Raw genomic sequence first — 72,089 nt, 5'->3', positions numbered from 1 at the left:
AGTGTCAATAGATGTGGACGAATGGCGGATAGCAGCAATGGACAGAATACAGTGGAGGAGGAAACTTGTAGATGCGTGCGGTCCACTGGGCTTGAACACGTAGTAGTAGTAGTAGTAGTAGTAAAACTAAAGAAAAAGTTCATATAAACATAGGCCCGCAAATGTTTGGTTACGGAGTTACGGCTAATAAAAGATATTGCCTGAAGTTTAGCATGAAGCCATGGCAAAACTGTACGAGGTTAAAGTAAAGCACGATTTTCATTTATTTTGTTGTTATTGGTCTGGTGAATCTAATAAAGACCCAGACATGTATCGGCAGTAGTTTTCCAGAACATCCAGAGATGCAGAGATAGTCAACACACAATTTTATTTCGTGCTACAAAACTTTATTTATGGTACCACTTTTTTCGGAGATGGTATTGAGATATCGAACTGTAGCTACGCAATCGATAAGAGAAAGAAAAAAAACATAAAGAAAAAAAACATAAAGCGCGAGCCGTACAGTAAGGTGTAACATGATACCTCTTCTTATTCAGGGGGTGGTGGTTGTTTTTTATTTTATTTTCTGTCCCAGAGCATCGTGTTCGGACAGCCCCTGCTGTCCCTGTGGCTGTGCCATGGAGGACACGCGTCCGTCCCGTTTTACGCGGCCTGTCGCCGTGAGAGAGCACAGGCGTGCGACCAGACGGGGGAGAAGGGAAGGGAAGAGAAGAGTTTTCCGGAATTAGGCCGTGATGCAGGGCCGCACTTAGGGGCGCGTTCCAGGGCCAGCGATCGCCCGTCGGCTCCAGCCAGCCTCCAGCGCCCATTACCCCCGATTGGCTCTGGCCGGAGCGCAGCCACGTCCTCGCTTGTCTCTCCAGAGCTCCGACGGGGATTACTGGAACCTGAGCCTGCTGTTCTTCCGACAGCCGATCCGAATACACCAGGCGTCCCATTTTTACTGCCCAGAATACGTTTCCGGTACAACTGCGTCTCTTATATTCATTGAAGACCTTCCGTACATGCATCCTACACACAGGGCACCGCGTTTAACTTTTTCCCCTCGTACCAAGTCGGCCAGCGAGAAACGACGTTACTACACGCAACTGCGTATGGTATGTGAGTGTTATGATTGCTCTTTGCTGGGGTGGAAGCACTTGGTGCCGTTTTCCTATATTTGCGAATTAAATTTCGGTTTCTAAAATTTCCGTCTTCTGCAGATCAAGACACTTATCTTTCTTGTTCTTTACTCAAAGATTGTTACGACAAATGTGTGTTATCTTCAGTGGGCAACGATATACAAAATGTTTGGTTGGTTTTCTGATTTAGGCTTAATAATTATTTCTGTTTTATTGTTTTTGCTTTTGAACCCGTATTAATTTTAAAGACGGAACTGTCCAGATTATTACACACACACACACTATATATATATATATATATATATATATATATATATATAATTATATATATATATATATAGGGTGATTGGCGTAAAGCGTAACACGCCCTTCATTCCGGGGGCGACTGCACGTATCGGCATGCGGTTTTCGGCGAATCATAGCCGACTATGGGGCACATACGTTGGTACATGTACAATAATCACAACGTTTGACCGCGTAAGTGCACTTGCCCGTGAAAGGCATAAGTCCCGAGTTCGAGTCTCGTTCCGGCACACAGTTTTAATCTGCCAGGAAGTTTCATTTCCAGGTGTTTAAATGGTTCAAATGGCTCTGAGCACTATGGGACTTAACATCTGAGGTCATCAGCCCCCTAGAACTTAGAACTACTTGAACCTAACCAACCTAAGGACATCACACACATCCATGCCCGAGGCAGGATTCGAACCTGCGACCGTAGCGGTCGCGTGGTTCCAGACTGTAGCGCCTAGAACCACACGGCCACACCGGCCGGCCTTCATGGTGTTGGAATGTTATTTACCTTCACCGCCGTTGCTGTTCTCGAGTTCAAAAAAAAAAGTTCAAATATGTGTGAAATCTTATGGGACTTAACTGCTAAGGTCATCAGTCCCTAAGCTTACACACTACTTAACCTAAATTATCCTAAGGACAAACACACAGACCCATGCCAGAGGGAGGACTCGAACCTCCACCGGGACCAGCCGTACAGTCCATCACTGCAGCGCCCTAGATCGCTCGGTTAATCCCGCGCGGCTCTCGAGTTTTTTACTGAATCGATATCAGTCACTTGCTGTAACGGAAGGGGTGCGGTACGGTACAGCACCACTGTCGCCCTCCCCACCCCCCCCCCCCCCTTCCCCAATGTCCCGTCCCGAAAAAGCCCCGTTAACCACTCCTCTCCCCTCCCAACGCGCCACAAAAGTTACGCGCCAGTGACGAGCGCGTGGCTGTCCGGAGACACTTCACCGCAGCCAATTAAACTCGGGCCGACCAGAGACGATAACATCTATCTGCTGCAGCTCCAGAGATGATAACGCCTCACCCCTCGGCGCTGGCTTGCCGCCGGCAGCAGCAAGAACAAGTCGCTAGTCGACGCCGACTGCGCACTTTAATTTAAAGAAATCCCAGACGCCTCGCCGCTGCGCGCCCCGCCTCGGCCGCACCTCCCCGCGCCGCTGAGCACAGATACAAAATGTAATTTCCTCGCAGAAAGTTGCAGCCACCCTCCGCCGCTTACCGCTCGCCTGCTTCCGCAGCCGCCAGGCTTCCACGCAATCATCGCGCGAGTCGTTTTAACAGGAAATGTTTCGCGCCGCTGCCACGCCTTCTTTCACCACCCCGGAGGGCTCTTCGCAGCGCGCCGGAGAAGTTTCGTTTTTCCTGCCTTGCTCGAAGAGACGAGCTTCGGTACGAGGAAAGCGTCGCACTGTTGTGGCTATAATCGCGTCGGTTCGCTGAACGGCCGTGTAAGAATATGGTGAAGGCTCGGGGTCCGAGAGAAGCATTTATAAGTAGAATTCCTCAAAACTGTCATAGTTCTTATTATAAATTCAAGCACTGCTATACTTGTGTTAGGGATAGGTTCTTAAAAAACAAAAACAAAAATGGCGGACAAGGAAGGGATTATCCGAATGGAACGTAAATCGGTGGAGGTGATATATATGTACAGCCAAACAAATTATTGTAGTTTTAGATGAACTGGATGACTTATTAAAGAGAAAGAATAAATGATAATTAATTGAAACCCTCAGCTGCCGACAGGTGTTGTCGATATACCTCGACGGGGACAGCTGAAAATGTATGCCCCGACCGGGACTATTGTGCTCATGCTACGTAACGATTAATAGAAAGACAACTATCTACCGAAACAGTAACTTCTTTATTCAAAAGACAGTGAGAGGTAATCTGTTAGTGAATTCCATTTAATTTTCATTCTAAATAAAAAGGTGTTTAGTAGTGAGAGACTTAATCTATGCACAATAACTACTTTTGCTGTACACCATATCTCTATTTCACGTCAGATAAGAATATGCTTGAAAAGTAATATTGAACCTATGTCCAACTTTTGATTCTAAAGTGGACTGTGATTGTAATATTATTGAAACCACTCAGTTTGACGAAGCCCTGAAGATAGTAGTGTATATCGTTATCTGTTATATTTATGCAAATAGTTTGTTCTGCTCCAGCTGTCAACTCCAAACTTAACTAAGAACATACACAGGTGTCAGAGTTCATTGCACTCGCGTGTGGCAAAATATAGGTTGTGTTTGACCGTTAAAGTTCATACCTACTTTCTTAAACAAGAATGTTAATCATTCTCATGCCTAATTAGGCTGGCGACCGTTTTTTTTTATTCTTTGAACGGTGTGGATAAGTAAATTATTGTTTGTTACTGTTTGAATATTTACGTAATTCTTACTTTCACTTCCGATAAGCCACCTCCGTTAGGTACAACACGGTCAATATAACAAAATTCCTCTCAGAGGGTAACATTGCTCTGTTGCGTTATACCATAATTGCTTTAACAAGATAGTTTTATTTGACAACCTCCCTCCAACTTTAAGGTTATGGTACAGCAGTAGCGGAAAGAAGTGTTATAACCCACATTGTCAACTGTCCACAATCTACACACGCAATATACCTAATAGATATTTGCCCATCCACTCATTACTCGCGCACACTAAGGTCACGATTCCCGTGAGAGTTCGGGCAACCTGTGCGCATTCGCACGGACGAAAGTCAATGACTGAGTAGCCTTTAACTATGTATATGAAGATAGTAACTGTTCTAGATAGAACAGAAACCACTGATGACTGTGCAGCTTTACTAGAATGAATGATAATTAATTGAAACCCTCAGCTGCCGACAGATGTTGTCGATATACCTCGATGGGGACAGCTAAAAATGTGTGCCTCGACCGGAACTCGAACCCGGGACCTCCTACTTACATAGCAGGTATATCAACAACACCTGTCGGCAGCTGAGGGTTTCAATTAATTATCATTTATTCTAGAGAAGCTGCACGGTCATCAATGGTTTCTGTTCTTTCTAGAACAGTTACTATCTTCATATGTAAAGAGAAGAGCTTCACAAGCAAAGCAGTAAAGTGTTGCTCCACCACTGGTCCTTACGCAAGCAGTTACTCGGCTTGGCATTGATTGATAGAGTCACTGGATGTCCTCCTGAGGGATATCGTGCCCAATTCTGTCCGATTGGCGCGTAAGATCGTCGAAATTCAGAGATGGTTGGAGCGTCCTGCCCTTAACGCTCCAAACGCTCTCAGTTAGGGAGAGATCCGGCGACCTTGCTCGCGAAGGTAGGTTTGGGCAAGCACGAAGACAAGCTGTAGAAACTCTCGCTGTGAGAAGCTGAGTATTATCTTCCAGAAATGTAGGTCCAGAATAGCTTGCCATGAAGTGCAACAAATGGGGCGTAGAATGTCGTCGACGCACCGCCGTGCTGTAACGGTGTTGCGGGTGACAAACAACTGGGTCTCGCAATGAAAAGAAATGGCAGCCAGATCATCACTCGTGTCTGTCTAGTCGTATGGCGGGTGACCGTCAGGTTGGCATCCCACTGCTGTCTGGGGCGGCTTCAGACACGTCTTCGCTGGTTACCGGGGCTCATCATTGAAGAGTCATGACTGCAGACAATTATACCCTAGGCAATGAGATTCAAGATTGGGGACGTCCCAGACAGCAGTGGGAACAAACCTGACTGTCGCGCGCCATACGGCCCGAGAACCAGGAGTGATGATCTGGGGTGGCACTTCTTTTCATAACGGGGCTCCTTTGGTTGCCACCCGCGGCGTCCTTACAGCACAGCGGTACGTCGACGATATTCTACGCCCCGTTTTGTTGCCCTTCATGGCAGGCCGTCCCGCGCTTACATTTCAGAAAGATAATGCCCGCCTGCACAGAGCGAGAGTTTCTGCAGCTTGTCAAACCGTACCTTGGCCAGCACGGTCGCCGGATCTCTCCTAAATTCATGACCTTCGGAGCATTATGGACGGAATCCTTCAACCATTTAGGGATTTCATGTGCCAGTTGGATCGAATTTGGCACTAATTCTCTCGGGAGGACCTTCAACAAAATCGTAAAAAACTGCCCCGGCACGCCACACGGGCCACGTGTCGCCACATGTGCGTCATTGTATTCCTGTAGCTGCAGCATTCTCCTCGCTCTATTCCTCTGTTATCTTTCTCGCTCATCTCATTAACTGTTTTAAACTGTGGACAATGAATATGTAGACAATTCTACTTTGAATGCATATGTAAATCCAATTATTTACATCTTGGTTACAAATCACTCTGAGGAATTTAGCTATAAATATGTAATATTGTCTCATTAGCAGGCACCAGGCTGTACAGTAACGCTTCATTACAGCGTTTATTTAAAATTAAAACTGTGGTATCAACGTTCGATACCACACTTGTTAGGCGTTGCAGTTATCGACCGCGGCCCGTATTAGTATCGTTGGACCCGCGAGTCTCGACCAGCGCCGCTCCGCGGCTTGTATCAAGTTTCTAGCGAGCTCTCGGCCACTCTCGCTCGGGGCGTCAAGTAGTAAAGTAGCATGGTCTTCAACCCATAGGAAGCATCCTCTAACAAGGCGCTTAGTAACGTATGGCCTAAGTGAGGCCTCAGTAGCTATCTGTTCATAATTACATGTATGCCGCCAAGAAGAATCCTGTACAACCGGTTAAGTACAATATATATTATTTTTTACCAACGACTTCTAATTATTTTAGTCGTTGCAAATCCAGACCATTTAGCCAGCACCTTATCGATGTTACTGATAAACCTGCTGTGATTTATATGTCTCTATTCAGCATTGTCCACCAGTCAACATTGGCGGCGACTACTCGTTCGTCGTCACCATAACAAAAACAATTTTTTGGGTTGTCTGGTTTGATATGGCCAGCCATTACTGCCTCTGCTGTATCAATCTCTTCGTCTCAGAGTAACACTTACGCCCAACTTCCTCCACAATTTTTGACCTCTGTGGATGCCTCAAGTAGCATGTAAGACATTCCCCACCACGTTAACATGTCTCCCATCACCATGTCCCTTCTTTTAGTGCTTTGCACATTTTTTTTTTCTCGCCGAACTTTCGAAGGATCTTTTCATTTCGTACCGGTCCGTTTAATTTGCTATACTCCTCTGCACCACCGTATCCGAAACCCTTCCTTTCTCTTCCTATACAGATTTCTCGTAGCCCATGATGCACTTCCACGTAGTGCTGTGCTCCAGAGGTTCATTTCCAGATGTTTATTCTGTAAATTAAGCTCTTCGTTTGATACTAATGGAAATCTTTTAGCGGGGAACACCTTCTTTGATTGTGCTAGTCTGATTGTTATATCCTCTTTCCTTCGTCCACCGTGTATTATTTTTCTTCCAAAGTCACTTTATCCCTAATTTTGATCTTAAGTTTCGCACTTGTCACGTTTTCGTTTTTAATACGTTCGTATTTCTTTGATTTACTCCCAGTCGAGAATCTGAGCTCGTTAAGACTCTTTATTCCGTCAGCAGGTTCTGTAGCTCTTCTTCATTGTCACCGAGAACAGCAGTGTCATCAGTTGAACTTACAAAGATATGTTTTCATCCGAAATTTTAATTTAGTTGCTGAACTTTTTTTTACTTTTCTTAATTTTTTCTTTGAGTCGTACTACACAGCTCTTAAAAATGACTTTATTACGTATAATCATCATAAATCTGCAAAAATCTTCATAATCTGCAACTGCTTTCGACGGTATCTCATCGACCATGCGAGATTTTTGAAATGGTAAATATCAACTTGGGCTAAGTGATATGCTCTACTCAAGGTCCACTTGCTCTCACTTCACTAAACAGCAATATAACATTTTAAAACTATGGATCTGTGGTACATACCTTTTCAAAAATCTAAAATGTCCCAATGACGACATATTGTCGCAACTAGCTGCAGACCAACAAATATTTTAGCAGCTCTATTATGGTTATATATAAAAATGGTTTTTTTATTTCCTTCGTTGCTTTATCAACATACACCATTTCAGTAGCAAGGGAGAAGGACTGCACTCCTGCCTAACGCTCTATCTACTAACGAATCCTTCTCTGTTATTGTGTAAGTCAGGTTGACAGACACTCAAGTTTTACGGAACTCATGGCTTTATACATAACTGCTTCGAATCATACTAAAGAAACTGAATGTAAAAAGTTGTGCTAAGTATTCCAAATGATGTTGAAGGGTAGAAAATTTAAGTGACGGGTGTCCCAAAGGGTTCAGTTTGGATCTGCTTCTATGACCTTCCACTTGAAACTCAGCACGCACAATTGATATTTTTGCAGATGATGGTAGTATTATAACAAATCTCATTAGAGAGAATTGTATTTCAAAAAAATTTAACTACTGGGAATGAAAACACGATCCCAGTAGGCTGTAATCTGTTTATTATCCGTGCAATCAACTATTTTCAACCGTGGGTCATTTTCAAGTAATATTTTAAGCTTCATGCTTCGTTTCACATTTTACTGCTTCGCTGCTACAAGTGGACAAGTATACATTGGATATCTGAACGTAAGTGCCACATGTACTGGCGATGTAGTAAAATGTGAAATGAAGCGTGAAGCTTAAAATATGTGATTGAAAATGACCCACGGTCGAAACAGGTTGGTCGTAGTGATAATCAACGGATTACAGCCTTCTTATACCATGTTTTCATTCTCCAAACACACTCAGATTATGGATCCCCACAAAAATAAAATTTTAAGAATTATTTAGTGATGAGCGCTCCCTCATTTCTTGTAACAGACTATATTGAGTACTGTACAAAAAATAGTCATATTAACAACTGATTCGGTACGGAGTCAGTAAATACGGCAGAATGCTCGAAATTTTTGGGTGCACGAATTGACGAAAACTTGAACACCAAGAAGAATATTACTGAGATTGTCAAACAAGTAAGTTCAGCTACTTTTGCTGTTCGTATAACTGTTAGTTTTGAAAATAATCGAAACAACCTCCTGATATATCATACATATTTCTGCTCAATAATGTCTTATGGGATAGTTTTGTGGTATGACTCACCACTTGGAAAGATAGTAATGATTGCATGAAAGCGAGCATTAAGAATAATCTGTGGTGTTCACTCTTGGTCGCCGTATAGGCACCTCTTCAAGGAATAAGCCGTTTATCTGCACCATCACAATACATACACTACTGGCCATTAAAATTGCTACACCACGAAGATGACGTGTTACAGACGCGAAATTTAACCTACAGGAAGAAGATGCTGTGATGTGCAAATGATTAGCTTTTCAGAGCATTCACACAAGGGTTCACGCACGTGGTGACACCTACAACGTGCTGACATGAGGAAAATTTCCAACCGATTTCTCATACACAAACAGTAGTTGACCGGCGTCGCCTGCTGAAACGTTGTAGCGATGCCTCGTGTACATCTACATCTACATCTACATTGATACTCCGCAAGCCACCCAACGGTGTGTGGCGGAGGGCACCTTACGTGCCACTGTCATTACCTCCCTTTCCTGTTCCAGTCGCGTATGGTTCGCGGGAAGAACGACTGTCTGAAAGCCTCCGTGCGCGCTCTAATCTCTCTAATTTTACATTCGTGATCTCCTCGGGAAGTATAAGTAGGGGGAAGCAATATATTCGATACCTCATCCAGAAACGCATCCTCTCGAAACCTGGCGAGCAAGCTACACCGCGATGCAGAGCGCCTCTCTTGCAGAGTCTGCCACTTGAGTTTATTAAACATCTCCGTAACGCTATCACGGTTACCAAATAACCCAGTGACGAAACGCGCCGCTCTTCTTTGGATCCTCTCTATCTCCTCCGTCAACCCGACCTGGCACGGATCCCACACTGATGAGCAATACTCAAGTATAGGTCGAACGAGTGTTTTGTAAGCCACCTCCTTTGTTGATGGACTACATTTTCTAAGCACTCTCCCAATGAATCTCAACCTGGTACCCGCCTTACCAACAATTAGTTTTATATGATCATTCCACTTCAAATCGTTCCGTACGCATACTCCCAGATATTTTACAGAAGTAACTGCTACCAGTGTTTGTTCCGCTATCATATAATCATACAATAAAGGATCCTTCTTTCTATGTATTCGCAATACATTACATTTGTCTATGTTAAGGGTCAGTTGCCACTCCCTGCACCAAGTGCCTATCCGCTGCAGATCTTCCTGTATTTCGCTACAATTTTCTAATGCAGCAACTTCTCTGTATACTACAGCATCATCCGCGAAAAGCCGCATGGAACTTCCGACACTATCTACTAAGTCATTTATATATATTGTGAAAAGCAATGGTCCCATAACACTCCCCTGTGGCACGCCAGAGGTTACTTTAACGTCTGTAGACGTCTCTCCATTGATAACAACATGCTGTGTTCTGTTTGCCAAAAACTCCTCAATCCAGCCACACAGCTGGTCTGATATTCCGTAGGCTCTTACTTTGCATATCAGGCGACAGTGCGGAACTGTATCGAACGCCTTCCGGAAGTCAAGAAAAATAGCATCTACCTGGGAGCCTGTATCTAATATTTTCTGGGTCTCATGAACAAATAAGGCGAGTTGGGTCTCACACGATCGCTGTTTCCGGAATCCATGTTGATTCCTACATAGTAGATTCTGGGTTTCGAGAAATGACATGATACGCGAGCAAAAAACATGTTCTAAAATTCTACAAGAGATCGACGTAAGAGATATAGGTCTATAGTTTTGCGCATCTGCTCGACGACCCTTCTTGAAGACTGGGACTATCTGTGCTCTTTTCCAATCATTTGGAACCCTCCGTTCCTCTAGAGACTTGCGGTACACGGCTGTTAGAAGGGGGGCAAGTTCTTTCGCGTACTCTGTGTAGAATCGAATTGGTATCCCGTCAGGTCCAGTGGACTTTCCTCTATTGAGTGATTCCAGTTGCTTTTCTATTCCTTGGACACTTATTTCGATGTCAGCCATTTTTTCGTTTGTGCGAGGATTTAGAGAAGGAACTGCAGTGCGGTCTTCCTCTGTGAAACAGCTTTGGAAAAAGGTGTTTAGTATTTCAGCTTTACGCGTGTCATCCTCTGTTTCAATGCCATCATCATCCCGGAGTGTCTGGATATGCTGTTTCGAGCCACTTACTGATTTAACGTAAGACCAGAACTTCCTAGGATTTTCTGTCAAGTCGGTACATAGAATTTTACTTTCGAATTCAATGAACGCTTCACGCATAGCCCTCCTTACGCTAACTTTGACATCGTTTAGCTTCTGTTTGTCTGAGAGGTTTTGGCTGCGTTTAAACTTGGAGTGAAGCTCTCTTTGCTTTCGCAGTAGTTTCCTAACTTTGTTGTTGTACCACGGTGGGTTTTTCCCGTCCCTCACAGTTTTACTCGGCACGTACCTGTCTAAAACGCATTTTACGATTGCCTTGAACTTTTTCCATAAACACTCAACATTGTCAGCGTCGGAACAGAAATTTTCGTTTTGATCTGTTAGGTAGTCTGAAATCAGCCTTCTATTACTCTTGCTAAACAGATAAACCTTCCTCCCTTTTTTTATATTCCTATTAACTTCCATATTCAGGGATGCTGCAACGGCCTTATGATCACTGATTCCCTGTTCTGTACATACAGATTCGAAAAGTTCGGGTCTGTTTGTTATCAGTAGGTCCAATATGTTATCTCCACGAGTCGGTTCTCTGTTTAATTGCTCGAGGTAATTTTCGGATAGTGCACTCAGTATAATGTCACTCGATGCTCTGTCCCTACCACCCGTCCTAAACATCTGAGTGTCCCAGTCTATATCTGGTAAATTGAAATCTCCACCTAAGACTATAACATGCTGAGAAAATTTATGTGAAATGTATTCCAAATTTTCTCTCAGTTGTTCTGCCACTAATGCTGCTGAGTCGGGAGGTCGGTAAAAGGAGCCAATTATTAACCTAGTTCGGTTGTTTAGTGTAACCTCCACCCATAATAATTCACAGGAACTATCCACTTCTACTTCACTACAGGATAAACTACTACTAACAGCGATGAACACTCCACCACCGGTTGCATGCAATCTATCCTTTCTAAACACCGTCTGTACCTTTGTAAAAATTTCGGCAGAATCTATCTCTGGCTTAAGCCAGCTTTCTGTACCTATAACGATTTCAGCTTCGGTGCCTTCTATCAGCGCTTGAAGTTCCGGTACTTTACCAACGCAGCTTCGACAGTTGACAATTACGATACCGATTGCTGCTCGGTCCCCGCATGTCCTGACTTTGCCCCGCACCCGTGTAAGGAGGAGAAATGCGTACCATCACATTTCCGACTTGGATAGAGGTCGGATTGTAGCCTATCGCGATTGCGGTTTATCGTATCGCGACGTTGCTGCTCGCGTTGGTCGAGATCCAATGGCTATCATCAGAATATGGAATCGGTGGCTTCAGGAGGGTAATACGGAACGCCGTGCTGGATCCCAACGGCCTCGTATCACTAGCAGTCGAGATAAGAGGCGTCTTATCCGCATGGCTGTAACGGATCGTGCAGCCACGTCTCGATCCCTGAGTCAACAGATGGGGACGTTTGCAAGACAACAACCATCTGCACGAACAGTTCGACGACGTTTGCAGCAGAATGGACCATCAGCTCGGAGACCATGGCTGCGGTTACCCTTGACGCTGCATCACAGACAGGAGCGCCTGCGATGGTGTACTCAACGACGAACCTGGGTGTACGATTGGCAAAACGTCATTTTTTCGGATGAATCCAGGTTCTGTTTACAGCATCATGATGGTCGCATCCGTGTTTAGCGACATCGCAGTGAACGCACATTGGAAGCGTGTATTCGTCATCGCCATACTGGCGTATCACCCGGCGTGATGGTATGGGGTGCCACTGGTTACATGTCTCGGTCACCTCTTGTTCGCACTGACGGCACTTTGATCATTTCAGATGTGTTACGACCCGTGGCTCTACCCTTCACTCGATCCCTGCGAAACCCTACATTTCAGCGGGATAATGCATGACCGCATGTTACAGGTCCTGTACGGGCCTTTTTGGATACAGAAAATGTTCGACTTCTGCCCTGGCCAGCACATTCTCCAGATCTCTCACCAATTGATAACGTCTGGTCAATGGTGGCCGAGCAACTGGCTCGTCACAATACGCCAGTCACTACTCTTGATGAACTGTGGTATCGTGTTGCAGCTGCATGGCCAGCTATACCTGTACACGCCATCCAAGCTCTGTTTGACTCAATGCCCAGGCCTACCAAGAACGTTATTACGGCCAAGGGTGGTTGTTCTGGGTACTGATTTCTGAGGATCTGTGAACCCAAATTGCGTGAAAACGGAATCACATGTCAGTTCTAGTATAATATATTTGTCCAATGAATACCCGCTTATCATCTGCATTTCTTCTTGGTGTAGCAATTTTAATGGGCAGTAGTGTATATGAGATAATGAAATTCGTCGTAAATGATCCGTCACAGTCTGAGAAGAATAGTGATGCTCATACCTATAACGCCTGAGGGAAAGTGACATTTATTACCCATTATTAAAGATGTAAGTGGTTTATGAAGGAGAAAAGAAAGAGCTTGTCTGTAAGTGTTTGTTGCACGAGCAGGACTAAAAAGTAATGAGTTCGTCGACGGAACGCTGATCGTGTATGCATGTCCTCTAAACTGACACGTTCCACATAATTTCGACAACAGAACCTTCAAATGGATCGTGGAATATGCAACTGTCTAACTGACTTTCGGTCATTCAGTCTTGTGTTTCGTCTTGGTTCTTGTACATATTGTACAGGAACTAGCTTTTCCTGTAGCATGTACCTACTCTTCTGGGAACTTCCAACAACTTGCTGCATTAAACGGCCTCGTAAAAAGGTACTTAAGAACAAAACGCTTCTTACCGACACGGCGCCGACAGTTGGCGGGTGAAGCAGCGCACCTGGCGAGGAGCGTAACTGATCTCGCCACAGCTCCAGCCGGTGACCTTGCTGCGGACTTTCCGCGGTCTGCCTGGGCAAACACACGCCCCGGCCCGGTTCTGCTCATGCCGGCCACCTGGCAATTTGGACGCGCGCGGGCCCCTCCACGGCCAGAGCGCGTTCCGTCACGCTCTGCCGCTGATCCTCTTTTTGCTGCGCCTGTAACACCGGCGGGCGCACTGACTCACTCCGGTCATACTCTCTCGCCCGCCCTCGTCCAAACAGGCCCGCCTTCTGACAGCCGAGGGCATCGCCGAACACATGCACCGTGTTTACATGCTACATTGTGTGCGGAAACGAAACTCGCATTTTGGGAACAGGTTTCTGCTATTGTTTGTTTGTGTGGCCATCCTCCCCAGCAAGAATATAAATACTTGTTTTGCAAATCAAACTGCCTCTTCCTGCTGCTAGTAACTTTATTTATCCCATACGCGTTTCGCCGTCTCCTGTTCTAAGGCATCATCAGTGGGATGTATAACGATACAATTTTGCTAGTTATAGATTATCACATACATAAAACCAAAGCAGAGGGAAAAATCCTGTTGAATGACCAAGTACACATGCCAAGCAATTCATTATTTACACTAATAGATAAAATAATAGAATAATGTTCGCAAAAAGGATAAATATAATAATACTGTCCCATGTAATAATAATAGAACCCAACATCTTTACACTCACTCATCCGTGACTCCTCCCTAGAATACTGAAACAAAAACTCAAAACAGCTGTCACCAAAGTTTTCAGCCACTCGCTAACAGCTATTACGCCCGCCACCTCCTCTCCTCCCCCCCCCCCCCCCCCGCAAAAACCCGCCTCTATCCCCCCCTCCCTCTCACTCATAAGCACACACACACACACACAAACACACACACACACACACACACACACACACACGGTATAAACATCATAAATAGAATTTAGTAACGAACATATACTTCGTTAGGTTTGCAACAAATAGGTAAACATACCAACGAAGATGAAACGCGTAATGGAGTCGCAATATTTACGCTGTGAAAAGAAGTGTACGACGAAATAGTTGACAAAAGAAGAATAGTCGACCACAAAAGAGAGTGAGAAACATGGTGAACAGTGTGTGGATGGTAAGAGCACAAAGATGTGAATATATGGCAGTGATAAAACTGGTAGTGTGACCTCCAGACCAGATGTGAGGAAACGCAGATCAGCAAATCGTAAGTAATTACTTTTTTACAAAAAATCGCGAAGTGAACTGTTTGATAATCTATAACTAACAAAACTGTACCGTTATAGACCCCACTGATGATACCTTAGAACAGGAGAAGGTGAAACGCGTATGGGATAAATAAAGTAACTAGCAGCAGGAAAAGGTAGTTTGATTTGCAAAACAAGTATTCTGCTATTGTGTTTACATGCTACTTCCAAACAAGTTTTATTAGCTCGATAAAAAATTGGTTTTCCGGGAATTTGTTGGCTACACGAGGGTTTCCAAAAATATCTATTAACAACGTGGCGTGACGTTTCTTTCCGAAATTTTTCCTTCTTATTTTAAAATTTTTATTGTGTTATTACGAGGTGCTACCCAAAAACTCCCGAAATCGACCACGAAATACAAATACAGCATTATACGCCGTCGTCACCTTCAAAGCAGTCCCTTCGGGAGCTCAGCCAACGATCTAAGCGCTTCTGCCATTAACTTTAGTCGTGTCAAATCTTTGTCCCTTCAACTTCATTTTCAACTGTGGAAAGAGAAAGAAGTCGCACGAAGCGGAGTCTGGTGAATGTGGTGGATGAGGAAGAGCCGCTGGCTATGTGTGTGTGTATGCGGATAAAGCCACGGATATGGCTCTGAGCACTATGGGACTTAACTGCTGAGGTCATCAGTCCTCTAGAACTTAGAATTACTTAAAACCTAACTAACCTAAGGACATCACACACATCCATGCCCGAGGCAGGAGTCGAACCTGCGACCGTAGCGGTGGCGTGGTTCCAGACTGTAGCGCCTAGAACCGCTCGGCCACTCCGGCCGGCAAAGCCACGGACAAAAAACTTCTCCTAAACTCCTAGAAAGATTTCACTCAAAATTGATAGACATATTATTTAAAATCTGGAAAGATATATTGTAGGATTAAAAACTGCCAGCCTGATCTTGGGATGAATGTGATAACGTGGAGGGAGAAGTGAGGTCGAAGAGATGGAAAGACAGGTAGGAGAAAGAAGGAGACAGATATAGATTGTAGGAGAAGGAAATGAACAGAGGTAGGGAAGGGGGAAATCGACAAAGAAAGAGAAGTAAGAGGACAGAGAGAGGGGAGAGGAGGAGTTGGACACAGAAACGAAGGAATAGGCGGTGAAGAGGGAGAGGGTGAGAAGGACATAGAGAGGGGAGGAGACGGACAGAGGGAGGGGGAGAACGAGACGTTGAGAAAGGGAGAGGGGGTGGACAGAGAAGGAAACAGCAGAAGGACAGATTGGGCAGGAGCAGATTGACAAGGAAAGGTGGGAGGAGGAGATGGATTAATAGAAGACTGTTATAAATACATACCCAGACAATCCCAATATATATTATCTGTGGACTCTCGTCTTTCGGCCGTCGCCTGTGGACTAAAAAGTGCCTTCAGAATGGGTACGCCTGCAATTATCCAAGATAGTCGGTGATATGGTATGAAAAGAAACTTGTATTCTGGCACTGCTCTGGACACTTGCTTGCGGTCACATAATTTACAAGCGCTCGGTTCATTTCTTGTCGGCACCAGTAGCAAGCAAGAACAATAGAGGGTGAGGGACAGCTTCTATTACCTGGTCCGTGGTACCAAGTCCTGCAGTCTGGGTTGGCTGTGCTTGACATGGCAGTCCTCCTCCCCTATATCGACTTCCCCCTCCAAACACACACACACACACACACACACACACACACACACACACACACACACCACACACACACACATACATAGGCACGAGCGAGTACACTGTTGACGACGGACGTCTTGGCGTGTGTGCCTCTACCCGCGCGGCGCTGAATTATCGTATCTGATGGCCGCCGCCGACCATCACCTCCCCCTCTTCCATCCCCACCTCACCAACCCCACCTCCCTAATATATACAGTATATATATCAAACGCGCCCGGGACAACAGAGAAAGCCGCCATCGCCCGCCTGCCTCCGCCGTACTTTATTGCTCACTCAGTGGACGAGATAATGTGATTCCGACGATCGTCTCTGCTCTTTTGTCCGCTGCCCTAGACCAGGCACAAAAAGTGAGCAGTTTCAGAATAATTTTGTCATTCGATAAAGAGAAGTACCCCTTTTTTTGTATATGTCAGTTGAAGGGATTCCCGTAACGTTCTTATCCAGATTATCACATACATGTCACCTATCAGTACTTACGTCTCAATGTTCCTTATTGTCAAAATTACACGTCCATTTATTAAAGTTATTTTATGATTCAGATTTTCATTATTCCCTCCACTGAGAGCCTACACCTAAAATACCGGAGTCCCAATACACTTCACCTAACTTTAACAGAGCTACAAAAACGCTGGTGGTTAAGAAAAAAAGTCACATATTTCTAGACAATGGAGCACTGGTCAAAACTAGAAACCAATATCTGTCGAGAGTTAGTTACTTACATGTTTCATGGATCATTTGCCCGACTCTTTTATCGGAATGATGCGGAAGAGTCAGTTTACAGGATATATTTCTACATAATTACTGTTAACACTAATACACGCATTATCATTCTGTTACTGTTCGTGTAACTACGCTTAAAAATAAGCTACTTTTTCTGGCTGCCACTTTTTAAGTAGAAATTCATCACCGAAATAAAAGGACGTGTCCAGGAGAAATTATTTTAATTTAGATTTATACTTGGTTCGCTAGCTTTCAGCTATTTTATGTCACTGGACAAAATATCAAAAAAATTTATTGCTGCATTTTGTACTAGTCTCCGCGTCACTGGGGTAATAAAGGTCATTTTTCCCTCTAGCGTCGTAGGTATGTACATCACTGTTCCCCTCAAACTGTAATGGATTATTTATGACGAATTTCATTAGCAAACATATGTATTGTGACAGCGCAGTTAAAATACCAAGCTGCTTGAAGAGGTACCTATCTTAAAAAAAAATTTCTCGGTTTTTAAGCCGCGTCAGTTCGAATAAAATCCTCGAGCTTTCGATGACCATCTCCGCCATCGTCGTCAGGAGTTCTCTGACTGCCGGGGCTGCTACGGTTTATCGCTTATATAAGCATGATGACATCAGCAGCAGCCAATCAGATAGACCCAATGTGGCGCGCGCGCGTATAAGTCGATCCGGGCAGCTAGCGGAGCTATTGCCCGTGGCAGCAGCGGTGACGTCACGTGGAGCCAGGGGCAGGCGTCACGTTTGAAACTGCCACTCCCGCGTCGCGCATCTGTCTTTGCTCTCTTTCGATGTACAGCCTATTTTATTATTTTATTTATTCCTGTTATATAGCAGTTCGTACATTTCATGATTTTACGTGTTTATCATACAAATTCAGTTTTATTACTAGTACATTTTTCAGCGAATTTCACAAAGTTGTGAAACAAAAAATAAAAAATTTATAAAAAGTATAAATTCATATACAGGGTGAGTCACCTAAAGTTACCGCTGGATACATTTCGTAAACCACATCAAATACTGACGAACCGATTCCACAGACCGAACGTGAGGAGAGGGGCTAGTGTAATTGTTTAATACAAACCATACAAAAATGCACGGAAGTATGTTTTTTAACACAAACCTACGTTTTTTTAAATGGAACCACGTTAGTTTTGTTAGCACATCTGAACATATAAACAAATACGTAATCAGTGCCGTTTGTTGCATTGTAAAATGTTAATTACATCCGGAGATATTGTAATCTAAAGTTGACGCTTGAAACCTCCGACGTTCACTTGAGTGTTGTAATAAACACGTGCCACGGTCGGCGAGCAGCATCTGTAGGGACATGTTTACAATGACGACCGTGTTTACGAGTGTGGCTGTAGTGCACTGTTGTGGTTTGGTCTAGCTGTCGCAGTGTCCGCATATAGCGCTTGCTGCTATTGTTATTCTAAATTCGTCTCCGCACGCAGACCAACTGTAGTACACCGTGTTACCAGACGTCTGTGATAGTGTAGTGTTGTAGGAACTGTGACCATGGTGTATTCGAACTCTGAAACGGCGGAGATGATACTCATCTATAGCGAGTGTCGACTGAATGCAGCTGAAGCCTGCAGGGTGTATGCAGAACGGTACCCGGACAGAGAGCATCCAACGTGCCGCACATTGCAAAACATCTACCGCCAACTGTATGCAACAGGTATGGTCGTAGCACGCAAACGGGTCCGTAACAGGCCCGTCACAGGAGAAGCGGGTGCAGTTGGTGTGTTAGCTGCTGTTGCCATGAACCCACGCATGAGTACACGGGACATTGCGACAGCCGGTGGACTGAGTCAAAGTAGTGTCATGCGCATACTGCATCGTCACCGCTTTCACCCGTTTCATGTGTCGCCACATCAGCAATTACGTGGTGATGACTTTAATCATCGAGTGCAATTCTGTCAATGGGCATTAACAGATAATGCGTTGCAGTTCTACCAATTTACCGATGAAGCGGGTTTCACAAACCACGGGGCAGTGAATCTACGGAACATGCATTACTGGTCCGTGGACAATCCTCGCTGGCTCAGACAGGTAGAGCGACAGCGACCGTGGACTGTAAATGTATGGTGCGGAATCATTGGCGACCACCTCATTGGTCCTCACTTCATTGCAGGGGCCCAAACAGCTGCAACATACATCGCGTTTCTATAGAATGATCTGCCAACGTTGCTCGAAAATGTCCCACTGGAAGCGCGTCGACGTATGTGGTATCAGCATGATGGTGCACCTGCACATTCCGCAATTAACTCTAGGCTGACCCTTGACAGGATGTTCGACGGGCGTTTCATAGGACGTGGAGGACGCATAAATTGGCCAGCCCGTTCTCCTGATCTTACACCTCTGGACTTCTTTCTGTGGGGTACGTTAAAGGAGAATGTGTACCGTGATGTGCCTACAACCCCAGAGGATTTGAAACAACGTACTGTGGCAGCCTGCGGCGACATTACACCAGATATACTGCGGCGTGTACGACATTCATTACGCCAGAGATTGCGATTGTGTGCAGCAAATGATGGCCACCACATTGAACATCTATTGGCCTGACATGTCGGGACACACTCTATTCCACTCTGTAATTGAAAACGGAAACCACGTGTGTACGTGTACCTCACCCCTCATGGTAATGTACATGTGCGTCAGTGAAAAAGACCAATAAAAAGGTGTTAGCATGTGGACGTAATGTGCTGTTCCAGTCTCTTCTGTACCTAAGGTCCATCACCGTTCCCTTTGGATCCCTACGTAATTCGGTGCTCTCCGATACACACGATCGAACAGCGGAGGAGTGGTACTCAAGCGTCACTTTAGGTTACAATATCTCCGGATGTAATTAACATTTTACAATGGAACAAACGGCACTGATTCCGTATTTGTTTATATGTTCAGATGTGTTAAGAAAACTAACGGGGTTCCATTTAAAAAAACATAGGTTTGTGTTAAAAAACATACTTCCGTGCATTTTTTTATGGTTTGTATTAACCAATTACACTAGCCCCTCTCCTCACGTTCGGTCTGTGGAAACGATTCGTCAGTATTTGATGTGGTTTACGAAATATATCCAGCGGTAATGTTGGGTGACTCACCCTGTATATAATTTTGGTTAAACTTGTTGCTGACTTATATATTGATAAGAATAAGACGCATAAGAGGTTGCTGATGTATTTTAACTTAAAATTAATAGTGTAGTTAAAGGAAGAAATAAGACATGGCAGCTTGACATAGAAATGATGCTACAGTTCTTTCCTTTATACCTACTATGTTTATGGTTATGTATGTTACATATGCTGTCATGACTGTGGTAATACTTAATTAATAATGTACTGATTAAGTATATTATACAAGGTTTGGACAAAAAATGGAAACAGCGCGGGAAATGCATCCTTGAACGTAAATGCAGGTTATAGAGAGACTTGGAGTTTACGCTGTTGTATTTGACGACGAACGGTCCCTTTGCAACACCTTTAAGACGTTGCAGGTGACAGTCGTGATCAAAACAGTGTTCTGGGTAGTTGTGAGTGCATTACGTCGGAGCTAAGTGAATGTGAACTTGTATGGTGGGTGCTTCCACAATCAAGGAAGCCGACGTGTGAAAATTTTCAAGAGCCACACCATCGAAGATTTTGCCCAATGCACGGAAAGCGGGAAAATGCCATTTACTATGTCACAACACAGAAGAAAGTGTGTGTTTGGTGGTCATGAAGGACGGTCGTTGAAGAGGTTTGTGATAAACAATAAGAGGACGGCAGCTGCTAAAGTCAGTGCAGAACTGAATGTCACACGCGGGAACCCTGTCAGTACTGAAACAATACGTAAGGAACTGCAGAAGCATGGACATTGGATTTACAAAAGCTCTCATCAGTGACACAAATGCCTTTAACAGGAAAACTTTGTGCCGAAGCCATAAAACGTTGGCTGTGGAGCAATGGAAGAAAGTCATTTGGTCGGGTGAGTGTTGTTTCACACTGTTTCTAACTTCTGGCCGAGTTTACGTCCCAAGAATGAAACATGACGGGGGTTCAGTGATGATTTTGGCAGCCCGATCGTGGTATTCCATGGGTCCCGTGGTTACTCTGCAAGGTCGGATTACTTCCAGGGATTGTGTAATAATTTTGGTTGATCAGATGCATTCCACGGTCCAATGTTTGTTTTACAAAGGTGATGCTCCGTTTCAAGACGACAGTGCCCCTGTCTACACAGCTCGCATCGTTCGTCTGATTTTCTGAGCGCGAGGATGAAGTGTTGCATCTTCTCTGGTCGTCATGTCGTGTCCTGATATAGGTGGGAGAGGGAAAAAAGGGATTACTGGTCAGTCTGCGCTCCCGAGCGGTACAGAGCAGAAGGCAGAAGGACAATTCACAGTGAAGGCATTTGATTGTTTTCTTCTATCTGAGCCATCGCTGGTGCAGGCACTTACTAGAAATGCAGGTGGTGAGACTCGGTAGGGAACTCGTTGTGGAGACTTGGACAAACAGGGTTTTGAAATTGTTGTTTATTCCAAACAGGACTAACTAATACACTGGAGGCTAGTTCTACGGTTAGAAAAAGCATGAATAACACTGTTACCACAGAATCCAGTGCAGAAGTCCCAGGACTGGATGCTAACCACAGTAGAAAACACTAGCAGATTCTTAAGGCAACAACATAGATGCAAAACAAAACATACTGAATGTGACACTGTTGACTGAGGACCGAGGGCTGGAGTGGACGGACGCGGATTCGGCGCCCAGATCGTCTGACTGAGAACTCCGTCAAAATGCGGAATCTAGGGGTTTTCCCTCTTAAAGCCACCCAGCCAATCCCGCAGGTCTCTTGCAGGCGCCTACCAATCACGGTTTAGTTAGGTCCCCTCTACTGCTTCTAAGGCGGGGATGTTAATGCAGTTGCACTATGTCCGTATTTGGTATCAACATTGGTCAGCTGAAAGCTAATCGTAACTGCTCTGCCAAATAAGGCTTGCAACATTATTGTTATACGTCATTTAGCCCCGCCCCTCGGGCTCTCCGGAGTAGGGACTGCTAGATCAACAGTTTTTGGCTTTTTCGCTCTCTTTCCAACCCTTGCGAGCCCACTGACGTTGCTGTTCTCAGGGCTGGTATCAAGCTGGCTTTATACGCTCATACGTGCCTGCTGGTAACAAAAAATGGATCAAATGGCTCTGAGCACTATGGGACTCAACTGCTGAGCTCATAAGTCCCCTAGAACTTAGAGCTACTTAAACGTAACTAACCTAAGGACATCACACATATGCATGCCCGAGGCAGGATTCGAACCTGCGACCGTAGCGGCCGCGCGGGTCCAGACTGTAGCGCCTAGAGGTTACAAAGTTCTACGGTGGCAACCTACTACAGCGTCTAGACGACATATGAAGTTACATGTTAATTCCTTGAAGAGTAACTGGCGCCCTGGGACAGCGTCTGGGGACGTATGCATTTTCGCAAGGTTCTCCCGTTACGATTTACTTCATGTAACAATATCTCTCCTAGTTTCGTCTGCACTCAGCATCATCTCTGCATCCTCGCCTTGGAGCGCCTGTCCTCCTTTCTCACAGTTTCAAGATAACACTACAGTAGCAAGGAATAATCAATATACCAGGTGATCAAAAAGTCAGTATAAATTTGAAAACTTAATAAACCACGGAATAATGTAGATAGAGAGGTAAAAATTGACACATATGCTTGAAATGACATGGGGTTTTATTAGAACTACCCCATATTGCTAGACGCGTGAAAGATCTCTTGTGCGCGTCGTTTGGTGATGATCGTGTGCTCAGCCGCCACTTTCGTCATGCTTGGCCTCCCAGGTGTCCAGACCTCAGTCCGTGCGATTATTAGGTTTGGGGTTACCTGAAGTCGCAAGTGTATCGTGATCGACCGACATCTCTAGGGATGCTGAAAGACAACATCCGACGCCAGTGCCTCACCATAAATCCGGACATGCTTTACAGTACTGTTGACAACATTATTCCTCGTCTACAGCTACTGTTGAGGAATGATGGTGGATATATTGAGCATTTCTTGTAAAGAACATCATCTTTGCTTTGTCTTACTTTGTTATGCTAATTATTGCTATTCTGATCAGATAAAGCGCCATCTGTCGGACATTTTTTGAACTTTTGTATTTTTTTTTTTTTTTTGTTTTTTTGTTCTAATGAAAGCTCATGTCATTCCAAGCATGTGTGTCAATTTGTACCTCTCTATCTACATTATTCCGTGATTTATTCAGTTTTCAAATTTATACTGACCTTTTGATCATCCGGTATTACAGTCACAGTCACCAGATTATAATATTGTTCAGACATTGTGATCTACTTTGGAGAGAAGAGTGCGTGATCGCTACACATCTCTATCATCGTCACCTGTGCTGGCAACAATTTTTTAGGGAAAATTGTTCAAGATTCCCTTGAAAACCGTGTAGAACCTGCATTTACGCATTCAGAAACGAGTGGAAGCTGTTTCGAATGCCAACACGTTTCCTATACTATATTAGGCACGGTAATGTGTTTTTGGTGTTTCTGTATGCCGGCCGGAGTGACCGGGCGGTTCTAGGCGCTACAGTCTGGAACCGCGAGACCGCTACGGTCGCAGGTTCGAATCCTGCCTCGGGCATGGATGTGTGTGATGTCCTTAGGTTAGTTAGGTTTAAGTAGTTTTAAGTTATAGGGGACTGATGACCTGAGAAGTTAAGTGCCATAGTGCTCAGAGCCATTTGATCCATTTTTGTTTCTGTATTTTTGTCCACCCCTGTATACTTGGGAATAATTTTGATTGTATAGCAATCGGGTGGTTATGAAACCGGAATTTCTAACCGTTATGGACTCGTGACGTCCAGGAGGCATCCAATATAGCTACTGCTCGTTACAGCCCACGTGGAGGAGCAGCCGTTAAGGTGCTGGAATGCGGGCAAGTGATGGGTAACCGGAGAGAAGAACGTGCGCTGTGAGCAAACTGCAGGCGGCGGTATCGGAGCGGGCCCGGTAGGCGAGCTGGTGTGTTTAATCGACGGCACGCCTGGGACAACATGTGGACACTCACACGGCCGAGCCGGCAAGGCGCTGGCGGTGCGTAGGCACGCACGCAGTGCTCGGTGACGCGTAAGCACACGCAGGCGCACGCATTATTGTATCGGGTGTCACCGCCAGGCCGGGCAGCGCCCGCGCACAAAAAACCGCTCCGCCGCCGTCTCCGCCTCCCCGACGTCCAGATGTCGCGGCTGTATGCCGCCACCGGCGCAACGGGACCGTTTCTGGAAGCGGCGCCTTGAGGTAGCGGCCAGATTTGTGCCATACGCGGCTACTGGGGGGGGCAGTTCTGGGAAGGAAAGAAACCGTAGAAGCAGTTTTATTCCCACTACTCGAAGAATTATCTGATATTTAGGCATTTCACTTTGCGCCTTGCATTCTACATTCAATAAGTGAAGGCCCACATTTTTCTTAAAAAAAGTTTTTAATATATACTACTGGCCTTAAAATTGCTACACCACGAAGATGACGTGCTACAGACGCGAAATTTAACCGACAGGAAGAAGATGCTGTGATGTGCAAATGATTAGCTTTTCAGAGCATTCACGCAAGGTTGGCGCCGGTGGCGACACCTACAACGTGCTGATATGAGGAAAAATTCCAACCGATTTCTCATTCACAAACAGCAGTCTACCGGCGTCGCCTGCTGAAACGTTGTAGCGATGCCTCGTTTAAGGAGGAGAAATGCGTACCATCAGGTTTCCGACTTTGATAAAGGTCGGATTGTATCCTATCGCGATTGCGGTTTATCGTATCGCGACATTGCTGCTCGCGTTGGCCGAGATCCAATGACTGTTAGCAGAATACGGAATCGGTGCGTTCAGGAGGGTAATACGGAACGCCGTGCTCGATCTCAACGGCCTCGTATCGCTAGCAGTCGGGATGACAGACATCTTATTCGCATGGCTGTAACGGATCGTGTAGCCACGTCTCGATCCCTGAGTCAACAGATGGGGACGTTTGCAAGACAACAACCATCTGTATGAACAGTTCTACGACGTTTGCAGCAGCATGGACTATCAGCTCGGAGACATGGCTGCGGTTACGCTTGACGCTGCATCAAAGACAGGAGCGCCTGCGATGGTGTACTCAACGACGAACCTGGGTGTACGATTGGCAAAACGTCGTTTTCTCGGATGAATCCAGGTTATGTTTACAGCATCATGATGGTCGCATCCCTTTTTGGCGACATCGCGGTGAACGCATATTGGAAGCGTGTATTCGTCATCGCCATACTGGCGTATCGCCCGGCGTGATGGTATGGGGTGCCATTGGTTACACGTCTTGGTCACCTCTTGTTCGCATTGACGGTACTTTGAACAGTAGACGCAACATTTCAGATGTATTACGACCCGTGGCTCTACCCTTCATTCGATCCCTGCGAATCCCTACATTTCAGCAGGATAATGCACGACCGTATGTTGCAGGTCCTGTGGGGGCCTTTTTGGATACATAAAATATTCGACTGCTGCCCTGGCCAGCACATTCTCCAGATATCTCACCAACTGAAAACATCTGGTCAATGGTGGCCGAGCAACTGGCTCGTCACAATACGCCAGTCACTACCCTTGATGAACTGTGGTATCGTGTTGAAGCTGCATGGGCAGCTGAACCTGTACACGCCATCGAAGCTCTGTTTGACCCAATCTCCAGCCGTATCAAGGCCGTTTTTACGCCCAAAGGTGGTTGTTCTGGGTACTGATTTCTCAGGATCTATGCACCCAAATTGCGAGAAAATGTAATCACATTGCAGTTCTAGTATAATATATTTGTCCAATGAATACCCGTTTATCATCTGAATTTCTTCTTGGTGTAGTACTTTTAATGGCCAGTAGTGTACATAGACATACGTCCTTGTTGGTGCTTCACATTTTATGTTAGCTGTGTTCGCCGATGAAGTTTCGAACCGTTCTGGCAGATGGCAGAGCCGTAGTACAGCGTCAAAATTGCGTCTACATACGAGTCGCGTTACAAGCAGCGTGCTGTTACTGAATTCCTCTGTGCAGAAAAAGAAACCTTGTTGAACATCCATAAACGTTTGTGCGCAGAGTAAGGCGACGCTGCAGTTGATAGGAGTACAGTCGGGAGATTGGTGAAGAAAGTTACAGCCTCAGGAAATGCAGAAACAGAGCTCTATGATCAGCCACTGCTCCAGGCCTTCTGAATCGTGCGGATTGCCATTATTCGTGCCGAATGGCGCACCACTGCTCGACAATTGGCTCTACAGTTGTCGGTCAGCACTTGAAGTGCGAGTCATGCAGTGAAAACATGGCTACGCCTACAGGACAAGAGGTGTTACCAGCAGAGAATACATGCTCTTCCACAACGTTGGCGTACGGCCACAGAAGTTGATGGAGAGTACACTGAGAAATAGGACATGGACAAGACATGTGCACGTACATTATCACCAAATTCTAGCTCTTGACAATAAATGTGTTCTGAGAAAAAATTGGGGCATTACTTATTGAACGACCCTCGTAGTAAGGCCACCAGAAAAACTTAAGTTATATATTTTGCTACAATATTTATGATTATGAAAAGCATAATCCCAAAACTAAATACCGAGCGAGGTGGCGCAGTGGTTAGACACTGGACTCGCATTCGGGAGGACGACGGTTCAATCCCGCGTCCGGCCATCCTGATTTAGGTTTTCCGTGATTTCCCTAAATCGCTCCAGGCAAATGCCGGGATGGTTCCTTTCAAAGGGCGCGGCCGCCTTCCTTCCCCGTCCTTCTCTAACCTGATGAGACCGATGACCTCGCTGTCTGGTCTCCTTCCCCAAAACAACCAACCAACCAACCAAAACTAAATATATCATCATGAACTTTTTACATGTTTTTCGACCTACACTCCTGGAAATGGAAAAAAGAACACATTGACACCGGTGTGTCAGACCCACCATACTTGCTCCGGGCACTGCGAGAGGGCTGTACAAGCAATGATCACACGCACGGCACAGCGGACACACCAGGAACCGCGGTGTTGGCCGTCGAATGGCGCTAGCTGCGCAGCATTTGTGCACCGCCGCCATCAGTGTCAGCCAGTTTGCCGTGGCATACGGAGCTCCATCGCAGTCTTTAACACTGGTAGCATGCCGCGACAGCGTGGACGTGAACCGTATGTGCAGTTGACGGACTTTGAGCGAGGGCGTATAGTGGGCATGCGGGAGGCCGGGTGGACGTACCGCCGAATTGCTCAACACGTGGGGCGTGAGGTCTCCACAGTACATCGATGTTGTCGCCAGTGGTCGGCGGAAGGTGCACGTGCCCGTCGACCTGGGACCGGACCGCAGCGACGCACGGATGCACGCCAAGACCGTAGGATCCTACGCAGTGCCGTAGGGGACCGCACCGCCACTTCCCAGCAAATTAGGGACACTGTTGCTCCTGGGGTATCGGCGAGGACCATTCGCAACCGTCTCCATGAAGCTGGGCTACGGTCCCGCACACCGTTAGGCCGTCTTCCGCTCACGCCACAACATCGTGCAGCCCGCCTCCAGTGGTGTCGCGACAGGCGTGAATGGAGGGACGAATGGAGACGTGTCGTCTTCAGCGATGAGAGTCGCTTCTGCCTTGGTGCCAATGACGGTCGTATGCGTGTTTGGCGCCGTGCAGGTGAGCGCCACAATCAGGACTGCATACGACCGAGGCCCACAGGGCCAACACCCGGCATCATGGTGTGGGGAGCGATCTCCTACACTGGCCGTACACCACTGGTGATCGTCGAGGGGACACTGAATAGTGCACGGTACATCCAAACCGTCATCGAACCCATCGTTCTACCATTCCTAGACCGGCAAGGGAACTTGCTGTTCCAACAGGACAATGCACGTCCGCATGTATCCCGTGCCACCCAACGTGCTCTAGAAGGTGTAAGTCAACTACCCTGGCCAGCAAGATCTCCGGATCTGTCCCCCATTGAGCATGTTTGGGACTGGATGAAGCGTCGTCTCACGCGGTCTGCACGTCCAGCACGAACGCTGGTCCAACTGAGGCGCCAGGTGGAAATGGCATGGCAAGCCGTTCCACAGGACTACATCCAGCATCTCTACGATCGTCTCCATGGGAGAATAGCAGCCTGCATTGCTGCGAAAGGTGGATATACACTGTGCTAGTGCCGACATTGTGCATGCTCTGTTGCCTGTGTCTATGTGCCTGTGGTTCTGTCAGTGTGATCATGTGATGTATCTGACCCCAGGAATGTGTCAATAAAGTTTCCCCTTCCTGGGACAATGAATTCACGGTGTTCTTATTTCAATTTCCAGGAGTGTATAATAGAAATGAACCCACTCACGACGGGCAATCTTCACCAAAAAGATGTAGCTTATGTGTGAAAAAGAAGAAAACTATATCTGCTCTAGATAGAGAACTTTGAATAACTCACTTATTTGAAATCAAACATCAACAAAATTTGCGCTGTAACCTTAAGAAGTTGGGCCTGTTTGGAAACCGAAATGTTGTGGAATTGAATCGCACAAGGATCGTGGATTTAATCAGTCTGCCTTTAATCTAACCTGCACCTCTTGTCAGGGAGAAGATTCGTAAGGAACGCCGCGTTGTTCAGGTTCCACGCTAAACTTTAGGTCCGCATTCCCCGGCAGAATTTTACGAACACGCAAGTCGCCGAAGTGTCGTCCAATTGGAAGACTTGCATCAGGTCACTGAGCCATGCGAAAGTGTCATTATTAGTACTATTATTATTATTGTTATTAATATTACGGTAATGTGAAATGAGCAGTGGACTTGATCGAGGGGAGGGAAATAGGCGGCTGCTACGCTAAGTCGTTATCTGATTAGGTGACCACGGCATATGTGTTGTAACTCGTCTGATTCCATTTAGTCACCCCCTCGCGTCATTCGGTCCTGTTACTACGTGACGCGGTCTTCTACAGAGATGTGTCTTACCTCTGCTAATCACATGATTCACGACAGAACAATAGCAAACATAATGGCCTAGCATGGAATCAAAACACACTGAGGTGGCAAAAGTCACGGGATACCTCCTAATATCGTGTCGGGCCTCCTTTTGCCCGGCGTAGTGCAGCAGTTGTACGTGGCATGGACTCAACAAGTCGTTGGAAGTCCCCTTCAGAAATACTGAGCCATGCTGCCTCCATAGCCGTCCATAACTGCGAAAGAGTGGCTGGTGTAGGATGTCGTGCAGGAACTGACCACTCGATTATGTCCCATAAATGTTCGATGCGATTCAGATCGCGCGATTTGGGTGGCCAAAACATTCACTCGAACTGTCCAGAACGTTCTTCAAACCAGACGCGAACAACCGTCACCCGGTGACACGATTTCGTTGTTTGGGAGCATGAGGTCCATAAACGGCTGCAAAATGGTCTCCATGTAGCCGAACGTAAAAAATTCCAGTCGGTTTTCTGTTCAGTTGGACCACAGGGCCCAGTCCCCTCCATTTACATACAGCCCTCACCATTATGGAGACCACCACCTTATACAATGCCTTGTTGACAACTTAGGTCTGTACCACACTGGAACCCTACCATCAGCTCTTACCAACTGAAATCGAGCCTCATCTGACCACGCCGATATGGTCAGGAGTCCATGAGAGGCGCTGCAAGCGATGTCGTGCTGTTAGAAAAGGCATTCGCGTCGTTCGCCTGCTGCCATAACCCTCTTAGCCAAATTTCGCCGCACTGTCCCACATTGATTTTTGCTGTTATTTCACGCAGTATTGCTTGTCTGTTAGTAATGCCGACACTACGCAAACGCCGCTACTCGTGGTCGTTAAGCGAAGGCCGTCGGTAACTGCGTTGTCCGTGCTAAGGAGTGATGGATGAAATTTGATATTCTCGGCACATCTTGACATGTTGAATTCCCAAACACTTTTCGAAATGCGTAGAGCTCAAACTACCATTCCGCTTTCAAAATCTGTTTGTTCGCGTAGTGCGGCCATGGTAATATGATCACAAATGACAGCTCCACCAGGCACTGCCGTTTTATACCTTGTGTTCGCAATATTACCGCCATCTGCATATGTGCGTATCGCTATCCTGTGCCTTTTGTCACCTCAGTGTAAGATACCTCCGACTAGCATCGAGTTTCTAAAGACAGCGCACAGTGAGGCTGAGTCGTTGTGGTCCAGCGCTTACAACGAGAAGCGTTTTGTGACCCGGAAGGAGCACTAAGTTTCGTTGCCCTCATCATCATAAAAGTTACTCCCGAGAAACTCAGCTGCTGGAGAGGAACAGAGGAACGGCAGGTTTCCTCTTAAACTGCCTGCTCGTGTACCGCCCCGTGCGGCGAAAAAGTTTGTCAGTAGTGTATCTGTCCTCGAAAAACGCAAAAGAAGATGATTGTCAATTAAATAGCCTGGCATATTGATTAAAAAACTCTTTCATAAGTGGTGATGGTTATCCGTGGGAAACCGATACCCAAATACTACAATGACCACTTTAGTAACCCTCCTTGCACTCTCAATAGGCTGGAGTGCACAGGATGTTTCAAAAAGAACTTTACAGCTTTGAAAATTCATATAAATTAAGTCATAGTAACTACAGAGGTGATTGTAGTGTCAATTTGTAGAGAAATACATTAAGTTTTGTCTCACGTTGTTCACTAGTGCCGAATCGCACCGTAAGGAGTGCTACTGGCAATTGTGTTAAAGATGGCTGCCTTCACTTGATCTCAGGTAGTGTACCTGAATATGTTACAACAGTTTTTGATACCACAGATCGATGAGGATATCCAAGAACTAAATATTTATTTCATACAATGCGGTGCATGAGCCCTGAACACCTACGACACTAATGCGCTCTGGTGTCCGTTCTAGCTGTCACAGATAAATGTAACCCCGATCATTCACACAACCTCTGATATGTATGTATTCCAAGTCAAACTGACATCCGACCATGTCTTCACTGTGTTTCAGTGTCTTTGTCTGTCAGTGAACTTGAATGTTATCAGTTCATGGAACGTTCTGAAATAATAGCCTTCGTAGTAACGCTACCAATCAGCACATACAGATCTAACACGTAGAATATCATTTCTGTCGCTGCAAGGGCTGTGTCGTTCGGGTGTGAAATTTCTGGTCCCGGTGCGACCTCGCAGCAGACACAATACCCTTCCAGGCGCGGCGTCAAGGACCACTAAGTTTGTTTGCAGAGGGGAAACATAACACAAACAGCTGGCGGCTGCCGTGACGTTTCCACTGCACTGACGACAGCTTTATCAGGGCCACCAGCAGCTGGCGCCCGCCCTCTCCGCTTCACCACCTAATTTTTTCCCCCTCTCATAAACAAAATACTTCATTACTCCTGGAAATATGAATGTGTAACGTGACGTTCTGAATAGTTACGCAGTTGAAAAACGTTACCGCCCTGAAATTGCTTTCGTATGCTGCACCTGCTGAGAAAAATGCCGTTTGGTCGTTGGTCCTGATATACGTATTAACACAAAAGTTTCTTTTTTTTCATAGTTTGATCCCTTGTGCGGCTTCCTAGCGGTTAAGTTGACAACAGTGCAGACACATATAGCCATGGGTATCCAGACACAATACTGATGCTGTATCTTGTGTCGTATCCTGCATCAAGAGAAATGTGTTGTGGTGCAAACGAAAATGAGGACTGACGAAAAACACCTTTGCAGGGTTGTGCCTTAGTGTTATAATCTCTTTCCCATTTGTCAGTGCTTCTCTGCAGTATATCAATGAGTAACTTTAATCCTTTAAGGCAATAAATCTCATTGTTATAGTGATCATTTGTTTCCATTTGTTGCTAGAAGATCCCCCCTCCCATTATTGTAAGGGCTGGAAAGAAATTTTCACTCTGCAGCGGAGTATGCCCTGATATGAAACTTCTTGGCAGATTAAAACTGTGTGGCGGACCGAGACTCGAACTCAGGACCTTTGCCTTTCGCAGGCAAGTAGTGCTCTACCAGCTGAGCTACCCAAGCACGACTCACGCCCCGTCCTCACAGCCTTAGATTCCGCCAGTACCTCGTCTCCTACCTTCCAAACTTCACCGAAGCTCTCCTGTGAACCTTGCGTGGCGTGAGTGGTGCTTGGATAGCTCAGTTGGTAGAGCACTTGCCCATGAAAGGCAAAGGTCCCCAGTTCGAGTCTCAGTCCGGCACACAGTTCGGAAAGTAAGGCCCGATCGGTCGCGAAATGAAAACCACAGTGGAAATCAATTTTTTTTTATTTGCAACAGTTAGACACACCTTCCTGTTATCTCTCTAAATAGTCGCCGCTCCGACTTAGACATTTCTCGTGGCGTTGTATAAATTTTTTTGTACCCTCGTCACAGAATACAGCCGCAAGTGCTTTCCGCCAATTCTCTACACTGGTCTGCCTCTCGTTGTTTGTGCCAAAATGTTGTCTTCGTAGCCAGCGGTTCATGTGAGCAGAAATGAACGACGGATGGAGCCAATTAAGGACTGCATTGTGGATGATAAAACACTTCCCATTGAAAACCATGCAGGAGCGTCTGCATTGACCCTGCAGAATGCGGTTCAAAATTGTCTGGAAGAAAGAAACGTATGACATTTATGTTACGTGGGTTGCATGGCTTCTTGCGAAATCTCTCACCAGATCCACATACTTGGTGGGAGACAGTGTTGCTTTAGGTATTTCTACGCCATCACTTTGCGCTCTGAAATGCAAAGAGTGACGTAAAGCGATCGACAGGCACACTAAAGACTAAATGAATATTGATAGGGGTGGCCCAATTAAGTATAAAGCAAATGGGTGCAACACCAATCTGATGGAACTTTGCACAGATGTGTGGACATCTGTGCAAAGTTCCATCAGATTTTCAAGCGGTTTCCATTTCGCACCTAATCGGACCTCACTTTCTGAATACGCCTCGTATATCTAAGGGAGTTGGTGTGAAACCCATCTTTTTTCTTCTTACTTGGGTGACCCCTATCAACATTCATTTAAACAAGACTTTTCTGTTTTGGGGTAGTGTTGTGTACATAGTTCTGCGTAGTCAGCGCGTACACAACTTTCCCACTATAGCGCGCCCCACTAAGCACAACAGCACAGGCGCAGCGCTCGTCCGTCTCCGCACTACGAGATGGCGCTGCCTTAGAGACAGACCAAATTCTGCTTCCGCCGATCCGCGTATTAATATGTAACACAGCCAATGAGATTGCTGCTAACGTAGAACCTTTTCTCCTCACGGATCACACTCGCACAGTGATACCTGAATGCGTGAGGTATTATAACGAGTGTACAGACCTCCGATTAGCCAGTCTGCATTGGTCTGCACCAGTCTGTACCAGTCTGCATTTGTCTGTACCAGTATATAGTCAAGTTTCAGTCTGCGCCTATTAAGTTTACCATATTTCTGTGCATAGCCATGAAGATAAATGAATAGACACTTTGTCAAGTATCAAAGATATGTGAAAATAAGATTAACGGACCAAGACCAAAGGAACTTCAGATTGTCAATTGTAAACAGCATCCAGAATCAAGTTATGTAATGTCTACGCTTTTTATTATTTTAATAAACGTGTGTGAAAATTAATCAAGTTCTGTTTAAAGCTGGTCACCGTCAATCTGCTACTCTAAGCGTGCAAGTGGCATTTCTGTCGTCTGACCTAACGGCAGAAGATAAACACGCTACAATAAGACCACGAGTCATATTGCTGACACTCGCCTACTTCGTTAGAGCGACAAGTCAAATAATCTGTACCAAAGGTCTTACAGTACGCACACCACAGGTAGTGTAATCATTTTAAATTAATTTGCTTTATCATTTGGGCTGTTTTCTCATTCAATTGGTTTTCAGAGCTTGGCATTGTGCATCATAGAGGTATGCACACAGCCACAACCGAAACCCCACAGTGGGGAGCTTCTGTATCAGCATACTCTGAAAGGAATCTAACTGGTGTACAGCCTGGGCCAGAGAGCTTGCCTTTATTAAGTGATTTAAGCTGTTTCACTACATTGAGGATATGTACATGCATGTTTTAGACTACCTTGTTCCATGGTTCTGTAACCTTTGACTTACACGAGCGCCTTGCAGGTGCCTAACTTTTTTCTGAGCCACTGTAGTCTGGCCACCTAATGACAGACAGGAACACGTACCTGCGCCCATCGGTCTGGGTCTGGCTTTCGCCAAGAGCAGCAGGCGGCGTCGACGGAAGCCCGCGTTTAGGTGGTGATGTCGGCGGACGGGTGGCGCCCCGCGGCCCGCCCGCTATTCCTGGCTGTTTGGTGTGACAGCTGCGCGCTGAAACCTTACCCCGGCGCACTGATTTACGCCCGTCGCGAGGTAAACAAACCGGCGCAGACACAAAGTAGCGCGCCGAGAGCGGGGCGCCGGCCTCGTAGCGCCGCCCCTGCGCTCCAGAGTCCGCGGGGCGCAGCTGATTTATAGCGATAAACACCCACACTGTCCCACTGATCTCCAATTTGCTCGTGGTTTGGAAGGAGTGAATGGAGTGTAAACGGGGGACTGTAAACGCCCGGCGTCCATTTACGCCTTCCGGCAGATTTTCTCCAAACAGCATCTGGGTGAAGCAATGTCCTCGCTGCTGTAGAGTGGAGTGGACATTGGCGCAGTGGTGGAAATATTTACGTCACTGTTTGTGGAATTGCCCTGGTTCCGTTGCTGAATGTACACACGGGAGCTTGATACTAATTTCGAAACTCCCAAATATCCAGAGACAGCTATTTTTTTTTCTTTTTAGATAAGGAGCATTACTCTTTACTTACTACCTTGAGGTAGTAAATATGGTCTATACAACACGCGTTGTTGATCGGAACACCAAGATCCAGTGATCTCCATCTGAAGTGGATTCCTAACGCCAAGTCTCTAAGCGTGCCGACCACAGATCTTCATCTTGCCCAGGTACATTATGGCGACCAGGAAGTGACCCTAGAAAATGGTTCAAACGGCTCTGAGAACTATGGGACTTAACATCTGAGGTCATCAGTCCCCTAGGCGTAGAACTACTTAAACCTAACTAACCTATGGACATCACACACATCCGTGCCCGAGGAAGGATTAGAACCTGCGACAGTAGCAGCAGCGCGGTTGCAGACTAAATCCCCTAAAACCGCTCGGTCACAGCGGTCGGCGGAGCGGTCTAAAATTATGGTGATTCTCGTGCACGCCTGTGTTATCCTAACACATTACGTTTCTCCACGGCAGACCGTCAGTGCACAATATTACTGTTCGTTTTTGGAGCATCACCTGCGACCAGCTTTGCGAAAGAAGCGGCGACACTTTCTGCTCAAACCACCCATCATAATGCACGACAATGCGCAGGTGCATACAGCTCAAGCTGTGTCGGCTCTGTTCGATCGATGAGACTGGGAAATACTGTACCATCCACCATTGTATTGTACGTTAACCGAGGACCCAGAAACGACGGAGAAGCTCCGTCCCCTCCGTAGCTGCAGTGGTCCACAACCCCACGACGACTACCGCAGTCCACTTCACCCCTCCGCCGCCCCACACCGAACCCAAAATTATTGTGCGGTTCAGCCCCCAGTGCACCCCCGAGGGAATGTCTAACACGAGACCAGTGTAGCCCCTATGTTTGCGTGGTAGAATAATGGTGGTGTACGCTTACGTGGAGAACTTGTTTGCTCAGCAATCGTCGACATAGTATAAGTGAGGCGGAATAAGGGGAACCAGCCCGCAGTTGGCGAGGCAGATGGAAAACCGCCTAAAACCATCCACAAACTGGCCGACTCACCTGACCTCGACACAAATCCGTCGGGCGGATTCGTGCCGGGGACCAGGCGCTCCTTCCCGCCCGGAACCATCCACCATACTCCCCGGACGTAAGTTCTTGTGGTTCAAAATGGCTCTATGCACTATGGGACTTAATAGCTGAGATCATCAGTCCCCTAAACTCAGAACTACTTAAACCTAACTAACCTAAGGAAATCACACACATCCATGCCCGAGGCAGGATTCGAACCTACGAGCGTAGCAGCCGCGTGGTTCCGTACTGAAGGGCCTAGAACCGCTCGGCCACCGTGGCCGGATAAGTCCTTGTGACTTTGATTTGATTCCGAAGATGCATTCGCTTCAGAACTGTTCCAGAGATTCGACAGGCAGTAGACCGCTCCATTCGCACCATCAACAGAACAGGCTCTGCTAACGGTATACTACGCCTTCCACTTCGCTGGCAACGGGTTCTACACAACGCTGGTGACTACTCTGAAGGACAGTAACAGGTGCAAACATGCAGCTCTTCTGTATGGGTTGTGAATAAATAGTAGCCACTATTTAAGTTCCAACCCTGGTACAGTGTGTCTCACCATCGAAAACAACACAACGAAGTGGAAGTAATAACTTTTCTGCATATAACCCAGTGGAATCGTCGCGTTAAGGTGCTATTTGTAAAATAGGTCTAACATGTGTTCGTATACTTACCACTTAATGTGCGACATTTTGACAATGTGCTTCACATTGTAATGTTGATGTATTAATTTGTTCTGAAAGCGGTGCTGATATTCAAGACATTAAAAACGGGTTAAAAGCTGTGAGCTATCTGGGGAAGTTAACCTTGCATTACTGAGCAACTGTTTCACCAGGTATCCAGTCTAGCTTACCAAATTCCAACCAGACTAACATTAATTATAATCTTTTAGTACTCATCTTACGATAACTGGTGATATATATATATATATATATATATATAAAGACAATTTAAATAAAAAGAAATAAATCAGTTTATATTTGGACATTTATTTTAACATTGATCATTGTTCCGTTAAAATTTCAGCATATTAAACTTGATTCATAACTAAACTGATGCCTTATTTAGCATTGTGAAAATGTGAGTTTGTAATCTTACGGAACACATCATATATGGAGCCAAGATTGGGAGACTGCATACAACACTGCATTCATAAAATAACACACGACGAACGTTGAAACATATGCAAGAGGAAATTAACCACAACCAACCGATTCAATTTTCACCCAAAGAAGTAACGTTCGTAGCGCAATCCTGTCCGTCATGAAATTACCACACACTGGTATACTAAATTCATACTAACTCTCTGTGAAATCTTCCCGAAAAGAATAGCTGAGGACTACTTTGATGATTACACTACATGCTTCACGTGGTCAACTAGGTTTACACAAAGAGTGTATGTCCACAATAATTTGGATAATTAAAATAAATTACATCTAAACACAAATTACAAAAGAAAAACCTCGAACTGGTTACTATCGTCTTACTATTAACCTGATGGGTCAAACAATTGTATAAGCAGGTGGTACTGGTCTCACAAAGTACACCCCACGTGGGTTGAACATAAAGAAAAGTTGCCATTTTGAAAAATATTGTCATGACGAGACGTTATAATCTCACGCACATTCGCATTTAAGATTGATGATCTTAGTTAGAGTTACGGATCATCCACACGTGGTTCCACTTTACTCACAAAGTAGTGACAAAGCAACTACTGGAAGATATTCTGTACTTCACACTCAAATTACACTGCGTTGCAATTTAAGATCACATTAGATATTTTAGATCTAAACCTGAAATAAAGGTGATTAAATTTTCAGTTAGGCTGAACTTAAGAAATCCATTGTCCTACAGACTTAGCAGAGACGCGCTTAGCTGGAAATCTTACCACTTCAGGCGCTCGCCGCGGACAGACTGCTGTGGGCCCCTACCGAGGGTGCTTCCAGATACAAAACGGAAGTGAACAAAGAGGCAGCTTCCTATACCAACATGACTAGGGATGGACAGCACCACACTAAGAATAGAAACCTCTTTGCTTTCAGAAAGCGTACCTACCTGTTCCGACATTGGTCCTACTGTTCTCTAGCAGACAGGCTTGTCTGCTACCATCAAGCATGCAACTAGAAATACGAGGGCAGTTCAATAAGTAATGCAACACATTTTTTTCTCGGCCAATTTTGGTTGAAAAAACCGAAAATTTCTTGTGGAATATTTTCAAACATTCCCGCTTCGTCTAGTATAGTTTCATTGACTTCCGACAGGTGGTAGCGCTGTACGGAGCTGTTAAAATGGCGTCTGTAACGGATGTGCGTTGCAAACAACGGGCAGTGATCGAGTTTCTTTTGGCGGAAAACCAGGACATCTCAGATATTCATAGGCGCTTGCAGAATGTCTACGGTGATCTGGCAGTGGACAAAAGCACGGTGAGTCGTTGGGCAAAGCGTGTGTCATCATCGCCGCAAGGTCAAGCAAGACCTGTCTGATCTCCCGCGTGCGGGCCGGCCGTGCACAGCTGTGACTCCTGCAATGGCGGAGCGTGCGAACACACTCGTTCGAGATGATCGACGGATCACCATCAAACAACTCAGTGCTCAACTTGACATCTCTGTTGGTAGTGCTGTCACAATTGTTCACCAGTTGGGATATTCAAAGGTTTGTTCACGCTGGGTCCCTCGTTGTCTAACCGAACACCATAAAGAGCAAAGGAGAACCATCTGTGCGAAATTGCTTGCTCGTCATGTGGCTGAGGGTGACAATTTCTTGTCAAAGATTGTTACAGGCGATGAAACATGGGTTCATCACTTCGAACCTGAAACAAAACAGCAATCAATGGAGTGGCGCCACACCCACTCCCCTACCAAGAAAAAGTTTAAAGCCATACCCTCAGCCAGTAAAGTCATGGTTACAGTCTTCTGGGATGCTGAAGGGGTTATTCTGTTCGATGTCCTTCCCCATGGTCAAATGATCAACTCTGAAGTGTATTGTGCTACTCTTCAGAAATTGAAGAAACGACTTCAGCGTGTTCGTAGGCACAAAAATCTGAACGAACTTCTCCTTCTTCATGACAACGCAAGACCTCACAGAAGTCTTCGCACCCGAGAGGAGCTCACAAAACTTCAGTGGACTGTTCTTCCTCATGCACCCTACAGCCCCGATCTCGCACCGTCGGATTTCCATATGTTTGGCCCAATGAAAGACGCAATCCGTGGGAAGCACTACGCGGATGATGAAGAAGTTATTGATGCAGTACGACGTTGGCTCCGACATCGACCAGTGGAATGGTACTGTACAGGCATACAAGCCCTCATTTCAAGGTGGCGTAAGGCCGTAGCATTGAATGGAGATTACGTTGAAAAATAGTGTTGTGTAGCTAAAAGATTGGGGAATATCCTGGTGTATTTCAATGCTGAATAAAACAACCCCTGTTTCAGAAAAAAAATGTGTTGCATTACTTATTGAACTGCCCTCGTACATTTGCTCTTTCATCCTTTCACACAGAAGGTAGTAGTGTGACAGATAGTTCTTGATTATGTGTAAAAGTAACACGTTTCACTGCTCGGTCTCCTCCCAGATAGAGTGAGAAACACCACAGTAAATTTAGAAGTGAAATGTATGCCGTAAATGACAACAGATTTAAGAAATTAACATGAAAGGAATCGAACAGAGACCTATCAACATCTCCAGAGCGAACTGGCCAATAAAATTGTTCTGTCATGGGGCGGGATGGTTGCATAAAACATTATCGGTAGGGGTAACTGAATCATCCTGGTAGATCCACGCCTGTCTCGGCCTCTACTTCAGTAACGCCAAAGTAACTGTATGACGCCACTGATGCTGAGTTATAAGATTCTTCCAGACGTACGGGGGACTGCTGTTTGCGCTGGGACCACGAAACCCCCACAGGGCAGTCGGTTTACGGAGAACTCCTGCGCCCGAAGCCCTCCCACGTATTTATCCGGCCCCGGGGACCAGTTGGAGCATTGTCCAGATTACCGCGCGCTGGGCCCGTCCGCATTTCTTGCTAATTAATTCCCGCCAGTAGATAAACGTGGAGCGCCCAGCCAGCCGGACGAGCCCTAAAACCACCGTTTCGCCCACGCACCTGCACAAGAGCGTAGTTTAACGTCCCCACAGATAGCTCTCTCTCTCTCTCTCTCTCTCTCTCTCTCTCTCTCTCACACACACACACACATACACACATATACGCAGACGCATACACACATTCGCATACATATACACACAACTCCCCCTGCCGCCTCAATTTTATTCCGATCACGCAGCGCGTATTGGGAGCCCTTGTCGCAGCGTGTGTTGCTGAATATATTCTGTATGCTAAAGCGGCCAGCGCGCTATTAAAATTGCATTTATTTCTCCGAGGCCTCGGAAGATATATCCCGAGTGCGGCCAGCAATATTTCATTTACATATACATTTATACACTGGTAACCCTGCAAAGTCCATGGCAGACAGTAAGTTTTACTGCGCCACATATTAAGTTGGAGTGTGGGAACAATGACTACTTACATGTCTCTGTGCGAAAGCTGCTTCTCGTTAAATTTGATCTTTACAGGTTCTACCGGGGAAGCTATGCGGCAAGTAACCTCAATTTCCGTGCATCACGCGAGAACATGGAGGATGGGGAGGGGGAGGGGGGAGCTAGCAAATAACAGTCGCTGGCACTGACTCACGTGGTACATCAGCCTGTCTAGAAATGAGTAGTAGGATAGCCCCATCCCTTCGCCAACGGTTGTCGTTCAAAATGAGCGTTCCAGTTGATTATTTCGCCAAGTATAAAATCTATGGTGCGGTTATGGTTTGCAATCCAAAATTATATCAGACTCATTCAAAAAATGGATTGCCTTTATCATTATTAGTCGAATTTCGCCAACTCAGGACCAAGTGTAACAGCTGTTGTACAGTTTTGTTCTCTACTTTCTTTTGTCCATGTCTCCCCTCTCTTCTTTCGTGTTTTCTTCTAAAACCACTTGACGTCTTGTACTTTTGCCCTGATGTCCTGTTGAAACTTCCCCTTCAAAAATTAAGAATGACTGTGCTGGTAAACTTCTACGTTATTCGATTATCAAACAGCTGAGCAAAACTGAACGTACTCAGACAGTTCTCTCTTTACTTATTCTGATCATCATTAAACTGACACACAATATTTTTTAGCGCAACAGAATCTCACTTTCAAGAATCCCTACAAAAGAATAGCCTTAACTAACAATAACCTATGCCCTTCATGAATCACTTACCTCACAAATCGTCCGTTACTAGAACTACTGCAATACAGCGAGCGCCAACACTGCTAGCTAAATAAAAGATTCTAAATACTGAAGGCACTAACTACTGATAGGCTTAGTTAGCAAATGAAAGATTTTGATAGAGAACAAACAATGTATTTACCTCAATAGTATTCAAAAGTCATAACATATATATCAGTTCATGACATCCAGTCTTACAAATTTCCTTTTTCTGACGGACACAAGCCCAGATCGTCCACTCTCAAAACTCTGGCAGCTCTCTCCCCACATCCACCACTGCTGGCGACTCACCTCCAACTGCACAACGCTACGCGCTGTTCACATCCAACTGCCCAGCGCTACACTAGCGAATATTCCAACAATGATTCCAACCAGCCACAGACTGCGCACAGCGCAGTCAGCGATTTTCATACAGAGCACTACGTGGCATAAAAACCTAAACAGCCTACTTACACTGTCTGTTTTCTTTGTCTTTATCTGCAATTCCCAACTCCTGTAGATCTTTCTTACCTTCAATAATCCATGAAATTTGGGTTATTGCATCTTTGTCAAACACGCTGAATACTTTTTGTATACCTTTTCTTATCTTTCCTTTTTAATAGGCTACCAAATGTAATCTTCCATTTTCTCATTGTAATTACAATATTCTCATTTTTTTCATATTCCTCCTTGTTGCTTCTCAATTTACAGTCTCAGTTTTGTATTTTTGATTCAAAATTTTTAGAATCATTCTCTCGGGTTTCATTTCCAAATTATTTAATTCTAACCAGCGAAGCATTCTGAGACATAAAGAAACCCAGTTTTAATTACCACATTCTAATCCCTCCATTTTGTATGAATTGGAAAGAATTTTTTCGTACTTGTTCTTTGTTAGATGGAATTCCATTCCCATTTTTCTGACTCTCTGTGTTAGTTGCTTTGTGTAGAGCATGTGGCCAGGCCATTTCTCCCAGGTATTTAAATTCTGAAACTTACTTTATTTTCCATATTTTGAAAATATTGAAATTTGTGGTAAGGTCTTACGGGACATAACTGTTGAGGTCATCGGTTCCTGCCGCGCGGGATTAGCCGAGCGGTCTCAGGCGCTGCAGTCATGGACTGTGCGGCTGGTCCCGGCGGAGGTTCGAGTCCTCCCTCGGTTATGTGTGTGTGTGTTTGTCCTTAGGATAATTTAGGTTAAGTAGTGTGTAAGCTTAGGGACTGATGACCTTAGCAGTTAAGTCCCTTAAGATATCACACACATTTCATCGGTCCCTAAGCTTACACACTACTTGAACTAACTTACGCTAAGGACAACATACACACTCATGCCCGAGGGAGGACTCGAACCTCAACTCTTGGACACTGTTTACCTTTTTTGGTATACCTTATAAGTTCTTTCCTAATACTGATAATCAGCAGCAAAAGCTAAACGGTTAGTTTCAGTGTTCTCTCTCATTCTTCGAAGTTTCGCTTTATTTATCCCCTTTTTTCTGTTCTTTTTCTCCATTCTCGTACTACTTTCTGCAAAACTCAATTGAATAATGATGGAGAAAATCCACTTCTCTGCCTCACCCCTGATGCTTTTGATAGTTCATCTCAAAATTTAACTTTGGCAGTTGTATTAGTCAAAGGCTTCGGAATGATTGCCATTGATTTATTGTCAGCTCATAATTCGTTTTTAGCTTCCTCTCACAAACCCTTCGGTATGTTCTTCTAATTGTTCCTCCATTTGTTTTTCATTATGCAAAGCTTTAGACAGGGGAGGAGAGATAGCCTTCAGTAATTATTTGCATTTATTACGTCTCTCAACTTGTGTACTAGATTATTCTTTCATTAATTCACAAAAAAAACAGCATCAATTTTGCCTGTCGATTTTTCTCATTCGGAGTCGACGTTTTAAATAGCACCCAAAGCGAGCAGTCGACTGTGCAATCGTTCTTTATTTGGACCTCTCTGAAGAAGCCACCTCGCATTTCCGCAATAGATAGTCTTTGGCCACATAGACCAACACTTAAGCTGTCATGTTGTAGCAGTATACCTCAGCCGTGATGGGTAAGTTGTGCTATATACGTACTGAGCGTGTTGTGTGTGTGTGTGTGTGTGTGTGTGTGTGTGTGTGTGTGTGTGTGTGTGTTCGTGGTGTCTGTGTATGACAGTGAAGAACGAATATTCATGTTGATGGCAGAATTGGTCATCCGGCTGCAGATAACAACGAAGTAATACAGAAAACTAAAAAAATTATTTGTGAAAACCGCCATTTCACGATATCTCAGCTGTCGCGCAACTATCCGAAGAATTCTTCGAGTGTTTTGCTTGGAATCGTAACAATTAGAGCACCGTAAGTTACGCGCTCGTTGAACTCCAAAACAATTAGGCAGCCGAATTTTACGCGAAGAAAATTTGTCATCTCTTCAAGATATGTGATAAGTGCTTAGATCAGAATGGTGATTATTTAGAGAAGTAATACAAAGATCTAATGAGCGGTACTGATTCCTCACGTAAACAGGTTCTTGGAACATTCTGAGCAGGTTTTTATCAAGTATAAGGTTCCATTCCTCAAGCGACCTTTAGGTCAGATCTTGTAGAGTTTTCTTAAAATTTCTAACAAATGTAATAGGCCTGTGACTATTTGCGTTGCCTCTTTTTATATGCATTTGTCGTCGCGGGTTCCATTCTGTTGTGAACGACAAAGATTGCCCTGTGATCCAGTACAGTCAGAACTAATGTTTTACTACCAGCTCTTTTTGCAAAATAACCACAAAAGAAGCGACGGTCGTTTGTTTTACTTACAGCCGAGACAATGTGATCGCTCTGGTTGGTGCCCCTGAGAGGCGGTAGGACATAAGCACTCCGTAGCTTGCATATGCAATGTGTGTTGCCTATATTCCAGTCACTTGCCCCGCGTGAAAGGGCGAGCTCATTAAAGTTCCTGATTCGTTTCTAAAATACGTTCTTCCACTTAAGACACTCACTCTTAAGGTTTGCTTGCTGAAACTACGCCGTTAATTTACTGACATATGTAATATACAGCACATATGGTTGGTAGACCGGGCTAGTTCAGTAAAGTCTAGTAGTCCCATGGGCGGCGAATGCTTAACTTCGCCTGGATTCGCCGCGAAGTACCAGCGAACGGTTTGTTTGTAACAAAAGTTGTTTTCTATGACATGATCTGTGACCCCTAGACGTCGATGCAAAGATACAAGTACATTCTTTCAAAGACACATGTGTCTTTAATCCATTTTTCTTTTGTTTCAGGTAAAGCACCATCGTTTCTCACAAAGTCTACTTGCCACGTAAGTATTCCTGACAGCGTTCACATTTCTAGAGAAGAGTGGGAATGAGGTGGTTAAAATTTAATGGTTCGAGAAAGGTTACTGTTGACAACATGGTGACTTATAGCCACAGAGTGGCATAAATTAAAACAAAGCACTACAATAAAAATGTGCAGCGATGAGTCCATGATGTGTTACAGTCTAATAATAGTTGCAATAGTTAATCACTCTTCTTTTTCACGTATTTAACCGTTCATGGTCAGCTATTTTTCTCATTATTTTGGGATAATTCTACTTTTCTTCTTTATATTAACTTATGTCTAATGAGTTAACATTCTCTAGCATTGTTACATACTACATTGTACATGAATTTTGCCTCTGTCTGTTCTCTTCCAACTGCCTGAATCTTCAGTACGACACTCCACAACTCCTATGCTCAGCCGCAATGCTTGGAAGGAAATTCCGTGTATGGAACCACTTGAGTGACACCCCAGTGCACATAACCTCAATCCTTGTGAGTATATCTGGGATGCCATCAAGTGAGATATGGACATCCTGAACCTAGTGCCAGTCAGGATGGATCCCAAAAGTTTTGGGTGTCCTCTGCAGTCTTTGCCACGAAACATCGCCTACATCATCAGTGCGAAAGTGAAGTTACACTTTGCTTGTTAGATTGACTGATAACAAATATTCTCGAGACCAAGAAGCTTATGTCCACGAATCAGCATGGTTTTAGAAAGTATACCTCGTGCGAAACTCAGCTTGCCCTTTTCTCGCATGACATACTGCGCTCTATAGATGAAAGGCAACAGGCACATTCCATATTTCTAGATTTCCAGAATGCATTTGACATGGTGTCCCATTGCAGGCTGTTAACGAAGGTGCGAGCATATCGAATAGGTTCGCAGATAAGTGCGTGGCTCGAAGATTTCTTAAGTTATAGAACCCACTCTGTTGTCCTCAACGGTGAGTGTTCATCAGAGACCAGTGTACGGTCAGGAGTGCCTCTCGGAAATGTGATAGGACAGCTGTTGGTCTACATATACGTAAACGATATGGTGAGCAGCAATCTGTGGTTGTTTACTGATGATCTGGTGGTGTACGCTAAGGTGTCGAAGTTAGATGAGAGTAAGAGGGTACAAGGTGACTTACACAAAATTCTAATCGGCATGATGAATGGCAGCTAGCCCTAAATAGGGAAAAATGCACGTTAATGCGGATGAGTAGAAAAACAAACCTGTAACGTTCGGGTACAGAATTATTAGTGTCCTCTTTGACACAGTCACGTCGTTCAGATGTTGTTGTTGTTGTGGTCTTCAGTCCTGAGACTGGTTTGATGCAGCTCTCCATGCTACTCTATCCTGTGCAAGCTTTTTCATCTCTCAGTACCTACTGCAACCTACATCCTTCTGAATCTGCTTAGTGTATTCATCTCTTGGTCTCCCTCTACGATTTTTACCCTCCACGCTGCCCTCCAGTACTAAATTGGTGATCCCTTGATGCCTCAGAACATGTCCTACCAACCGATCCCTTCTTCTGGTCAAGTTGTGCCACAAACTTCTCTTCTCCCCAATCCTATTCAATACTTCCTCATTAGTTATGTGATCTACCCATCTAATCTTCAGCATTCTTCTGTAGCACCACATTTCGAAAGCTTCTATTCTCTTCTTGTCCAAACTATTTATCGTCCATGTTTCACTTCCATACATGGCTACACTCCATACGAATACTTTCAGAAATGACTTCCTGACACTTAAATCAATACTGGATGTTAACAAATTTCTCTTCTTCAGAAACGCTTTCCTTGCCATTGCCAGCCTACATTTTATATCCTCTCTACTTCAACCATCATCAGTTATTTTGCTCCCCAAATAGCAAAACTCCTTTACTACTTTAAGTGCCTCATTTCCTAATCTAATTCCCTCAGCATCACCCGACTTAATTAGACTACATTCCATTATCCTTGTTTTGCTTTTGTTGATGTTCATCTTATATCCTCCTTTCAAGACACTGTCCATTCCATTCAACTGCTCTTCCAAGTCCTTTGCTGTCTCTGACAGAATTACAATGTCATCGGCGAACCTCAAAGTTTTTATTTCTTCTCCATGAATTTTAATACCTACTCCGAATTTTTCTTTTGTTTCCTTTACTGCTTGCTCAATATACAGATTGAACAACATCGGGGAGAGGCTACAACCCTGTCTTACTCCCTTCCCAACCACTGCTTCCCTTTCGTGTCCCTCGACTCTTATAACTGCCATCTGGTTTCTGTACAAATTGTAAATAGCTTTTCGCTCCCTGTATTTTACCCCTGCCACCTATAGAATTTGAAAGAGAGTATTCCAGTCAACATTGTCAAAAGCTTTCTCTAAGTCTACAAATGCTAGAAACGTAGGTTTGCCTTTCCTTAATCTTTCTTCTAAGATAAGTCGTAAGGTCAGTATTGCCTCACGTGTTCCAGTGTTTCTATGGAATCCAAACTGATCTTCCCCGAGGTTGGCTTCTACTAGTTTTTCCATTCGTCTTTAAAGAATTCGTGTTAGTATTTTGCAGCTGTGACTTATTAAGCTGATAGTTCGGTAATTTTCACATCTGTCAACACCTGCTTTCTTTGGGATTGGAATTATTATATTCTTCTTGAAGTCTGAGGGTATTTCGCCTGTTTCATACATCTTGCTCACCAGATGGTAGAGTTTTGTCAGGACTGGCTCTCCCACGGCCGTCAGTAGTTCCAATGGAATATTGTCTACTCCAGGGGCCTTGTTTCGACTCAGGTCTTTCAGTGCTCTGTCAAACTCTTCACGCAGTATCATATCTCCCATTTCATCTTCATCTACATCCTCTTCCATTTCCATAATATTGTCCTCAAGTACATCGCCCTTGTATAGACCCTCTATATACTCCTTCCACCTTTCTGCTTTCCCTTCTTTGCTTAGAACTGGGTTTCCATCTGAGCTCTTGATATTCATACAAGTCGTTCTCTTATCTCCAAAGGTCTCTTTAATTTTCCTGTAGGCGGTATCTATCTTACCCCTAGTGAGATAGGCCTCTACATCCCTACATTTGTCCTCTAGCCATCCCTGCTTAGCCATTTTGCACTTCCTGACGATCTCATTTTTGAGACGTTTGTATTCCTTTTTGCCTGTTTCACTTACTGCATTTTTATATTTTCTCCTTTCATCAATTAAATTCAATATTTCTTCTGTTACCCAAGGATTTCTACTAGCCCTCGTCTTTTTACCTACTTGATCCTCTGCTGCCTTCACTACTTCATCCCTCAAAGCTACCCATTCTTCTTCTACTGTATTTATTTCCCCCATTCCTGTCAATTGCTCCCTTATGCTCTCCCTGAATCTCTGTACAACCTCTGGTTCTTTTAGTTTATCCAGGTCCCATCTCCTTAAATTCCCACCTTTTTGCAGTTTCTTCAGTTTTAATCTACAGGTCATAACCAATAGATTGTGGTCAGAGTCCACATCTGCCCCTGGAAATGTCTTACAATTTAAAACCTGGTTCCTAAATCTCTGTCTTACCATTATATAATCTATCTGATACCTTTTAGTATCTCCAGGGTTCTTCCATGTATACAACCTTCTTTCATGATTCTTAAACCAAGTGTTAGTTATGATTATGTTGTGCTCTGTGCAAAATTCGACCAGGCGGCTTCCTCTTTCATTTCTGTCCCCCAATCCATATTCACCTACTATGTTTCCTTCTCTCCCTTTTCCTACACTCGAATTCCAGTCACCCATGACTATTAAATTTTCGTCTCCCTTCACAATCTGAATAATTTCTTTTATTTCATCATACATTTCTTCAATTTCTTCGTCATCTGCAGAGCTAGTTGGCATATAAACTTGTACTACTGTAGTAGGCGTGGGCTTCGTATCTATCTTGGCCACAATAATGCGTTCACTATGCTGTTTGTAGTAGCTTACCCGCATTCCTATTTTCCTATTCATTATTAAACCTACTCCTGCATTACCCCTATTTGATTTTGTGTTTATAACCCTGTAGTCACCTAACCAGAAGTCTTGTTCCTCCTGCCACCGAACTTCACTAATTCCCACTATATCTAACTTCAACCTATCCATTTCCCTTTTTAAATTTTCTAACCTACCTGCCCGATTAAGGGATCTGACATTCCACGCTCCGATCCGTAGAACGCCAGTTTTCTTTCTCCTGATAACGACATCCTCTTGAGTAGTCCCCGCCCGGAGATCCGAATGGGGGACTATTTTACCTCCGGAATATTTTACCCAAGAGGACGCCATCATCATGTAATCATACAGTAAAGCAGATATCTTGGCATAAAGTTGCAAAGCGATCTGAAATGGGGCGAGGAGTGTGTGAGGAAGGAGAATGGTCGACTTCGCTTTATTGGGAGAATTTTAGGAAAGTGTTGTTCTTCTGTAAAGGAGACCTCATGTAGGACGGTACTACGACCTATTCTTGAGTACTGCTGGAGCGTTTGGGATCTATACTAGGTCGGATTAAAGGAAGACGTCGATGCAGGTCGGAGGCGGGCTGCTGGATTTGTTACTGGTTGGTTCGAACTACAAGCAAGTGTTACAAAGATGCTACGGGAACTCAAATGGAAATCCCTGGAGAGAAGGGTACGTTCTTTTTGAAGGAGACTATTGAGAAAATTTACAGGACCGGCCTTTGAAGCTATCTGCTATACGATTCTACAGCCACCATCATACGTTGCGTGAAAAGACCAGGAGGATAACACACGCGAAATTAGGGCATACATGGAGGTATATAGACAGTCGTTCCTCTATTTACGAGTAGAGAAGAAAATGAAATGACAAGTAGTGGTACATGGTACCCTCCGCCACGCGCCGTGCGGTGCCTTGCGGTGTATCTATGTAGATGTACATAAGGAATGAAGAGGTTCTCCACAGCATCAACGAAGAAACGAACATATGGGAACCACTGACAAGAAGAGGGACCATAACGATAGTACATCAGGGAATAAGTTCCGTGGTACCAGAGGCAGCTGTAGAGGGCAAACACTCTAGGCGAAGACAGAGATTGTAATACATCCAACAGATAACTGAAGATGAAGGATGCAAGTGCTAATCTGAGATGACGATGTTGGTACAAGAGAGATTTAGTGGGGTCCGCATCGAACCAGTCATAAGACTAATGACCCAAATTAAAAAAAAAAAAAAGTCTATAACATTTTCTCTGGAGTACACAAGGACTCGTGATCTCCGGTGGCTCGTTACATAAGCAGTTTGTTAACTGCCTTTGTTTCTGCTAAATTACCTTCACAACAGTGAAAATCCTGTAATGCGCAATCCCAAAAACGTGCAATACAAAGCTTAGGCTAATGTAACAATTCTCAGACGATGGCAAAGTTCCTGGCGTAGCTCCCGTCGCTGTGGAACCTTTTTTCATCCACGCTTCCACCCATCAACACCTGACCTGCTGCCCAGCGGAAAATAAACATTAATGGTTTGCTCTTGCTCCATTTACTTGTAGACACTAACCAGTTTAAAAATGCACTACTGTTAATAGCTATAATTATTAGTCGTCAAACGAATTAAACACTTATGTAATGCTTTTTAGTACAATGTTGTCAGTTACTAATAAAAATATCAGCACTTATAATTCTTACAACCTTTATTTTCAGTGCAATACGGATGCAAAGATAAATGGACATAAGAAATCAAATGAAATGCTATTACTCCGTAACGAGCCACCGGTTACCGCGGGTCCATTATACCAAAATACTTAGCAAATATCTGTGAACAGTTTCCCACATTTTGTCTATAGAGTATGGGTTCACTCTGTGTATTACATCATTACCGCTGGAGGAGAAATCAAGCTGATTTCACGTCATATTTGGTGGATTTCTATAATTTTGTCCAACCCCTCGAGATGCGCTTCGCTGAGGAGCCTGCAGGCAAATCATGCAGACCCCAGAGTTTCTCCAGCTTCTGTATCCAGTACTGCCGACCAGTTTATGGCGGGTGTTATTATGTCTAGTAATAGAAGAAACGAGGAAAACAGTCTTTGCCGGCAAAGATGGAGCGTACGTTAATGGTTACAGCAACGCAACTGGTGACTGCTCAGTCTTAAAGAAGGGAGAGACAAAGAACACTGGTGCGCCTCCGAACCTGATAGTTAAGTTTCCGTTGTAAATCGGTAGTAATAGCAGGGGCAGTATTGGAAGCGGCCCTGTTCGTTAGCAGCGCCTGTAACGAGACTCGCCGCCGCTGTTAATTGTCCCGCGGACATGTTTATTATTTCCTCGCGCCGGCCGCCCGGATAAACTTGGGACGGCGGCAATAACAGCGAGCGAGCGTCATTACGGGTGGCATTGTGTCGCCCGTGGGAGCGCTATTAGTTGTACGGCGGGCCTCGTTTGTACGCCGTCGCCTCGCAGTTATTCGTTAGACACAGCTATCGGGCTGCGGTGCGGCACAAAAGCGGGAACCTTGATGAATCTGCCTACTTAGCCTGGAGCGTGGCTTATCTGATACAGGGAGCTATCAGCCAAAAAGTGAGTATGTAGCTGTCTGAGTTCTCGACTGTTTCAGTAGTGCCTGTTCAGAGGGTGAGCGGTCCAGTTGCTGTGTGGGCGTGCGGTAGAATTTGGGCATGCAGGGCACGTATAAATGTTAGAATCATACATGGCGACCGTGACAGGATGGATTTCTAGTCAGGAGGCAACAGAGCAGATTAGGTGCATGACAGCATGATTCTTATACTTAGCGATTGTAACAAAATAAGGCAGGATGGAACGTGAAGATTCAACTGTTCAAAATCCAAGAGCTGAATTTATAATGTTTTGTACTGAGATCTACAAACTCACAAGTCTACAGATATGTGACACTTAATCCGAAATATAAAAAGGTATCTTAATTGGGATTTTCTTAGTCCACATTTATAACTCAGAGATCAGCTTGTCTGGTTGCTGTACAGAGGACGCAGTTTCGATTCCTGGTCCTGCCAGAGATTTTTTCTCAGTGGGAGGACTGGAACGGAGTCCACTCAGGGTCGTGATATCAACTGAGGGGCTACATGATAGAAAAGCAGAGGCTCCAAGGTCAAGAAAGCCGACAGCGAAAAGGAGCGTTGTGTGAGTTGATTCCAAGCCTCTCCATACTGCATACAAATGACGGCATAGGCCCATCTGGGCCAGAATGCGGAGGTTTCGTTACAGTTGGTTGGATTTTCTAGTTAAAATGGAATCGGCCGTACAGAACCACTGTGAAAGAATAGCGAGCTTTAAGATGTGGATATCAGCAGTCAGAGTAAATACCTGATGAGTTTGAATAGGCAGTACGGGAGAGTCAAGGACGGAACAGATGATAGTGATAATAGGTCTCGAGCAGCAATTTCAGTTGGAAAGAAACACGGACAAAATGAATACAAATCTGTAAAACATGTGTTGACCTCAATTCGGAAACATCAAAACTCATGGAATTTTGAACAGTTGATCCTTTAAATTATATGCTGCCCTATTTTGTTACGATCGCCAGGGTATGTCTGCAAGATGAAAGTGAGTGCTGCGAAGAGAGGTTAAAATTCCAGCTGGAATGTGAATATGAACGGGAGGAACAGAAAGTTATACCAGATATCGTTCAGAGACGAGGATTTGGAGTTTCACTAAAAACCAAATGTCAGGTCCAGCGAGCAACTGTAGCAGCAGAAATGAAAAATTTTCTACAGAACCTCATGCAATAGGTTGTATCTTCCCTGAAGACACAAAGGATGTGTTTTAACGTAGGCCGTATGTGTACTGAAAAGGGTCTCTGAAAAACCAGGATATGTTCAAATATCGAAGCTTGTGATGAAATCAGGGCATTTTCAACTATTTGATGTTTATTTAAGCATTCGCATTACAAATGGAGTGAGAAACGCTTCACGCTTCGCGGGTCGATCGCAGTGCTACATAGGGACTACTTGAGTGTTTATTGACAGTAGTGTCATTGACTTACCAACATGTTCAAATCGTTCAAATGACTCTGAGCACTATGGGACTTAACATCTGAGGTCCTCAGCTCCCAAGAACTTAGAACTAATTAAACCTAACTAACGTAAGGACACGACACACATCCATGCCCGAGGCAGGTTTCGAACCTGCGACCGCAGCAGTCGCGCGGTCCCGGACGGAAGCGCCTAGAACCACTCGTCCACCGCAGCCGGCTACCAACGTGTACAAGTACCAGCAGCCATCTACGGATTCAGCTCCATACATTTCAATAGTGTGGAGATGCAAGTTACTCAGATAGACAATACAATTATGTGCCTACAACGAAGATTTTAAGTGCACTCATTCATAATTTTCATCGCAAAACAGGCGAATGTTTGCCGAAGTGACTGCAGAAGATCGCCAAAACATAGCAAAATGTTTAGATGGGCTTACGTTTTGATCGTCTTCTGGGAAGATGAAGTGCCTTTGACAGATAGTTATCCCGTTCTACCCTCACGTTTTGCGTGATTTGTATGAGTATATTCTGAACATTTTAGGAACACTACGTAGGATTTGTCAAAACAACATCTTTGACATATACGTGCGAATGAAAAGTGTTCTGATTCTTTTACCTTGCGATTTCTATGTCGGGCAAAGGGTTGCAATTATTTAAAGACTCAGTGTCTCAGTTTTATTTCTATTGCGCTTTCCTGAAGGTCCAGGTGAAAAACACAGTAAATCGAAACATTTCAATGATGAATACAAATTTTTTTATTTAATAACGATATTTCGGCTGACAACCATTGATCCATCTTCAGCAGAATTTTTCACTGGGGACCGCTTATGTACGCTGCTAAGGTTATACCAAAATATGGCGCATGAACGCATGTTACCGGTCCAAAACGCCCTCGGTCGAGTTTAGTTCACTCAGTCTGATACTCCTACATCTGTTGCGCGGTGACATTGCATGCACACCTTCTATCGAAATGAAGGTCCACGAATATTAGAATTCAGTGGTTAATATAATGAAATTAATAGTTACTAGACGAGTTATAAGGTAAAAAAATTGTCTTGCTGAAGATATTAGAGAAATCATCGGTGTCGCACATTATCAAGATGAAAGCCGGTACAACGATTAATTAGGTCTTCAGCGAAACGTATGTCCTATCGAGATACAAGACTCGGCTAGGCTGTTTTACTGTGCCGCAAAAGGCGGATGCAGCGATTATGTTTCAAGCACCTTCCACGCTCTGTACATGTCGTCTGACCAATGAATTGCCTATTGATTACTCTGGCACGTAAAGACTTGCTACAAAGAGATCTTACTGGGATTCAATTATGGAACTGTGTGAAATTATTTTATTTTACGAAGATCTAATTAATCGTTATGGCGGCTTTCGCCTTGATAATGCATGACATAAGGTGATTTCTTTAGAATCTTCAGAAATATAAAATGTTACAGCTAACGACGCGTCTAGCAAATGTTAATTTTATGATTTTGACCATTAAATATTAACATTTTTGGTCCCACAATTCTAAAGAGGATGTGTTTAGAGTATTACCGTTACGTATGCACTTGCGCCGCGCAATATACGACAGAGGGCGCAGGGCGCTACATCTGACAGAGGTCGGTCGAGCGTAGATCATGCGGGGGTAATGTGTGCGCATGCTCCATCGCTCCAATTTCTTGTAAAAACTTAGCGACGTAAACCAGCAATCTACAGCGTAAACCTTATCTGAAAATGTCTGAATTGTTGTCAGCCAGCCGCGCGGGACTAACCAAGCGGTCAAAGGGGCTGCAGCCATGGACTGTGCGGCTGGTCCCGGCGGAGGTTCGTCCTCCCTCGGGCATGGGTGTGTGTGTTTGTCCTTAAGATAATTTAGGTTAAGTAGTGTGTGAGCTTAGGGATTGATGACCTTAGCAGTTAAGTCCCATAAGATTTCACACACACATTTGTTGTCAGCCGAAATATCAGAGCAAGATGTCCACGTCATCCAGATGCAGTCCCGAAACCTCATGAAATAAGTAATAGGTTGACAGGAAATTGGAAATTTGTGCTAAGACCCTACAGGACCAAACTACTGAGGTCATCAGTCCCTAGGCTTACACACTACTTAATCTAACTTCAACTAACTTACGTTAAGGACAACACACACACACACACACACACACACACACACACACACCCATGCCCGACCCGAGGGAGGACTCGAACCTCCGACGGGGGAGCCACGCGAACCGTGGCAAGGCGCCTGAGACCACGCGGCTACCCTTCGCAGCTGACAGGACATTGCGCCAACAAATAGTTAATTTAGAAATGGAGGGGAGTACGAGGGCTTAAAACTGTCTAGGGAGACGAACACTAGAATACAGAGAGTAGGCGCATCTCCATCTACAAATATTCCGCATACTAACTAACGGTGAGTGGCGGAGAGTGCTTCTAGCACCATCAACTGCCCCCCCCCCCCCTCTTTCTCCCTGTTTCACTCGCGAATGACACTTGGGTAGAGTAATGGTCAGTATTGCTCTGTATTAGCTGAAATTTTTCGAATTTTCTCGTCTTGGTCACTTTGCGAGATGTATGTATGAGGAAGTAGTATGTTGTCCGACTCTTCCCGGAAAAGGTCCCTCAAAATTTCAAAGTAAATCTCTTCGTGATTCGCAACGCCTCTCTTGTAACGTTTGCCACTGGAATTAGTTATGACGCTCTAGTACCTATCAGACAATCCCGTGACGGTACGCTCAGCTCTTCAATATTCTCTATCTATTCTATCAGTCCTACGAAGTACGGATCTAGATATACATATATATTCCGCAAGCCACGGTATGGTGCGTGGCAGAGGGTACCCTGTGCCAGTACTACTTCTGTCCTTTCTTCTTTCACTAGCAAACAGATCGAGGAAAAATCGACTATCTATATTCCCCGGTATGAGCCCTAACTTTTCGTATCTTATCCTCGTGGTCCTTAAGCGAAATCTCGTGTTCGTGGTCCTTAAGCGAAGTGTTTGTTGGCGGCAGTAAAATTGTTCTGCACTCAGCTTCAGATACCGACTCTCTAAATTTTCTCAGTAGTGTTCCTCGAAAAGAACGTCGCCTCACCTCCAGGGATTCACATTTGAGTTCCTGAAGCATCTACGTAACACTTGTGTGTCGTTCGAACTTACCGGTAACAGATCCAGCAGCCGGCATCTGAATTGCTTTGATGTCTTCCTTTAATCCGACCTGGTGAGGATCCCAAACATTCCAGCTGTACTCAAGAACAGGTCGTACCAGCGTCTCCTTTACAAATGAATCACATTTTCCCAAAATTCTCCCAATAAACCGAAGTCGACGATCCGCCTTCGCTACCACAATCCTCACATGCTCGTTCCATTTCATAGTGATTTTCAGCATTACGCCCAGATATTTAAACTGCGTGACTGTGTCAGGCAGTAGGCTATTATGCAGTATCCGAACATCACGGGTTTGTTTTTCCTGTTCGTCCGCATTAACTTACGTTGTTCTACATTTAGACCTACCTGCCATTCTCCATGCTAACTGGAAATTTTGTCTAAGTCATCTTGCATCCTCCTACAGTCACTTAACTTTGACACATTACCGTGCACCACAGCATCATCAGCAAACAACCATCCGCCAGATCATTTGTGAATATAGAAGATAATGAAGGATCCCAGATATACGGGCTGGCGCACGAAATGTGTTACCATTTTGTTTTTGAATATAAACTTTATTGTCAGTACAATCTCAAAGGAACATATACTACAATGAAGAGCCGTCCATTGAGATTTGTTCTAACGCAGCACATGCTCAATATGTCCACCATTTCGTTTCCTAACTTCCTTCAAACGAACACTGAAGTTAGTGATTACCCTACGGCACATGTCTTCCGTAATTTCACTGAAAGCTTGGAGAATAAGTCTTCTGCGCTCCATTAAATTCCACAGTTTCTTGCTACTGCCTGCCCTTCAACACGCTGTGGTTCATGCAAGATGGAGCAAGGCCACATACGGCAAACACTGTGTTGTAGTTTTTGCACGAGCATTTCGACATGCGGATCATTTCACTCAGGTTTCCAGGTCGCTTCAATGACGGACAAAATTGGCCACCCAATAGTCCAGACCTCAATCCATGTGACTTTTTTCTTTGGGGGTACCTAAAGGAAAAAATTTCCCCGAAACGTCCACGTGATTTAATGGAGCTCAGAAGACTTATTCTTCAAGCTTGCAGTGAAATTACGGAAGACATGTGCCGGAGGGTAATCACTAACTCCAGTGTTCGTTTGAAGGAAGTTAGGAAACGAAATGGTGGACATATTGAGCATGTGCTGAGTTAGAACAAATCTCCATGTACGGCTCTTAATTTTAGTATATGTTCCTTTCAGATTGTATTGACAATAAAGTTTATGTTCAAAAACAAAATGGAAACACATTTCGTGCGCCACCCTGTAGATGAATAATACTCAAGAATCGGTCAAACAAACGCCTTGTAAGCGAAGTTACCTTTCCTAAATGTTCTTCCTACGAACCTCAGTCTGGCATCTGCTTTTTCTGCTATTTGTTTTATGTTGTCATTCCGTTTATGGTCGCTCCGGATAGTAACTTGCCGGCCGGGGTGTTCGAGCGGTTCTAGGTGCTATAGTCTGGAGTTGCGCGACCGTTACGGTCGCAGGTTCAAATCCTGCCTCGGGCATGGATGTGTGTGATGTCCTTAGGTTAGTTAGGTTTAAGTAGTTCTAAGTTCTAGGGCACTGATGACCTCAGAAGTTAAGTCCCATAGTGCTCGGAGCCATTTGAACCATTTGATAGTTACTCCCAGATATTTTACGATAGACAGTTTGTCATCAATAATGTAGTTGCACAGTGGTGGATTTCTTTTCTTGTGTTTGTGCAACCTGTTATATTTATTTACCTTTGAGGTCAACTGCCAGAGCCTGCACCATTCGTGGAAGTGGATGTAGCTTGCAATAGTTGTGAAGGGATGAGGCGACTTGAAAAGGATAGCCTAGGTGGATCAGACCTGTATTCTGACTCAAGAGCACAATAACAACTTCAGGCAATGATGAGACAGAGTGCTGTAAGCCTGGTGCTGCCGGTTGACCGTTTGTCTCCGGCAGCCGCGCGACAAGTCTCGGTAGGCAGTCGCCCTTAAAGCATCGACCCGTCGTGGCCGGCGGCTGGGGTCTGGCGCAGCCCTTGTGAGATGCTGACTTAGCAAGAACGCCCCGTCCCGCCACGCCGCCGCGCGTCCCTTTTTTCTTTGTTGGGCCGCCTGCCCAGGAACACGGAAGTGCTTTCAGCTCGAGTCTTGGCCGCTCGCCCGTTAGCACGCTCCAGGATGCATTAAGCTCGTGCCGGGGCCCCGAGATCAAAAGGGGATTGCAAGGGGCTTAAGCGACGGCTATCTCCTGTACCGGGCTTGTATCTACCCGTCTCCCTCTAGTGTCGTCCTGACTCAATAGGAGCACAGGTCTGCGCAACAAGTTATCTACCAACTGTCATTCGTAAATTTCCATCCCCAAGTGTCTCTACTTTTCGATTTATTGTCATCCATGCACTGAATGACTTTTTCATTCTATTTATTTATGGAGTCAGTACGCATCACAAAACACAGTTGTTGTTTTTGTGGTCTTCAGTCCAGAGACTGGTTTGATGCACCTCTCCATGGTACTCTATCCGGTGCAAGCTTCTTCATCCCCAAGTACCTACTGCAACCTATATCTTCTGAATCTCGTTAGTGTATTCATCTCTTGGTCTCCCTCTACGATTTTTACCCTCCAGGTAGTATCAGGCGCTCCTCAGGGCTCGGTGTTGGGACCTACACTCTTTTGAACTATATATATAAATGACGTGTCATTAGTTCTGTCCTACTCCAACTCAAATCAGATATATTTTTCATGGGGACTTATAAATGCGACACAGTCTCGTCGCAAAGAAGGAATTTAACAAACCCATCATTCTAGCCTGTACAGCGAGCCGCTGGCTTGCTGCAGGAGGAGCTAAATGTACATGAAAAATCCACAGGACGAAACGAGAAACATGGATTACTCGTCGAGTCCCTAGAGACAGTGATAATCTTAAAAACTGGGTTGAACGCTGAGGTTTGAGAATCAAGATCGAGAGCAGTTAATCATGAAGAGTCACATAATACGAACACACGAAGAGGGGCGGTGGGACGAAAGCTACCGCTCTAACTTTGATGGAATCGTAATACTGATTACTCACAATGCAAATCGTGTAATTGCATTTATTCATGGACGAAGTTGCCATAAGTGTTTTATAGGGAAACGTCTTGACTAAACCTGACTGAATCTACACACGGTTGCTTTCAAGATGATGGAAAAGAGGTCGTGTATCACGAAATGGCGGCAAATACCGCACTATTGCTGGTCACGAAGTGAAGCCGCCTAAGAACTACAATTAAATGGGGCTGGGAGAGCGTCTCTCCAGAGTTTTGTAGCATGGGGTGCAGTACAGTAGTGTGCCATGTCCCATAGAAAAATGTCCCCGTAGCCAATTGCTCTTGGGATAGCAAAGCAAGAGATCCCCACCGTTTCCAGCCGATGAGGCTCTTGACGCTCAGGTTGGTGACCATGTGTTGGTGCCAGTTCTCCAAACGTGGGTGGGGCTAGAGTCCTTCCACCGCAGCAAGGCTGCAGCTTGAATTTGAAGATAACGACCCCGATGATCTACCGATCTTACCCATCTTGCGCATTTTCCGGATAAGTTAATAGACAATCATGAAAACTTCTATGCCGCATACAATTGATAGTCTCTACTCAGGCAAATCATCAATGGTTATAGTTCGCTGGAGAAAACTGATCTTAATGTGTAAACTGACTTACTAATCTCATTGATTTTTAATTAATTGAGTCGTATACCTGCGATTAGTCTCGTCGAACTCGTGGTCACCGAAGCAATACGAAACTCTGATCTCTTTCTTTTCTATGCGCTCTGGAACGGACAGTGGCTGAGACTTCTCTGTGTGCTTTATTCGTTTCAGAGAAGAATCCGGGTTATAATATTGTCTTTTTCGTGGCATTTACAGATGCTAATGTAAATTATTTGTTTTGGTTTTTACTGCAAATTCAAAAACTTGCTACCTGATATTTTAAAAGAGATCGCATGTATTACACTTTTAGTTTCTCGTCCTTTTTGTAGCTTTTTCTTTTGTTTTTTTCTGCAGGATTTGGCACAATAATACTTTTTTTGAAAATAACAATAATTTGATCCTGAAGCGTAAATAAAATTTTGTTGTTTTAAGAAGAAGGTAAAAACATAATAGGATAGAAGAGATATTTATTGGTGCTATCACCAATTGTGGCTGGTGTTGTATACCTCGGAATGGTTTCTTCGAGCTGTTGACCGTCAGTCAGAACAAAATAGTTTGTAGTTAGTAGTAAAGAAATGCCAACGGCCTTGCCGCAGTGGTAACACCGGTTCCCGTCAGACAACGGAAGTGGGGTTTGTTGGGTTTGCCTAACACTTGGGTGGGTGACGGTCTGGTCTGCCGAGCGCTGTTGGCAAGCGGGATGCACTCAGCCCTTGTGAGGCAAATTGAGGAGCTACTTGACCTGCAAGTAGCGGCTCCGATCACGAAAACTATCAACGGCCGGCAGAGCGGTGTATCACGAAATGGCGGCAAATACCGCACTATTGCTGGTCACGAAGTGAAGCCGCCTAAGAACTACAATTAAATGGGGCTGGGAGAGCATCCAGTGACGCCACTAGGGTGAGGATGACACGGCGGTCGGTCAGTACCTTCCTAGACCTCTTCTGACGGAGTTTCGTTTTAGTGGAGAAATGGTATTTCAAATCCTATGCATTAACTTTAGGTATTCATCCATGTACAATATAGGGTGCTTTCTTGGCTATATTCCCAGTACACTACATTAGGTTTACCCTTCTATTCGTTAACCTTAACTATCATTTGGTACATATCTATAATATGTCAGTGTATTTTGGCATTTTAATTCTAGGTGCATTTTAATTCTAGGTGTGTTATTTACTGTTACATCTCATCATCCTTCTCCTCCTCTCCCTCTTCGTTTTCACTGTTGTCGCTGTCACTGTGGGGAGTCGCTGTCCTCTCACTGGAGACTGTTATTACGTTGCATGTAGGCAAGTTTCTTGTATCGTGTCTGCAGGTACTCTTCATGTGTTGTTTTTGAAATATTTGTATTTACACTGATGGTCCAAAATATTGTGACCACCTACTTAATGGCTTGTTTGTTCGTCTTCGGAACAAAATACACCATTGATCTGACAGTTTGTTGGTAGGTTTATGGATGTATAAGGTGTTAGATGTCTACGCAAAGGTCATGTAATTCATGTACATAACGGGCCGCTGATTTGCATACGCCCTGATGGCCCCCAAAAGCAATCCAGATGGGCTCCATAGGATTTACATCAGGCGAATCTGGTCGCCAAGACGTCAACATGAGTTCGTTAAAATGCTCCTCAAACCACTGTATCACGGTTCTGGCTCCGAGACACGGACAGTTACCCTGCTGAACGAGGAAATCATCGTCTGGGAAGACATCAAGCATGAAGGGACGCAGGTGGTTCGCAGCTGTCAGTGTGTCTTCGATTACTACCACAAGTCCCATGCAGGCGGAGGAGAATGTTTCCAATAGCTTAATACCGCTCCCACCAGCCTGCGTCCGTGGCGTGCTGCACTTTTCGAGTCGCCGTTCGCCTCGATGACGGCGTTTGAGGAGACGACCATCGATGTAATGTAGCAAAAATTGGATTCACCAGAAGAGCGGAGACGATTCCATTGATCGACAGTCGAATCCCTGTGGTCTCGTGCCCACTGTAATCGTAAGTGACGATGTCGTTGGGTCAACATGTGAACAGGTAGGTGTGGTCTGTTGCGGAGCTCCGTATTCAACAGCGTACAATGGACGATTTGCTCCGAAACACTTGTGTGTGCACTAGCACTGTGCTCTTTCGGCAGAGGTGCCACAAATCACCATCTGTACTGCTTTACAGAGCAGACAAGTCTCCGAACCCTACGTTTTGTGATGAGTCGTGGACGTGCAACATTTTAACATCAAGTGGTAGTTTCACAGTCCTTCTAGCTCTTTGCATAGATGCTCACGACAGTAGCACGTGAACATTCGACCAGCTTCGCCGTTTTCGAGATACTCGTTCACAGGCTCTGCGTAATAATAATCTGCCCTTTGTCACAGTCGCTCTCTTGCTTTCTTTCGCTAACGCCATAGTCCCGCAGCGATCGCAGGGTCGGCGTGGTTACAACGGATTTAGTGTCAGGGATGGCTGGATGCCCTAGCTGCCGCCATCCCGTACCCTTCAGAACTGAATCGGTGTACCCCAACTGTCAGAGTCGAGTGTAAATCGCGAAATAGTGCGGACGTGTTCAAATGTCTGCGACACATGTAACTGAGGTGGAACGTGGGGACCAGCCCAGTATTCACCTAGCGGGATGTGGAAAAACGCTAAAAACCACATCCAGGCTGGCCGGCACACCGGCCCTCGTCGTTAATCCGCCGGGCGGATTCGATCCGGCATAATTGTGCTCATTGTTCGTGGTCTCTTATTGCTGTGCATATATGTATGTATATTACTGTGTAGTCTTAATGTATGGTTAGTGTCAGCAGAAAAAGCCCGTGTGTTCTGGGAAACCTTCTTCCACGCATGTGCGTGTGTTCATGAACAGTGTGCTCCTAAGCTGTGGATACTGGGTGTTCTGGATCACTTTTTTCAAATTTCAAATCACCTACCGAATATTGGGTTTGTAGCGAAACGGGGAATCTTTACTGCCGACTTACTTCAGTTATTACAGTAATTGTTCCCGATACTCACTGGCCAACGATCGAGTTGGACGAAGTGCCAGGCAGCGAGCTACTGTCCCTGAACTGTTTATGGGCAGCGCACCTGGTCCTTAGGGCGGCACCTGGTGAGAGGACGGCGACACTCTGCGCAGCAGAAACCGCCCACGCCGCCAGCCTGGGGCGACGCCTCCTGCGGCCCTGAGGCACCCCCGTGGTTACCCGTCGTTAGGGCGGCGCCTCTGGGCCGCTAATTGTGACCGGGCCCTCCTCTCCCACCCACCCCGGCTCCAATCTCCGCCGGCCCTAATTATTATTTATCATTAGAGCTTTTTTTGTGCACGCTGCCCAGCCGACGATAATGCCGCTGCTGAGTCTGGTCTGCTCCGGACTAATGACAACCTCTGCTCGGCGAGGGTAGGCGAGAGTGTGGCTGCCCTTCCCGGCACAAGTCCAAGGGCGACCACGTAGCCAGTATGGCGGCCACAGCGTGCTTTACGACCGCAGTTACTCCAGGCCTTAATAGGCAGGAAAATACCAATCTCTGGAAACATGATCGCAGTTTACGGCCCTCTAACACCGTCCTCAGCAGATGTGGGTGTTCACGTTAGCTCGTTGCCGTCCACGCTACCGCGTAGGAGGGTCCATATTCTCTCTTCACGCTTTTGTCCAGTCGCCTGACACTGGTTTAGAATCTTACCGATAACACTTCTCTCCCACCCCACCCCCTACCCATCTCTGATTCTTTAAAGAATCGTTTCAAGTAAAACTATTTTGCCCTGCAAAATTTAAGGACAGTCAGCGTCTGCATGACTACTCTGCAATTCCCAGTTAAGTTTTTGGAAAAAAACGACGTTTTGTCAATGGAGTGAGTGATTGATTATTTTGTAAAAACTTTTTGTTTATTTATAGACGCAATCACATTCTTATGACACAGCCATAACCGATTTCGGCCATACAATGACGATCTTCAGATTCTATAACAAAACAAAAGAAAATTTATATTAAAACCTAAAAATGAGTGCAATATTTAACATCGGAGGTCATAAGTCAACTAGAACTTAGAACTGCTTAAACATAACTAACCTAAGTACGTCACACACATCCATGCCCGAGGCAGGATTCGAACCAACGACCGTAGCGGCCGCGCGGTTCCAGACTGAAGCGGCTAGAACCGCTCGGCCACAGCGGCCGGCTAGCCGACTACATTTTAGCTGTTCATGCAATAAAGTTGCCACATCAAGCATGGCTGTTTAATTAATTACTGCTTTACTACTAACTCCATTCGTCACAAACATTGAACACAGTATCGATATATTGCACTGAATGTACCTGCAAAACTGTATCATTGTACGCCTGATGGTTCAGGAGATATAACGTTATAACATCGAGATGCCTGGAAAACTACCTTTTGCTTGAAACAGAGCGCGTATTACTCACGCTAGACTCATTCAGTGTTTGATAAAGTTATCACCCAGGGAGTTGCAACAAAGTTGACCTTTTCAAGCTTAGTCGAGCGGTCTAAGGCGCTACAGTCATGGACTGTGCGGCTGGTCCCGGCGGAGGTTCGAGTCCTCCCTCGGGCATTTAGTTTAAGTAGTGTGTAAGCTTAGGACCCGCCAGGGTAGTCGAGGGCGCTAACGCGCTGCTTCCTGGTCTCGGGCCGGCGCGCCGGCCCCGGATCGAATCCGCCCGTCGGATTAACGACGAGGGCCGGTGTGCCCGCCAGCCTGGATGTGGTTTTTAGGCGGTTTTCCACATCCCGCTGGTGAATACCGTGCTGATCCCCACGTTCCGCCTCAGTTACACGACTCGCAGACATCTGAACACGTTCGCACTTTTCCATGACTTACACTAGATGCAGACAGCAGGGGTACACTAATTCCGTCTTTGGGGGTAGGGGTGGCGGCAGGAAGGGCATCTGGGCACCCCTTTCCACTAACCTTGCTAAATCCGTTCCTAACAATGCCGACCCTGCGTCAGCGCGGGACCTGGCACCAGTGAAAGAAAGAAAGAAAGAAAGAAAGTGTGTTTAAGCTAAGAGACTGATGACCTTAGTAGTTAAGTCTCATAAGATTTCACACACATACTGATCTTGAAGCTTTTTCACGTTTACACGCTTAACACATTAACTCATTTATAAAGTAATCAGACGTTTGACACTGATTCATATACACTGGAGTCCGGTTGCAAATCTGGGGTTTACTGGTAGAATGCTAGCCACAGGGTAACTCGAATCCAGACTCTTACGCAGGCCACTCCCACCCCCACCCCTCCACCACCTCCCCCTACCTGAATTTTCTGTTTTCCTCTGAGACACACGCGCAGGAACACTCGGAGAGGAGTGTGTAGTGTGACAATGTCTGTGCTGCCGGAGTCGGATGCCACGCCATTCCCCATTTCTTGCCTCCAGTTGAGGTGCAGTGGCGCAGTGCCTGCTGTGGATAGGCCAGTGTCCGATAATGACCGTCACCGGTCAGAGACGAGCCCCACAGCTGCGAACCGGGGAAGCCGTACCGCCTCGGGCCACCACAAACAAAACACCTGTTGCTGATCACTGTGCTACCTGATCGCAGCGATGTTTCTCATAACTAGTGAAATATAATAAACAAAAATGATGAACTCTTAAGGTAACCATGAGAGATTGTCATACTGAAAACTGAGTTAAATACAATACAAAGTATATAAATGTTTAATAAGAAAAGTTAGGCATTTTGGTGCCTAGCACCCGAATGTGCCGACCAATCAGAAACAATTTCCATACAATTGGCGGACTCTCTCACGGGAATGGTACATACTGTGCCATCTGTCGCTTGTACCTCGACGGTCGCTGTGGCCGAGCGGTTCTAGGCGCTTCAGTCCGGAACTGCGCTGCTGCTACGGTCTTAGGTTCGAATCCTGCCTCGGGCATGGATGTGTGTGATGTCCTTACCTTAGTTAGCTTTGAGTAGTTCTAAGTCTAGCGGACTGATGACCTCACATGTTAAGTCCCATAGTGCTTAGAGCCATTAATTAGCTTGTACCTCACCCCACCGTTCTACCATATGCTATTTCACGTGTATCAAGTTGCATCTAGGAGAGATTCTAGCAAGATAAAATACTGGCGACCAAAGGCAGGAATATCACACCATCTTATATGAAAGGTTTAAAACAGGAACTCTAGTTTTAAAGTTGGAAACTGTGTAGGTCTATATTTTACGAGACGAAGTTACTCAGGGCGCTCGTATTACCCTGTCTACATTAATCCAGTATTTGAAAATGAGAGCAGTTAGCGACTTCCAACAAACTTTACACAATATTTCATACCTTGACGAAACTACTTCTCTCTGACACCGCCCGAGAAAATAATGAAGGGAAAACAGTTTATCGCCTACTACATCTTCACTGTTGATACAATAAAACTTCAGTATTAAGCATGGCGTTTTAATTTATTACTTCTTTACTATTAAACTTACTAGCAACACACTTTGCACCTAGTAGCCACTTATACCACTGAATGCACCTGCAAAATTATCACTGTGCGACACATAGTCCAGGAGATGTTATGCCATAAACATTGAGTAGCGTCAAAAATTAGCTTTTCTAGAAACGGAGGAGAAATTACCCGGACTATTAGTCAAATATTTGAAACTTTAACTCATCTATAGAGTAACGAGACGCCTGAAGCTGCTTTATATATGAGAGTTTGATTCCTTAAAGAATTGGGGGCCAGGAGTGCGAGAGTGGCTTCCTGTTACATACTTCGTAAGTGCATCAGCTAGTCGTGCAAACATCGTCATCTTGATGAAGAACTAGTGCAATAGCGACCGAAGCATTGAAGGAATGGAGATTGAGGTTTTAAGTTTCAATCGACGATAAGGTCATTAATAGAAGAAATATAATGACCAATGGTTGACGTGGAAACTGGCTGTGGCCTTTTCCCAAAGAAACTGGTATTTGCCTTAAGTGATTTAGAAAATCCTTGAAATGCTTACTCTATGTGATCAAAAGTATCCGGACACCCCCAGAAACATACGTTTTTCATATTAGGTGCATTGTACTGCCACCTACTGACAGGTACTCCATATCAGCGACTTCAGTAGTCATTAGATATCGTGAGAGAGCAGAGTGGGCACTGCGCGGAACTCACGAACTTCGACGTGGTCATGTGATTGGGTGCCACTTGTGTCATACGTCTGTACGCGAGATTTCCACACTCCTAAAAATCCCGAGGTCCACTGTTTCCGATATGATACTGAAGTGGATACGTGAAGGTATACGTACAGCACAAATGCGTACAGGCCGACCTCGTCTGTTGACTGACAGAGACCGCCGACAGTTGAAGAGGATCGTAATGTGTAATAGGCAGACATCTATCCAGACCATCACACAGGAATTCCAAACTGCATCTGGATCCACTGGTAGTACTATCACAGTTAGGCGGGAGGTGAAAAAACTTGAATTTCAAGGTCAAGCGGCTGCTCGTAAGCCACACATCACGCCAGTAAATGCCAAACGACGGGTCGCTTGGAGTAAGGAGCGTAAACATTGGCCGATGGAACAGTGGAAAAACATTGTGTGTGGTGACGAATCACGGTACACAATGTGGCGATCCGATGGCAGGGTGTGGGTATAGCGAGTGCCCAGTGAACGTCATCTGCCAGCGTGTGTAGTGCCAACAGTAAAATTCGGAGGCGGTGGTGTTATGATGTGATCGCGTTTTTCATGGGGGGGGGGGGGGGGAGGCTTGCACCCCTTATCGTTTTTCGTGGCACTATCACAGCACAGGCCTACATTGATGTTTTAACCACCTTCTTGCTTCCCACTGTTGAAGAGCAATTCGGGGATGACGATTCCATCTCTCAACACTATCGATAATAATGAACGGCCAGTGGCGAAGTGGTTACACGACATTAACATCCCTGTAATGGACTGGCCCGCACAGCATCCTGATCTGAATCCTACAGAACACCTTCGGGATGTTTTGGAACGCCGATTATCGTGCCAGGCCTCACCAACCGACATCGATACCTCTCCTCAGTGCAGCACTCGGTGAAAAATGGGCTGCCATTCCTCAAGAAACCTTCCATCACCTTACTGTACGTTTGCCTGCGAGAGTGGAAGCTGTCATCAAGGCTAAGGGTGGGCTAACACCATATTGAATTGCAGCATTACCGATGGAGGGCGCCAAGAACATGTAAGTCATTTTCAGCCAGGTGTCAGGATACTTTTGATCACATAGTGTATATTCTTGTGTCGGGACCCTGATCTGAAATGCTCCCGAATACGAGTCCAGGAAATCTCCATTGTGCCACGTCGCTCGCTCTGCAACGTTGAATATTTTATATCATGACACGGTCCGCTTCACAGAGTACCTCTAACAATAAGTTTATGTGTTGGATTTTCATGCTACGTACCAGAATCCTGTGTCACAGCTTGTAGGTTTTGCTGAAAAGTTGGACGGTCATTCTTGTAACTGATACAGTTAACTGTGAAGCTGGTTCATGTTGAAATAATCCGGTCATAAAAAAAGAATTTAAGGATTCGAGATGGTTCAAATGGCTCTGAGAACTATGGGACTTAACAGCTGAGGTCGTAAGTCCCCTAGAAGTTAGAACTACTTAAACCTAACTAACCTAAGGACATCACACACATCCATGCCCGAGGCAGGATTCGAACCTGGATTGGAGATAGGAAATATAATACTGGTGCCTGGAAGTGCGCCCGCATCCGTGGTCGTGCGGTAGCGTTCTCGCTTCCCACGCCCGGGTTCCCGGGTTCGATTCCCGGCAGGGTCAGGGATTTTCTCTGCCTCGTGATGGCTGGGTGTTGTGTGCTGTCCTTAGGCTAGTTAGGTTTAAGTAGTTCTAAGTTCTAGGGGACTGATGACCATAGATGTTAAGTCTCATAGTGCTCAGAGCCATTTTGAACCTGGAAGTGCATTTCGCTTGTATAGCGCTTTTGTACACAGTGATTCTCTAATGATGTTACAAACTTTAAATGTATCATTTACTAATCCAATTCCGTCTGCATCACCTGATTTAATTAGCCTACATGCAATTATTCTTGTTTTGCGTTTGCTGATGTTCATCTTATATCTTCTATTGATGGAGTTAGGTTATTATACTAATTCGAGGGAAGGAACGATCGTCCGGAAAAGACCGAGTCGAAAGTTATCAACGAAAGTCGTTCTTATACCTCTGGCAGTGGAATAGATTAATGGGTACTATCGTTGCTTAGACTGTAGGGTAGGCAACTTTTAGAGTTGATAGTACAGACTAAAACAAGAAAAAATAATCCAATAAACAAGAGGTCTAAAATGCTTACCTTAAGAGCTACGAGCATTTGTTCAGAAGAAGAGATGTGTTTCACAGTAGTGATGACGGACATTTGCTCTTAAGGTGTACAAGTTACAGCCCTTGTTTACTGCACATTTTTCTTGTTTTGGTGCTTACTACCTCCAGCAGAAGTATGGAAAGCAAAGAGATTTCAATAGAACAGATATATTTCACAAAAGCGAAGATTAAAAATTGCTCATAGATCTTGTTGTTGTTGTTGTGTTCTTCAGTCCTGAGACTGGTTTGATGCAGCTCTCCATGCTACTCTATCCAGTGCAAGCCGCTTCATCTCCCAGTATCTACTGCAGCCTACATCCTTCTGAATCTGCTTAGTGTATTCATCTCTTGGTATCCCTCAACCATTTTTACCCTCCACGCTGCCCTCCAATACTACACTGGTGATCGCTTCATGCCTCAGAACATGTCCTACCAACCGATCCCGTCTTCTAGTTAAGTTGTGCCACAAGCTCCTCTTCTCCCCAATTCTATTCAATACCTCCTCATTAGTTACGTGATCTAACTATTTAATCTTCAGCATTCTTCTGTAGCACCATATTTTGAAAGCTCCTCTCTCTTCTTGTCCAAACTATTTATCGTCCATGTTTCACTTCCATGCATGGCTACACTCCATACAAATACTTTCAAAAACGACTTCCTGACACTTAAATCTGTACTCGATATTAACAAATTTCTCTTCTTCAGAAACGCTTTCCTTATCATTGCCAGTCTACATTTTATATCCTCTCTAATTCTACCATCATCAGTTATTTTGCTCCCAAAATAACAAAACTCCTTTACTACTTTAAGTGTCTCATTTCCTAATCTAATTACCTCAGCATCACCCGAGTTTACTCGACGACATTCCATTATACTCGTTTTGATTTTGTTGATGTTCATCTTATATGCTCCTCCAAGTCCTTTGCTGTCTCTGACAGAATTACAACGTCATCGGCGAACCTTAAAGTTTTTATTTCTTCTCCATGGATTTTTCTTTTGGTTCCTCTACTGCTTGCTCAATATACAGATTGAATAACATCGGGGAGAGGCTACAACCATGTCTAACTCTCTTCCCAACCACTGCTTCCCTTTCATGTCCCTCGACTCTTATAACTGCCATCTGGTTTCTGTACAAATTGTAAATAGCCTTTCGTTCCCTATATTTTACCCCTGCCACATTCAGAATTTGAAAGAGTGTATTCCAGTCAACATTGTCGAAAAGTTACTCTGTTATATCCTAGCCAGTAATGCCACCCGAGCCCGCTGCCAAAAGGTTGGCAGCATCAAAGTCCGGACGCCGTCCGCATAAGCAGCGCCAGCGAGACAGGAAATCGCCGCAAGTCTGCGCGCGCCACCGCTGGCTTCTGGGTTCTTAAGCGCTGGAGTCGCGAGCGCTAGGACAGTTCTGTATTCGCCGCTCAGTTGTATACTCGCCACCGAATTGTGTACTTGCTAGTCAGTTGTGTGTTCATCGCAGCAGAGTTGTTGTTTGTCGTCAGCCGACGCTGACCTAGCCGCTCCGACTCGAACTAGACAGATCTCTGTAGACACGGAGTTCACTATTGTGTTTCTGTATCTTCGTCAATAAAGATAAGTACCGACTTTTATTTAATCAGAGTGTTTGGGTTTTCATCTTTCTGTTCACTGTTCCAGCGGACCGGTCGGCCCGCTATTAAAAGTGTGGCGGTGACTTCGTAAGCCGTTTCTACAGCGAATTGTTTGTCGCTACGAACGCCGCCACAAAATACTCTAAGTCTACAAATGCTATAAACGTAGGTTTGTCTTTTCTTAAACTAGCTTATAAGATAAGCCGTAGGGACAGTAGTGCCTCACGTGTTCCAACATTTCTATGGAATCCAAACTGATCTTGCCCTAGGTCGGCTTCTACCAGTTTTTCCATTCGTCTGTAAAGAATTCGCCTTAGTATTTTGCAGCGGTGCCTTATTAAACTGATAGTTCGGTAATTTTCACATCTCTCAACGCCTGCTTTCGTTGGGATTTGAATTATTATATTCTTCTTGAAGTCTGAGGGTATTTCGCCAGTCTCATACATTTTGCTCACCAGATGGTAGAGTCTTGTCGGGACTGGCTCTCCGAAGGCTGTCAGTAGTTTTAATGGAATGTTGTCTTAAGACACGCATTTTAGAGCACTTGTTTACTAGGCAATTTTTTTCCTTGTTTTACTCCATACTACCATATGTGAAAGTTGCCTATCCTGCAATCTTAGCAACAACAGTACCGGGGCATGTATTCCACTGGCAGAGGTATCAGAACGATTTTCGCTCGTAATTTTCGACCCGGTCGTTGACGAATCAGGGTTCCTTACATCAGACTGATACTGTTACGCATCTCCATCATCCCTGATAGTTTGTAACATCATCAGGGAATCACATTGTATATTCCTTCCACGTTTCATGTTTTCTTCTTATTCTTAGCACTTGCTTTCTATGTGAGCTCTTCCAGGTACCGGTAGAACGAAACTTTGCGCGTAGAACACAGCGTGACCGTCCTTTCCGGAGACATTAGCAAATGGTCCCCGGCTGCTGTGTCCCACTGTGTCGACTGCCGGCGACGAGTCCCCTGTGTTAAGAGGACGAGACACGCCGCCTCCTGGCGACGACTGTTTGCGTAGCATCAGCGCTCCCCGCCGCCTCCTCCAGGCCCCTAGCGCGTCCCAGGCCCCTGCCCCAGCAGCCACTAAGCTGCTCCGAGCTGGCGGGCGTCCAGCGCGGGTCCGCTGGCGGATTTCCCACTAATTGCCTCTGGCGGTGACAGCGACACTGCAGAGGCAGAGGGCGAGCGCCGCCTCCTCCGCCCCCGCGGCAGCTGTCCGGCCCAACGTATTGCGGATTCCTGGCCGCTATCAAATCTCCTAGGGGGGCGGAGTGGCCCTCGAAGCCAGACCGGACCGGACCACCTGGGCTGACCGGTGGGTTGAGGGCGCTACGGCCGGACGGGGATGCCGATAGGGAACGTAGAAGGGGGAGGTGTGGAGGCAGCCAGCAGGGGGCGGAAGCAAAATAAAAGCGGGCGCGCGCATTCCAGCTGCTCTAAATTAAATTGCGGGGGAGCGAGAGGCGGTTTTTGCTGCTGTCGGCGTGGGACTGCCGGCACCTGCCACGCCTCTTCCCGGCGACGTCAAGGGGGCGGCGGCAGCGAGAGGCGCTCCTCGACTACCCGCGGCGCTGCCTCGTATCCGGAGCAGCGTCTAACAATAGGCACGTAGTAACATACGCTGGTGAGCCAAATCGTGATGACCATCGCCCACAGTGAGACTGAACTGCACCTGGTGGCGTTCATGGCACGTGAAGCGGTAAGAAAAATCCCTACTTAGTGGTGAAAACTGTCAGACGTGTTTTATTTTGCACAGTGCTACTATAGTTAAGTCATAGACCATTTTCAAACTTAGCGTAAACGAGGAAATTCAAAATGTTAGAGATCGCACAAGTTGGCAAGTTAGTATAAATTTGTTAACATCGAGTGTAGATTTGTCAGGAAGTCGTTTCTGAAAGTATTTGTATGGAGTGTAGCCATGTATGGAAGTGAAACGTGGACGATAAATAGTTTAGACAAGAAGAGAAAGATTCGAAATGTTGTACTACAGAAGAATGCTGAAGATTAGATGGGTAGATCACACAACTAATGAGGAGGTATTGAATAGGATTGGAGGGAAGAGAAATTTATGGCACAACTTGACTAGAAGAAGGAATCGGTTGGTAGTGCATATTCTGAGGCATCAAGGGATCACCAATTCAGTATTGGAGGGCAGCGTGGAGGGTAAAAAACCGTAGAGGGAGACCAAGAGATGAACACGC

Source organism: Schistocerca piceifrons, chromosome 8 (assembly GCF_021461385.2).
Source record: "Schistocerca piceifrons isolate TAMUIC-IGC-003096 chromosome 8, iqSchPice1.1, whole genome shotgun sequence".
NCBI classification, from domain to species: Eukaryota; Metazoa; Arthropoda; class Insecta; order Orthoptera; family Acrididae; genus Schistocerca; species Schistocerca piceifrons.
Note: the sequence above shows the minus strand (reverse complement) of the source record.